The following is a 72089-nucleotide window of genomic DNA, read 5'->3' on the forward strand; positions in this document are numbered from 1 at the left end:
TTGAGTCTACAATGTGAACCTCCCTTGTGCGAGGGACGTGAGATTCCTGCATTATGGGACTCGTTCTTAGAGTGCATGCATGAGTAATGCAATAGATATCAATCAGTTTACATATGTACTTAGGGCTAGAGCTGGCTTGGTAGTGTTTATTGTGTTTAAACAAGGTGTACGGACGTGATAGGATATGAGAAGCACGAACCACACTCAGGGCTTCACAGCACACAACTAAAAGTAATAAATATTTGCTCACAGCTGCTTGCCGAGATTCTTCGCCCTCTGGTGAGTGGTTGCAGGACAAGAATTTCCTGCTGGTGATTGATTTCTTTGGTTCTGTGGAAACCATTTTTTCTTTAAGACCTTCCTGCTAATTTGCATTGCAGGTTCTATATCTAGAGAAATCTCTACTTTAACATCACTCACTGAGTCTGGGAGATCCCACCTGAGGTGACAGAAGAGAGAAGCATTCACAGGTGAGTCCTGACACCATCACTCACTGAGTCTGGGAGATCCAACCTGAGCTGACTGATGGCAGCAGCAGGTGGTGGTGAGACCTCACAGCATCACTCACTGAGTCTGGGAGATCCCACCGGAGCTGTCAGGAGGAGGCAGGAGAGAGGCCTGGCACCATTGCTCATTGAGTGTGGGAGATTCTACTCGAGCTGACTGATGGCAGCAGCAGGCAGTGTGAGACCTGACACCATCACTCACTGAGTGTGGGAGATTCTACTGGAGGTTAGGGAAGAGGGATGAGAGGGCCCTGGCACCATCACTCACTGAGGGTGGGAGATTCTACTGGAGGTTAGGGAAGAGGGATGAGAGGGCCCTGGCACCATCACTCACTGAGGGTGGGAGATTCCACCTGAGCTGACTGATGGCAGCAGCAGGTGGCGGTGAGACCTGACACCATCACTCACCCAGTGTGGGAGATCTCACTGGAGCTGAGGCAGAGGGCAGCAGGTAGAGGTGAGACCTGACACCATCACTCACCCAGTGTGGGAGATCTCACTGGAGCTGAGGACAGAGGGCAGCAGCAGGCAGCGGTGAGACCCAGAGTCACTAAACTCAAGGTAAGCCGAAGGGATGGCCATGGTCAGAAGGTTCTTGATCTCTGTAACTTCATGAACGTTCATTATGTAAAAAGCAGTTTGAATGTCTCAATAACAGTGAACATTCTCTTTTGCAGAAAAATTGTGTTATGAGAGACGTGTATTACAGAACATACTTCTGAGTGGAAAACTCATGCACGAAAGTGGAGTGAAGAGGTTTAGGCTGCTCTTCCCAGGCAGACGCCTTCCCATGCGCCCACCGCGCTGCCTGTGAGATGCTCAGACTGAGCCTCCTCCCTTGCCAAATGTCCTGGTCCCAGGATCCCACGCACATCTGCGCGGGAGTGCTTTGAGTGCGGGAGGTGCGGGAGTCACTGTGTCAGGGTGGCTGCTGTCGTCTTCTGTGTAGCACTTTTAAGGTCTATGTGCCCCCCACCCCCAACATCCCCCGACACTGCACCGATATCACTAGTACATCTGCTGTGAGAAGGGCCCGGCGCCATCCTGAAGCCAAACCCAGATTCCCCTTTAGGCGCTGGCGCGCTTCACTGCACTTCCAGTGAGGTGTGACACTGCCGCTAGTGACGTCACGCGACTAACCTGATGAGAAATGATGGAGCGTGGAAGTGACGTCTGCACCTCTCCCTGTGCTGTTGCTCAGACAACCCTCTAGTGAACTAGTGCTTCTTTTAAAAAAAAACGGCACTGCCCATCTCAAGGTGCCAGGTCTGTCTCTGCTGCAGTGCATGGTCCACAAGTTACTTCTCGGCAGGAAATACGCTTTTGCGAAGAACAAAACTGGGACTGCCGTGATTAGCAATGATTGTGAATTGTGCATGTTAATTGACAGAGCTTTGTTTACCGTTTATTTCCATGTGTTTTTGAAGCAATGATGAGGTTAGCCCTCATTTCACTGCTGCCCAGTCCACATCACTCTGCGATCACGAAAGATAATCCGGATGCAGGTCACGTCATCTTATGTTAAAGTAGATTTCTAAAGCGCTCCAGACGTTTCTTGTCGCTATGGTTTAGTAAGTGACGATCAAAAATGTTATTTAGCAAACATCATTTGCGCAAATGGTGTGAAACAAGATATTTTTTTATTGCCCAGATCCAAAGAATTCCATACTCGAGGGGCAAGTACCCCATCTTCTACAATAACTTGAAACTTCTGGCTTTTATTGACTATCAGCCAAACATGTCAATACATGGTTGTTTACAAAGTATGGGTTTTCTTGACAAAATCGCACTGCTGGCGATAAAACGCACTGCTGTGGTGTAGGAAAGTACCATCTTGCCTGGCATGTTACCCCCATTTTTACATGTATGTAAGTGTGTTTTTGCATGTCTCACTGGGATCATGCTAGCCAGGACCACAGTGCTCATAGTTTGTGGCCTGAATGTGTATACCTGCGTAGTGACTAACTGTGTCACTGAGGCTCTGCTAACCAGAACCTCAGTGCTTATGCTCTCTCTGCCTTTAAATTTGTCACTATAGGCTCAATTTAAATTGGCACACTGGAACACCCTTATAATTCCCTAGTATATGGTACTGAGGTACCCAGGGTATTGGGGTTCCAGGAGATCCCTATGGGCTGCAGCATTTCTTTTGCCACCCATAGGGAGCTCAGACAATTGTTACACAGGCCTGCCACTGCAGCCTGAGTGAAATAACGTCCACGTTATTTCACAGCCATTTTCACTGCACTTAAGTAACTTATGAGTCACCTATATGTCTAACCTTCACTGAAGTTTAGGTGCAAAGTTACTGAGTGTGAGGGCACCCTGGCACTAGCCAAGGTACCCCCACATAGTTCAGGGCAATTTCCCCGGACTTTGTGAGTGTGGGGACACCATTACACGTGTGCACTACATATAGGTCACTACCTATATGTAGGTTCACAATGGTAACTCCGAATATGGCCATGTAACATGTCTAAGATCATGGAATTGTCCCCCCATGCCAACATTTAGTATTGGAATGTCAATTCCATACTTCTCCGGGCCTCCCCTATGGACCCTGGGTGCTGCCAAAACAGCTCTCTGGGATTTTCTCTGCAGCTACCGCTGCTGCCACCCCACAGACAGGGTCTGTCCTCCTGCGGTCTGGGCAGCCCAGTCCCAGGAAGACAGAACAAAGAATTTCCTCTCCCTTTGGAAATAGGTGTTAAAGGCTGGGAGGAGTAGCCTCACCCAGCCTCTGGAAATGCTTTGAAGGGCACAGATGGTGCCCTCCTTGCATAAGCTATTCTACACTGGTTCAGGGAACCCCCAGTCCCTGCTCTGGCGCGAAACTGGACAAAGAAAAGGGGAGTGACCACTCCCCTGTCCATCACCACCCCAGGGGTGGTGCCCAGAGCTCCTCCAGTGTGTTCCAGACCTCTGCCGTCTTGTATCCAGAGGTCTGAGGGCACGTTGGAGACCACTGAGTAGCCAGTGCCAGTAGGTGACATCAGAGACCCCTCCTGATAGGTGCTTACCTCACTAGGTGCCAATCCTCCTCTGAGGGCTATTTAGGGTCTCTCCTGTAGGCTTTTCCTCAGATAACGACTTGCAAGAATTCACCAGAGTTCCTCTGCACCTCTCTCTTTGACTTCTGCCAAGGATTGACCGCTGACGGCTCCAGGACGCCTGCAAAACTGCAACAAAGTAGCAAGAAGACTACCAGAGACATTGTAGCACTTAATCCTGCCGGCTTTCTCCGGTGTTTCCTGGTGGTGCATGCTTTGGGGGCTGCCAGCCTTCATCCTGCACTGGAAGCCATGAAGAAATCTTCCGTGGGTTGACGGAATCTTCCCCCTGCTCCAGCAGGCACCAAACTTCAGCGTCACCTGTACTCTGGGACCCCTCTCATCCTGACGAGCGTGGCCCCTGGAACACAGGTGGTAGACCCAAGTAACTCAGACTATCCAGTGGTCCGACTGTCCAAATTTGGAGGAAGTAAGTCCTTCCCTCCCCTTTCCAGACAGTAATCCTGTGCACCATGTGAACTGCAGATACAAGGTCTTCTGTGCACATTTCCACAAAATTCTTCATGCACAGCTAAGCCTAGGTCCCCTGCACTTTGTCCTGAGATGCTCAGCTCCCTGAGTTGATCTCCAGCTTCGTGGGACCCTCTGTTGCAGTGTTGAGATGACCGCCATGTTCAGACTTCTTGAACCCATGTTCAAGTACTTCTGTGGGTGCTATCTTCTTGCGCAGGGGCTCTCTATGTTGCGGAGGGCCCCCTCTGTCTCCTCTCCCAAGTGGCGACATTCTGGTCCTTCCTGGGCCCAGGCAGCACCCTTTTTCTTTAACTGCAACTCTTGCAGCTAGCAAGGCTTGATTATGGTATCTTGCCAAGAAAACAACTCTGCATCCTCCAGCACTCCATGGGACATCTTCTGCACAACGGAAATGTTCCTAGCAACTTTCGTTTTTGCAGAATCTTCAGGTTCTTCCACCCAGAGGCAGCCCTTTTGCACCTTCATCCGGGGTTTAGTGTGCTCCTGCCCCCCTGACACTTTCATGACACTTGGACTTGGTCCCCTTCCTTTGCAGGTCCTCAGGTCCAGGAATCCATCTTCAGTGCTTTGCAGTCTGTTGTGGTCTTTGCAAAATCCTCTATCACAACTCTAGTGTGTTTTTGGGGAAATAGTAGTGCTTTACTCGTACTTTTCAGGGTCTTGGGGTGGGGTATCTTGGACACCCTTAGTGTTTTCTTACACTCCCGGCAACCCTCTACACACTACACTAGCCTAGGGGTCCATTTGTGGTTTGCATTCCACTTTCTTAGTATATGGTTTGTGTTGCCCCTAGGCCTATTGCATCCTATTGTATTCTACAGTGTTTGCACTACTTTCTGACGGTTTTACTTACCTGATTTTGGTTTGTGTGTATATTTTGTGTATTTTACTTACCTCCCAAAGGAGTATATCCACTGAGATATGTTTGGCACATTGTCACTAAAATAAAGTACCTTTACGTTTAGTAACTCTGAGTATTGTCTTTCTTGTGATACAGTACCCACATGATATAAGTGGTATAGCAGGAGCTTTGCATGTCTCCTAGTTCAGCCTTGGCTGCTCTGCTACAGCTACCTCTATCAGCTTAAGCTGCTAGAACACTACTAATCTACTAATAAGGGATAACTGGACCTGGCACAAGGTGTAAGTACCATCAGGTACACACTGTACGCCAGGCCAGCCTCCTACATGTGGCTTACAGGATCTCTTTTTCTGATCGGCTTTAACGCAGATTAAGAGAAACAAAGTTTATTTTTACTCTATGGGTTTCGACAATGCCAAAAATGCACAGGAAAGCATATTCTGCATTTGAACAATTTGTTTATCACAACTGGTGAAAACAGCAATATCAGATTTGGAGGAGAGAGAGCTATGGTTTTAAATACACAAGGTTGCACAAGTTGTACAGGGTTGTGCTGCCACCAGTCGTTACTGGCGGCGGTGCATAGTGGTCGGGTGGAGGGGTGGTGAACAAAAGTAAAAAAAATAAAAAAAAATAAACTTACCTATATCCCCGCCGTATCGCTGCACTGCATCTCTTCAGGTCTCTACTGCAGGCAGGCACAGGCTCCCAGTCTGCCCTGCCACCAATCCTAACACTGCTCTCATGCTGCTCGCAGCATGAGATCAGCATAAGGATTGGCCTGAGTGTCTTGGCTTTGCACTCCCAGTCAGACTGGGAGCCTGTGCTTTCTGTCTTCAACCCGGCACAGCAGCTGGGGTGAGGCAGCTCCGTGCGCATGTTTGTTTGGCTATCCTGAGATGGCTGGCTAAACACACATGCACACTAGGGAGATTGCACACCACCCCCCTCCGTGCTTGGCATTCTCCATACCCCCTCCCTATAAAAATAAAACGATAATTAACATTGTTTATTATCATTTTATTTTTAAAGTTTTGCAGCTGCTGCTGCTGGCGGGGGCTGAGGGGTGACACTCCTCTGCCCTGGCGGAGTAGTCACCACTGGCTGCAACTCCATGGCCCAATGGCTATATTCGAAAGATCGTGTTAGAAAAAGTTAGCCTAAAGCACATCTGGAATTAAAATGTGGGTCTCTCTCCCCAACTGCCCCTCATCTTGCTGTACTTCTCCACCATTCCCTTTCTTCACAAAAGTAGCGAAAACACGAGCTAAAGCAACTCTGTTTTGCACCAGCCTCACCTCCTCATTAACCTTCACACCCCCTGGATGTTCTGCTCTTTGTCTGTCGCACTCAGAGAAGGATACAGACTTTTCTGTTAATCTGTTATGTCACTTACTCGCTACCAGACTGCCAGTGCTTAATTTGAGCTGATGGTTGCCGGTGCAGCCCACCAGCACAGTTTCACCCGGAGCAAGAAAAAGACGTATAAGGGGGAAAGGACAGTGACAAAGGGAGAAAGCATGGATGAAAAAGAATATACAAGAGTGAGATAACGGAGTAAAAGGTGTCTGGTAGCAGATAAAAGAGGCATGAGGTGGATACAAGGCAGCACAGTCTTGGAATTTGCCTCCCCTGGTATTTGTAGAATCGACGCGCTGGATTCTGGCCAAATCAATCGACTTATTTGTTTACAATGTTGACCTAGGCTTATGACCATGTCTAACATCATATTTATGAATGCAGGGGCAGATTTACTGACATTTTGCATCAGGCTTGTGTCACCGAAGTGATGCATAACAGTGCAAATGTTTACATATAATTTACTTTCACTTTTTGCCTGTTAGAAATGGCATCTTTGGAAGGCAGTCAGGTTATTCCTGTCCAAGCAAGGACCCTCATTCATGTGTCGATTTCCAGATGGGGCATCTCGAATCCACGCAGCGTTAGGATAACTTTGACGCCCAGGGATGATGCATGGAAAATCTGGTCGCACAGTGTTACAAAACCGCGCTGCATGTGGTTTGCGTCATTATCAGCAGTCGCAAGCAGGTATTGCGCGTCATTTCTGCAGCCACGATGCAGCGATCTCCCAGCCGTGATGCAGGTGGAGCATCGATATTAGACGCGAAGCCAGCAGCACATCATTTATCAGCCACATTGCAGATGTTGCATTGAAAATGTCCCGCACGGTGTTCTGTGTGTGGATTTTCAGCTCTTGTTCGGCCAGCTCTACCTTTCAAGGGCCCAGTGACTGGATAAGGCACCACTTGGCAGGGCAGGAGTCTCAGCAGAGAGTCCAGGTGCTGGCAGAGGAAGCCTTTGATGGCCCTGATACTTCAAAACAGGAGGCAAGTTCGGTTCAAGCCCTTGGAGATTCTTCACAAGCAGGAATATACCACAAAGCCCAGCCTTTGTGTCCTTTCACAGGCAGACACATCAACTGCAGCATCGCCCAACAAAGCACAGACACAGGCAGGGGCAGCACTTCTCCTCAGCTCTTCAGTTCTTCTTCTTGAAAGAGTTTCCTCTTGGTTCAGGAAGCAATCTTGAAGACATCTAAAGTCTTGGGTTTTGGGTCCACTACATATACCCATTTCTGCCTTTGAATTTGGTAAACTTCAAAGGGAAGCCTATTTTGCTTACAGGATCCTGCCTTGCCCAAGCGAGGCCCCAGACACACACCAGGGCGATGGAGACTGCATTGTGAGAGGGCAGGAACAGCACATTCAGGTGCAAGTGACCACTCCTCCCTCCACTCTAGCACAGATGGCTCATGAGGATATGTAGGCTACACCACAGTTCCCTTTGTCTCACTATCTAGAGGGGATTCACAAACAGTCCAACTGTCAAAGTGACCCAGGCAGGGAATCCACAAACAGATAGAGCCACAGAATGGTTTAAGCAAGAAAGTGCCTACTTTATAAAGGTGGCATTTTCAAACTAACGATCAAAAAAACAACGTCACTAACATATGTATTTTTAAATTGTGAGTTCAGAGACCCCACACTCTATTTTTCTATCTGCTCTCAAAGGGAATCTGCACTTTAATGATATTTAAAGGCAGCCCCCATTCTAACCTATGAGAGAAATAAGACTTGCAACAGTGAAGACTGAATTTAGCAGTATTTCATTGTTAGGGCATGTAACACACATCAGTACATGTCCCACCTTTAACAGACACTGCACCCTACCCATGGGGCCACCTAGGGCCTACCTTATTGGTGCCTTAAATGTAAAAAAAAAGGGAAGGTTTAGGCTTGGCAAGTGGGTACACTTGCCAAGTCGAATAGGCAGCTTAAAACTGCAAACACAGACACTGCAGTGGCAGGCCTGAGCCATGTTTACAGGGCTACTAATGTGGGTGGCACGACCAGTGCTTCAGGCCCACTAGTAGCATTTGATTTACAGGCCCTGGGCACCCCTAGTGCACTTTATTAGGGACTTACTAGTAAATCAAATATGCCAATCATGGGAAAGCCAATCACCAATACAATTTACACAGAGAGCATATGCACTTTAGCACTGGTTAACAGTGATAAAGTGCCCAGAGTCCTAAAGCCAACATAAACTGGCCAAAAGAAAGAGGAGGCAAAAGGTTTAGGGATGACCCTGCAGAAAAGGCCATTTCCAACAAGGCCCAACACTTGTTTTGTGCGGGAAAGTTGACAAGAGAGTAATGCAAAGCTGGGCATTACTTTGTGTCAAGAGAAGTCCCATACATGGCCCTATATCCAATCTGCTCTGAGTTACAAAACCCAGCTGCTCACAACCTCTGGCCGAGCATAGTGTGGGTTGGGTGCAGGGTCTTGTCTGCAGCTTGGCTCTGTGCCCTTCTCTATGCTTTTAGCTTGCCCCCAAAGTACACAGCCTTCAGGCATGCCCAGGAAGATTTGAGCACACAGGCTTAGTATTTGTTTGTGGTTTGCTTTTTTTATCAGCATGAAACTGTCAAGTCAGAAGTGATTACAGTGTCATGAAACTCTTGAGTCATAAGTGGTTTAAAACTAGACAACCACAACATGATGGTTGACTCAGGTACCTAAAATGGCCTCTCATATGGCTCTCAAATCTTTTGTGAATTAAGAGTTGTACACGATTTTTGTATTTTGTTTCCTGCTGTGGCACTTTAGTTTTCCATGCTTCTGGATACCCCATCGCTCTCCACTTGGTTTGGGCACTTCTGAGGATGGTGCCCCATACCTGTTCAATTTCTTTTCCACAGAGCAAAACACTAGAACACAATCAACGCAAAAAGTTCAAGATGGTAAAAACACTTTTAAGAGCCCTTATTCCGCTAATCACATTTCTTAAAGCTATTAAAAATACATTTTTTTAAAAATGGTAATAAAAAAACTTCTGAACTTTTTCACACTGAACAGCTTTTGGAGTAAAGTTCTATTTTCTTACCGTGTTTGGTGCAAAACAGTAGTGCAGGCTATATTCATATCAAATTACCCTTAGACGCTTGAATGAGAAATCACTTCTTTTTTTACCTCTAAACTGTTTTTCACATGTGAGTTTCTACATTTCTGCCGGAAAATTGCTGGACGTAAGCTGACTAAGCTAGTTATTTACCCAATTTTGTGTAAATCCATCCACAGAGCAAATTAAAATACACTTTTTTATTTATTTATTTTTTCACTGAAAAATCTAAAAGGTTAAAGTAACAGTATTGTTAAGTCAATATGTCAGTGGCAACGTAGCGTTTTGAACAACAAAAAACATAGAAATGTAATAGCTATAGTTCTCAGAGGTAACTGCAACTTGCGCCCCGCCATGCACTGCTTATGACCTCACATATTACGTCACGTATTACATGTTCAATAACATCATATATGATATCACTGATGACATTTCAAATGACATAATTGACAGCTTCCAGCCAGGCTCTGTGTCCAACACCCTGCAGGCAGCCAACCCCAAGGTGTGAAAAGCCTTTGGCAATGGGCAGCGGGGGGGTTGTGCCCAAGACAGCCAACCACATGCTGCACATGGCCTTTGGCCATGTGCAGCAGGGAGTTGGCTATAGAGCCTGGCCTGTGGCCAGGACCTGTTCCCATGCCCCCACCTGGGGCGACATGCAGTTGGCCTTCGGGCCATGGAAATCCCATTCCGATGGGCTTTTTTTTTTAAAGGAAGGGGGCACAGCACCCGCCCCTAAGCCTTATTAGGCCTCAGGGACACCATACCCCAGGGCCAAGTTCAATAATTAAGGGTTGGTTGGAGTGCACTCCCTAAGCCTTCTTGACTGGGGCCAATTTCCAAAAAAAGAGAGGGGGCTGCATGGTCCTCCTTATTATGCCCCAGGAACCCCATGCATTCGGACCAAATTAGATAAAAAAGGACAAGGTGGGCCACACTGCTGAGCCTTTTTATGCACTGGGAACTCCATCTCCCAGGGCAGAATTTCATAAAATAGGGGAGAGGTCCATGCAGCCTCCCTCCCCAAGCCTTATTAGGTCCCAGGGACCCTATCACCCAGGGCCAAAGGTGATTAAAAAGGGGAGCAGGGCCCCTCAGCCTTGCTGCCCAAGCCTTATTTGGCTCCATGGACCCCATCGTCCTGAGCCAAAGTACATAATTAAGTGGAGGTGGGAGTAACTCCCCTCTCTGACCCTTCTTGGGCCCTATGACTCCATCGTCCAGGGCCAAATTCATTAAAAGGGGAGGGAGGCTGTGTGCCCCCCCCACAAGCCTTATGAGGCCCCGGGAACTCTATCACCCGGTGTCAAAACCAATTGAAAAGGGAAAGGGGTTTGTGCAGCCCCAAACACCGTAAGCCTTATTACGCATTAGGAACCCCATTTCCTAGGACCAAAGTACATAATTAAGGGGAAGGGGTGTGAGTCCCCCTCCCTGACTCTTCCATGGGCCTGGGTACCCCATCCTCCAGGTTTAAATACAATAAAAAAGGGGAGGGGGAACCACAGGGCCACCCTTCCCAAGTTTTAGTAGGTCCAGAGGATCCCATCCCCTGGGTCCAAAACCAATTAAAAAGGGGAGAGGGGTTGTGCAGCCCCCATCTCCCCAAGTCTTATTGGACACCAGGGACCCCATCTCTCAGGGCCAAAGTGCATAATTAAGGGGAAAGTACCCTCTTTCTTGGTATGGTTACCCCCTTTTTCTGCCTGATGTCAGTGTGTTTGATTGTGTTCACTGGGATCCTGCTAACCAGGACCCAGTGATTATGCTCTCTCCCAAAACTCTGTATTTCGTCCCACAATTGGCACACTGGTGCCCCTGGTATATGGTACCTAGGTACCTAGGGCATTGGGGTTCCAGGGGATCCCTATGGGCTAAAGCATATATTTTGCCACCCATAGGGTGCCCAAGCAAAGGGTTTAGCAGGACTGCCATTGCAGCCTGCGTGAAAAGGTGCAAGCACCCTTTCACTGCCACGTTTCACTGCACCAAGTCAGTTATAAGAACCCCCTATGGTAGGCCTTCTAGCCCAGAGTGCAGGGTGCAAAGTACCTGTGTGTGAGGGCACCCCTGCACTAGCAGAGGTGCCCCCACGAATTCCAGGCCCATTTTCGCAGACTTCGTGAGAGAGGGGACGCCATTTTACGCGTGTAGTGGACATAGGGCAATACCTATGTCCAGCTACATAATGGTAACTCAGGACATAGGCATGTTTGGTATCAAATGTGTTGGAATCATACCCCAATGCTTTTGCTAGCATTGGCTGTATGATTCCATGCACTCGGGGGGGCTCCTTAAAGAACCCCAACATTACCATTACAGCCTTCTGAGGTTCTCAAGGCAGCCCAAGCTGCTGCCACCACACAGACAGGTTTCTGCCCTCCTGTTGCTTGAGCAGCTCAAGTCCAGGAAGGAAGAACAAAAGATTGTGTTTGGGAGAGGGGTGTTATACCCCCTCCCTTTGGAAAAGGTGTCACAAGCTAAGGAAGGGTAGCCTCCCCAAGCCACTGGTAATAGTTTGAAGGGCACATTTGGTGCTCTCCTTGCATAAACCAGTCTGCAACAGTTCAGGGACCACCCGTCCCTGTTCTGGCGCAAAACTGGACAAAAGAAAGGGGAGTGACTACTCCCTTGTCCATTACCACTGCAGGGGTGGTGCTCTGAGCTCCTCCAGAGGGTCCCTGGGTTTTGCCATCTTGGATTCAAGGTTGGCAGGGAACTCTGTGAGCATCTGAGTGGCCAGTGCCAGCAGGTGACGCTAGAGCCCCCTCCTGATAGACGGTCAGACAGCTAGGTGACCAATCCCCCTTTCAGGGCTATTTAGGGTCTCTCTCTTGGGTGGTTCCTCAGATTCTGCAAGACTCCATCAGAATTCTTCTGCAACCTCCACTTTGACGTCCTGACCAAGGAAACTGCATCTGGATGCCCCAGGACCTGACAAGCTGCAACATACAAGAAAGACACACTCTGCAACATTGTATCCATGGCTCCTTCCAGCAACTGCAATATTTCCCTGGTTGTGCATCCTCTGAGGACAGTACATCTTCAGCCTCCACCAGAAAGAAGAAGGAATCTCCCTTGGGGTGAAGGACTCACTCTCCTGCATCTGCAGGCACCAACTTCAATGACGACCAATGTGTGGATCCCCTCTCCTGCTGAACTGCATGGATCGTGCATCACGGGTGGTAAACTGAAGTGGTCCCGATGGTCCTCTCTTCTAGCTTTCTAACTTGGGTAGAGGTGAGCCCTTGCCTGGCCACGCAGGACAGTACCCCCATGCACCACATCACTTGCAGTTGCCGAGGCTTGTTGGCTTCTTTTCCAAAGAATCTTCAGGCACCTTGAAGCTCCAGCCCCCAGCACTCCACCCTGCGATGCACAGCTCCTGAGTAGTTTCCAGTTGTCATGGGATCCCTTTTTGTAGTGCTGCATGCGCTCCTTTTTTTACTTTGGTGTCCCTATCCTGTGGGAATCCTGTGGGTGCTGCCTTTGCTTCTGGGCTCTCTGTATTGCTGAGGGCTCTGTCTTATTCCCCCTCCTGGGTAGAGTCCACCTGGTCCTCCTGGTCGCGGACAGCTCCACTTTCTGTTAACCACAAGTTTTGCATGTGCCAAGACTTGGTGGATTTGAAAGATGCAAACCCAACTTAAATTCTCCTTAGCGCGTGGGACATCACCTGCATCCTCCAGGAACTCAACTTTGTCTTTTTGGGTGGAATGCTCACTCTCCTTCATCACCATCAACTCATTTCTTGCACCTTCAGTCTGGTGCTGTAGGAGGCTGGCCTGGCTTATAGTGGGTACCTAATGGTACTTACACCTTGTGCCAGGTCCAGTTATCCCTTATTAGTAGATTAGTAGTGTTCTAGCAGCTTGGGCTGATAGAGGTAGCCATAGCAGAGCAACTTAGGCTGAACTAGGAGACATGCAAAGCTCCTACTATACCACTTATATCATATAGCACTAATCACAATACTCAGAGTTTCTAAAAATAAAGGTACTTTATTTTAGTGAAAATGTGCCAAAAAAAATATCTGAGGATATACTCCCTTAGGAGGTAAGTAAAATACACAAAATATACACACAAACCAAAATCAGGTAAGTAAACAGTTAGAAAAGTAGTGCAAACACTGTATAATACAATAGGATGCAATAGGCCTAGGGGCAACACAAACCATAAACTAAGAAAGTGGAATGCGATCCACTTAGGGACCCCAGGCCTAGTGGAGTGTGTAGAGGGTCGCTGGGAGTGAAAGAAAACACTAAGGGTGTCCAAGATACCCCACCCCAAGAAACTGAAAAGTAGAAGTAAAGTTACCCTACTTCCCCAGAAACACATTAAAGTCGTGATGGGAGATTCTGCAAAGACCACAACTGACTGCAAAGCACTGAAGATGGATTCCTGGACCTGAGGACCTGCAAAGGAAGGGGACCAAGTCCAAGAGTCACGAAAGTGTCCAGGGTGAGCAGGAGCCCACTAAACCCCGGATGAAGGTGCAAAATGGCTGCCTCTGGGTGGAAGAAGCTGAAGATTCTGACACCACAGAAGATGCCAGGAACTTCTTCTTCACACAGAAGTTGTCCCACAGCGTGCTGGAGGATGCAGAGTTGTTTCCATGCAGAAAGACCACAAACAAGTCTTCCTAGCTGCAAAGGTTGAGGTTTAATGAAAGTCGGTGCTGCCCGGGCCCAGGAAGGACCAGGAAGTCTCCCCTTGGAGGAGGAGACAGAGGGGGCACTCAGCAGTACAGAGAGCCCATGCAGAAGCAGGCAGCACCCGCAGAAGCACTTGAACAGACATTCAAGAAATCTGAGCACAGCGGTTGTCTCAACACTACAAAGGAGGGTGCCACAAAGCCGGTGGTCAACTCAGCGAGTTGAGCAATGCAGGACGGAGTGCTGGGGACCTGGGCTATGCTGCACATGAAGGATTCCTTGCAAAAGTGCACAGAAGCCCTAGCAGCTGCAGTTCACGCAGTACACAGGATTACTGTCTGGCGTGGGGAGGCAAGGACTTACCTCCACCAAATTTGGGCAGGTGGACCACTGGACTGTCAGTGTCACTTGGATCCAGCTCCTGTGTTCCAGGGACCATGCTCGTCACGATGAGAGGGGACCCAGAGGACCGGTGAAGCAGAAGTTTGGTGCCTGCGTTAGCAGGGGGAAGATTCCGTCGACCCACAGGAGATTTCTTCTTGGCTTCCAGTGCAGGGTTTAAGGCAGACAGCCCCCAGAGCATGCACCACCAGCAAAAAGTCAAGTAAGACGTCAGGATTAGGCACTACAATGTTGCTGGTAGTTGTCTTGCAACTTTGTTGCAGTTTTGCAGGCGTCCTGGAGCAGTCAGCAGTCAATCCTTGGCAGAAGTCGAAGAGGGAGATGCAGAGGAACTCTGGTGAGCTCTTGCATTCGTTATCTGACGAGAAACCCGCAGGAGAGACCCTAAATAGCCCTCAGAGGAGGATTGGCCACCTAACCAGGTAAGCACCTATCAAGAGGGGTCTCTGACATCACCTGCTGGCACTGCCCACTCAGAGGCCTCCATTGTGCCCTCACACCTCTGCATTCAAGATGGCAGCGGTCTGGGACACACTGGAGGAGCTCTGGGCACCACCCCTGTGGTGGTGATGGACAAGGGATTGATCACTCCCCTTTCCTTTGTCCAGTTTCGTGCCAGAGCAGGGGCTGGGGGATCCCTGAACCAGTGTAGACTGGCTTATGCAAGGAGGGCACCATCTGTCCCCTTCAAAGCATTTCGAGAGGCTGGGGAAGGCTACTCTTCCCCAGCCCTTATCACCTATTTCCAAAGAGAGAGGATGTAACACCCTCTCTCAGAGGAAATACTTTGTTCTGCCTTCCTGGGAATGGCTACCCAGACTCCAGGAGGGCAGAAACCTGTCTGAGGGTTGGCAACAGCGGCAGCTGCAGTGAAAACCCCAGAGAGCTAGTTTGGCAGTACCCGGGGTCCATGCTGGAGCCACGGGGATGCATGGGATTGGCACCCCAATACCAGATTTGGCATGGGGGGACAATTCAATGATCTTATACATGTTACATGGCCATATTCAGAGTTACCATTGTGAAGCTACATATTGGTATTGACCTATATGTAGTGCACGCGTGTAATGGTGTCCCCACACTCACAAAGTCCGGGGAAATTGCCCTGAACAATGTGGGGGCACCTTGGCTAGTGGCAGGGTGCCCTCACACTTAGTAACTTTGCACCTCACCTTCACCAAGTGAGGGTTAGACATATAGGTGTCTTATAAGTTTCTTAAGTGCACTGTAAAATGGCTGTGAAATAACGTGGACGTTATTTCACTCAGGCTACCATGGCAGTCCTGTGCAAGAATTGCCTGAGCTCCCTATGGGTGGCAAAAGAAATACTGCAGCCCATAGGGATCTCCTGGAACCCCAATACCCTGGGTACCTAGGTACCTTATACTAGGGAATTATAAGGGTGTTCCAGTGTGCCAATCAGAGTTGGTAAAAATGGTCACTAACCTGCTGTGACAATTTTAAAAGCAGAGAGAGCATAAGCACTGAGGTTCTGATTCGCAGAGCCTCAGTGACACAGTCAGGTGCCACACAGGGAACACATTTAGGCCACAAACTATGAGCACTGGGGTTCTGGCTAGCAGGATCCCAGTGATACAGGCAAAAACAAATTGACACAAAAGTAAAAATAGGGGTAACATGGTAGGCAAGATGGTACTATCCTACAGGTGGGTAGGGGCTCCTGCCCTTCCTGGACTCTGCTGTGTTTGTTGGACTTGGTCCCCTTCTTCCACAGGTCATCTTGTCCAGGAATCCACTGTTGGTGTCTTGCAATCTCTTCTCGGATTTGCAATATTCTTCTTTTCTTCCAAGTGGGTATTCTGGGGAATTTAAAGTGATTTACTCCTGCTTTTCTGATCGCTGGGGGTTGTTGTGGTACTTACCTTTAGGCTTTCCTAGTGCTCCCTGCTTCCCTCTACACACTCCACGTACCGAGGTGGGGGACCAACTCTTGCATTCCACCTTTTAGTCTATGGTTTGTGCTCCTCCAAGGGCTATTTCTCTCTATTGTGATTTTCACTAAATGCACTGTATTAAAACTCTTTTATGGCTATTTCTGCATACTAGTGTAAATAATTTTTGTATTACTTACCTCCTAAGGGAGTATAGCCTATATGGTATTTTTGGTATTTGTGTCACCAAAAGAAAGTACCTTTATTTTTGTAACACTGAGTGTTTTCTTTCATGTATGTAAGTACTGTGTGTGACTACAGTAGTATTGCATGAGCTTTGCATGTCTCCTAGATAAGCCTTAGCTGCTCATCCACAGATACCTCTAGAGAACCCGGCTTCTAGACTTCTAGACTTCTAGACACTGACTACACTACATTAATAAAGGATACCTGGACCTGGTATCAGGTGTAAGTACCATAGGTACCCACCACACACCAGGCCAGCCTCCTACAGAAAGGGACTGCAACCCCTCCCTGACTCTTCTTTGTCCCCAGGACCCCATCTCCCAGCACCAAATACAATACAAAAGGGGTAGGGGACCACACAGCCCCCCTCCCCAAGCTCTATTAGGTCCCAGAGACCCATTCCCGAGGACTACCTGTTATTATAAGTGGGAGTGGGCCTGCATGGCCCCCTTCCAAGCCTATTTTGGAATCCAGGGACCCCACCGCCAGGGGCCTGCATTAATTATAGGTGGGTGCCCCAAGGCCTACCTCATGCCACCCACCGAGTACCATACTGGCCCTAGCCAACTCCCAACTCCCTGCTTAGTGTGGGAACTAGCATTGCTCCTGCCTGGAGGGAGCAGCTATATATTTTTTTATTACTTCAGGATAGGGGACTAAGGGCCAGATGTAGGAAAGAAGCAAATTGCGACTTGCAATTTGCGAGTCCGTGCGACTCGCAAATTGCAAGTCGCAATTTGCTATGCAGAAAGGTGTCTCAGACACCTTCTGCGAGTCGCTATGGGGTCGCAAAGACCCACCTCATTAATATTAATGAGGTGGGTCGCAATTTGCGCCCCCATAGCGACTCAGGGCACTCACGGGGATGGAGGCCTGCTGGGAACAGCAGACCTCCATGTCCGTGACTGCTTTTCAATAAAGCAGTTTTTTTTTTTCCAAGTGTAGCCCTTTTTCCTTAAAGGAAAACGAGCTGCACTTAGAAAAAAAAAACCGAAACCTTTTGTTTCGGATTTTTTCAGGGCAGGTAGTGGTCCCTTGGACCACTGCCTGCTCTGAAAAAATAATTTTGGGTCCAGTCACAAAGGGGAAGGGGTCCCACAGGGACCCCTTCCCGTTTGCGAGTGGGTTACCATCCACTTCAAGTGGATGGTAACTGCGACTCCATTTGCGACCGCGAACGCGGTCGCAAATGGAATTGCATACCACTGCGACTCGCAAATAGGAAGGGAACACCCCTTCCTATTTGCGACTCGGAAATGCATTTTGCGAGTTGGTTCCGACTCGCAAAATGCATTTCTACATAGCAAACACGCATTTGCGACTCACAAACGCCGATTTTCACTGTTTGCGAGTCGCAAAGTGTTTGCTACATCTGGCCCCTAAGTCCCTGAGTCCTGTAATGGCTGCCAGCAACAGTTTTCTCATGATACTGGAAACCAATCAGCCTGACTCCTACAGGAGCAAATTGGTCCAAGGGAAAATAGCTCTATAGGCCCACCAGAACACATTATTTTTTTGCAAATGGGATTGAGGGACCTTCGCTAGAGTTCCTTGAACCCCACCATCCAAATATACAATTGTTTTTCAGCCTTAATTTTTCAAACCTACTAAACATATTTACACCAAATCACAAAAAGTACAATCTGATCCATGTTCCTGCCAAATTTGATGTCATTCAGTTCAGCAGTTTTTATGGTAGAGCTGCTTTAAGAAATATAAGGAAAATGCATGGGGAAATTTGTTTTTGGGACCCCTTTTTTTTCTCGGCACGGTACCTGACGGATCATCCCAAAACTTTCCAGAAAGCAGCTAAAGTAAATATGCTTTTTTTTTTTGAAAACTTCATGAAGATTAGTCAAATGGTGCCAAAGTTGTTAGCAAATGAAAAAACATCTTGTCTATGGAAAAGCAATCCTAACTATAACTATCTAGATATAGATATATACAGCTACATAGAGCTATATTTTTCTCAATAAATACATTTGCATTTCTGAGAATTTGTTTTAAAAACAAGCACACATAAACGTCTTAAGGGATGATAAACACAAATAACATGATTAAAAGCTGTAATTCCATTATTACATAGAGTACAAATACATTCATGTATTCTAGTCTTGCCAATGCCTCAGTTACATATACTTTACCTTGTACAGTAAGGTTGCACCTTTCAACCACAGCAGAACCCATGATTATTTTGTATTTATTTAAACACACTGTTTGAGGATGCAACAATCAGAGTCACCCTTACAATGTGAATGTATTAGGCAGGCCTGAATGAGGTTTTCATTTTCCCAGCGAAAACCTTTGAATTTGTGAATTTTGTGTCACATGAAATTGGCAAAATAGGTCCTTTTGCAATTTGGCATTAGTTTCACTCATGGGAGACTTATCCATGAAGAAATTCTCTTTTCCAGGGTTCTCGTGAGTCTTTTAATGCAAAGTGTAAGCTCATAAGAAGAAAAGTCATGTGTGATACCATCAAACCAATAAGTCTGTTAAATTTTACCGGAAAGTTGGCAAATTATGTGCAGACCACTGGAATATGTATCTGCATTTTAAAAAAGATATTTATTTATTTGAGATTTTTAGAAAGATAGATAGATAGATAGATAGATACATATTTGACGCTTGCAATCTGTTTAGATGTGACAATCCAACAGTGATCCCTAATGAGGGATGTATAATGTGAACATCTAGAAGTCATGCCACATGCTTCTTTAATTAATTCACCTACACAATCCGTATAATGATGTTTTTTCCCCTACAACAGTAAGAAGGTACAGATAGCTGATCAGTCCAAGCAGGCACTATGGAATTACCTGCACCCTTCATGCTGTGGTGACAGATAACCCATCTTCTAAAGCAAAACAATCACATGCACATAGGTTAGTAGGTGGTACACACAGTACTCTAAGTGATAGATAGATAGATAGACATACAGATAGACAGACAGATAGACATACAGACAGATAGATAGTTAGATAGATAGATAGATAGATAGATAGATAGATAGATAGATAGATAGATAGATAGATAGATAGATAGATAGATAGATAGATAGATAGATAATCCTTCATCTTTGTTTAGAATTAATCAGCACTGATGAGGGTGCACCAGGAGTACCACCACCATGTGAGGAGTAAACAGCAGTAGAAGTCATCCCACATGGTTCTTTACTTCATTCTCCTACACACATCTGTATCTTCTGTAAAATGATGTGTCTCTTTCCCTCACCACAGGAAGAAGGTAAAGATAGCTGATCAGTCCCAGCAAGCACCATGGAATTCAACATACTCTTTTACATACTGGTTGTCTTGTTCTCCATCCTGGAATGTTCTAATTCTGGACCCGTTTCCATTTACAGTAAGTGATTTGATTCAGTGGGCTGAATTGCAATGCCTACTAGTGACTCAAGGCAGCAACAGCCAATAATTATTTTACAGTGATATTCAGATCAAAACACCAAAGAGATGAAAAGCATGCCAGCCTTAAAGAGAGCAAAGGGAACAGACAACAACAAACCTAACTTTCTATTGTTCTTGTGAACCTACTGCCACATACAAGCAGCTCTCAATTTTAGGGGTGTCTCCTGGTAAATTAAGTAGCCCTTTGATCCTATGGGAAGTAAGTTTTGTAAGAATTAATTGTGACTCTCTATTTACAATCATAGACGCTAAGGCAGGAATGCTCCATATTATATGGAGTAATCATGTCCTCTCCTTGAAATGGTGCAATATATGCTGCCTAGCGCCTATCATGGTAGGATTGTTTTGTGCAGGACGCGACACCTTCCTGCACAAAAACAACCCTCTGTAGCTTTTTCCTCTTTCTTTGTGTGCTGCATTCTTTCACACATTTATCCAACCATCTATCCATCCATTCTTACATCCCCCCTTTCATTCATTCATTCATCCATGTACTCATTCATCCATCCTTTCACTCACCCATCCATCCACCCTTTTACTCACACATCCATCCATTCTTTCACTCATTCATTCACCTTTGTCTGCCAAGTCATAGACAAAAGAAGCCCATCAAGAACTACACCCTTGCTTCAGCTACTAAAATTGGGGGTTCGGTATGCCACAACTCCATCCTTTCACTCATCCATCCATCCATCCACCCATCCACACATCCATTCTTACACTCATCAATCCAGCCATCCTTTTGCTCATCCATCTACACTTTCATCCACCCATACATCCAGCCACCCTTTTGGCCATTCATCCTTTCTCATTATCCACCCACCTTTTCACTAATCAATCGATTCACCCGTTCATCCATCCATTCACCCTCCCTTTCATTCATCCATTAGTTCTTACATTTATCCACCCACTCTTTAATTAATCTATCCACCCTCCCTATCACTAATCCATCTATTCTTCTACTCATTCATCCTTACGTCCATCATTTCATTCACTCATTCATCCCTCCATCTGTCCATCTACCCATCCACCCTTTCACTCATCCATCCAGCCTTTCACTACAACACATTTCTATCCGCACTTTCACTCACTGACTCACCCACCCACCCTTTCATGTTATTTGAGTCTTTGTCTGCTGTGTAGCAGATAGAAGAGGCCCATCAAGAGCTTCACGCAGCTATAGCTACTAAAGCAGAGGGGAGTGGATTACACCCCATACTAAACCTTGGGTGAACCTGAAATTCAAATGTCATCTACATCTTTAAAAAATCACCCTCAAATTTAACCCACTACATCAGCCACATAAACTGATACTTACGTGTGACCCTGCATGGCTTGGTACATCTGAAGTAAGACAAGGCAGCACAAGTTGTTGACGTGCTTTACTCTGCCACATTCACCCCTGGACTTTAGCGCATTCCCAGATTTACCAAGACTGGTAAGCCTCAGAATAATTAAAAATGCAACACCGTCCCAGGGGAGGTATAACGAAGAGAACTATTCTTTCCTCTTTCTTTGTGTGCTGCATGAGAGGGTGTAAGGGAGGGTGTATGTGTGGATGACAGGATAGATAGATGAGTGAATAGATGGATGGATGGAGTGAAAGGATGGATGAATGGAGTGAAAGGGTGGATGGATGAATGAGCAAAAGGATGGATGGATGACTGAAAGGGAGGGTGAATGAATGGATGAATGAAAGCATGGGTCTGTGAGTGGATTGATGGATGAATGAGTGGGTGGATGGGCAGATGAGTGAAAGGGTAAATTGATGGATGGATGAATGTATATAGGGAAGGATGAGTGAAAGAATGAATGGATGGATGCATTGACAGGGTGTATGGATAGATGGATGCAGTAAAAGGATGGATGGATAGATGAATGACTGAAAGGATGGATGGATGAGTGAAAGGGTAGATTTAGAAACGGATGAGTGAAAGGGTGGATAGTGTGTGAGAGGGCCTCTTTTTGACATGGTTTTTCCCCCACGTTTTGCATGATGTTGATGTGTTCTAGAAATTCTAGTGCCCAGGGCCCCTGCTAACCAGGTTCCTTGGGCCAGAGATCTTTCCCTAAATCTGTTTTTATGCATTGGCACAAATGGATAAACCTTTAGCTATCACTATCAGTCCCTAGTAAAGAGCACCTAGGTGCCCAAGAGGATGGGGTACTATGGGTAGGCCCCTGTTGGCAGCAGCACTGATTGTGCCACCCTCTAGGGCCATGCATCCAGATACACCCAGCACTGCCATCACAGTTGAGTGTCTTGGTGCAAACCTAAAATACAAACTTGGCATGGCACAGTGCCTGTGTGCCCTGTCCACCATACACTGCATTTAGTATGGGTAAGTCACCCCTCTGACAGGTTTTACAGCCCTAAGGCAGGGTGCTCCATATTATATGTGAGGGCATAACTGCATGAGCAATATGCCCCCACTGTGTCCCTGCCAAACCTGGGACATCGTGAGTGAATAGAGCAGCCATTTTAATCTATGTGCTGGACACTGGTCAACACGAGTTTCCCAGCTACATGATGGCCACTCTGATCCGTGGGTTGTTTGGTATCAAACAATTTATTCCTAAATGTACCCAGGGGCCACCTTAGAGATGCCCCCCACAAAAGCTAACTACCTTGGCATGGCTGCTGACCGGTCTTATCCAGCTGCCACCTCCAGACAGCCAATATACAAACCTTGGGGGAGAGGATTGCCTCCCCGGTTTGTAAGACAATGCCCTTCCTGGGTGGAGGAGCTAACACCCCCTCCCTCAGGAATGTGCACTGTCCTGGCGGTGAGCTTCAAAAGGCTTACCTCCCTTGAAACTCAACTTCCAAGCCTGCTGCTAGCAGCAGCTGGCTCCCCTCTTTGCAAAACCCTACTTCTGGTGGAAGCAAAGGCAGGAATCCTAACAAAGGATAGAAGGAGTGGCCTCTCCTGGCATGCACCACCCCTAAGGTGTGGCCTGCGAGGTGGACCCTCAAATTCAGTTTCCTTCATCTTGGAAAGGAGGAAAATAGCCAATTAGGTTCAGGGCATTGACCATTCCCACAGGAAGTGGTCACTACAGTGGGATCCTGCTAGCCAGAACCCCAGTGCTCATAGTGAAAACCCTACATGTCACTGTGTTTTGCCTGTCTCACTGGGATCCTGCTAACCAGGACCCCTATGCTCATAGTTTGTGGCCTAATGTGTGTGTTGTCAGTAGTGCTTAACTGTGTCACTGAGGCTCTGCTAACCAGAACCTCAGTGCTTATGCTCTCTCTGCTTTTTAATTTGTCACTATAGCCTAGTGACTTCATTCACCAATTTCAATTGGCACACTGGACCCCCCTCATACGTCCCTAGTATATGGCACCTAGGTACCCAAGGCATTGGGGTTCCAGGAGATCCTTATGGACTGCAGCATTTCTTTTTCCACCCATAGGGAGTTCAGACAAACCCTTTCACAGGACTGCCACTGCAGCCTGCGTTAAAGAATGCACACATTATTTCACAGGCATTTTCACTGCATGTAAATAACTTATAAGTCACATATATGTCTAACCTTCATTTAATGAAGGCTAGGTGCAAAGTTACTAAGTTTGAGGGCACAGGTGCACTATTAAAGGTCTTCCTACATAGTTCAGGGTCAATTCCTGGTACTTTGTGAGTGCAGGGATGCCATTACACGTGTGCACTACATAAAGGTCAATACCTATATGTAGCTTCACAATGGTAACTCCGAATTTGGCCATGTAAGGTTTCTAAATTCATGGAATTGTCCCCCCATTCCATATCTGTTATTGGGGGCCCAATTCCATGCATCCTGGGGGCTGCACTATGGACCCCCAGTACTGCCAAACAAGCTCTCTTAGGCTTGCACTGCAGCTACAGCTGCTGCCACCTCACAGACAAGGTCTGCCCCCTTGGTGTCTGAGCAGCTCAGTCCCAGGAAGGCAGAATAAAGCATTTCCTTTGGGAGCAGGGTGTTACACCCTCTCCCTTTGGAAATAGGTGTTACAGGATGGGGAGGGGTAGACTCCCCCAGCCTCTAGAAATGCTTTGAAGGGCACAGATGGTGTCCTACTTGTATAAGCCAGTCAACACCGGTTCAGGGACCCCTTGTCCCCTGCTCTGGTGTGAAACTGTAGAACGGAACAGGGAGTGACCACTCCCCTGTCCATCACCACCCTAGGGGTGGTGCCCAGAGCTCCTCCAGTGTGTCCCAGACTCCAGCCATCTCGCTTTGCAAGGTGTGGGGGCACTCTGGAAGGCTCTGAGTGGCCAGTGCCAGCAGGTGACGTCAGAGACCCCTCCTGTTAGGTTCTTACCTGATAAGGTAGCCAATCCCCCTCTCAGGGCTATTTAGGGTGTCTCCTGTGAGTTCTCTTCAGATTCTACTTGCAAGTTTCCAGCAGGAAACCTCTGCAACTACTACTTCATCCTCCGACCTCGGATCAACCGCAGCCTGCTCCAGGAACTGCTGTAACAGCAACAAAGTATCCAGAAATGATACTTTCCCTATGCAACTTCAGCTCCAGCCAGCATCTGCAACAGTTTCCACGTTGTGCACACTCCTAGGACTCCCTGTCTTCACCATGCACCAGAAGGACCGAAGAAATCTCCCGTGGGGTGATGGAGTCACTCCTATGCTCACGCAGGTACCTTCCAAGTCGACGGCTGGTTCTCTTGGACTCCTCTACTGGCGACGAGCATGCTCCTTTGAACACACAGTGTGGACCCCATCAATAAAGACTGTTCTGAGGTCCTGCTGCTGCAATTTGGAGGAGGTAAGACCTTGCCTTCCCCCAGAACGACAGTACCCCTGTGCACCATGTCTTCTTCAACTCCTGAGGCCTCTGTGCACTATTTGCAAAATTCCTTAATGCACATCGTGGCCCAGGGCCCCAGCACTCTATCCTGCCATTCTCAACCCGCTGAGTTGATCTCCAGCGGTGTGGTACCTTGCTGTGTAGTGCTGCACCAACTGCATTTTGCACCTCCTTTGTCCCCGTGTTGTTGGACTCCCGTGGGTTCTATCTGGTGCTCTAAGGGCTCTTTGAAGTGCTGAGAGCCCCTATTTCCTCCTCACACAGAGGTGAGGCCCTCAGGTCCCTCTTGGGTCCAGATAGTGCCTAGTTGATGCAAAACATGACTTTCCCTGAACCAAGGCTTGTTGGAGGAATCCAGTGCCAAAACTCACCTGCATCCAACTTCACGACATAGGACATAATTTGCATCATCCTAGGGTTCAATTCTGCAGTCTTTGTCCAACCGGGGACTCTTCTTTTGCACCTTCTTCTGGGTTGGCAGGAGCAGGGGCTCCTGTCATTCCTAGAACTTCTTTCAACTCCTGGACTTGGTCTCCTTCTTTTGCAGGTCTTCAGGTCTAGGAATCCACTGTTTGTTGTTTGCAGACTTGTTTGTTTCTTGTAATAATTTCAATCACGTGGTGTAGTTTGTCCTAAGGAAAATTGCAGTGTGTTACTCCTGCTTTTCTGGGCTCTGGGGTGGGGTCATTTACTTACCTTTACTGTATTCTTACTCTCCCAGCGATTCTGCACACACTACACTTGTCTGGGGAGAATTTGTGATTCGCACTCCGCTTTCTTAGTATATTATTTGTGTTGCCCAAGACCTATTTTCTCCCATTGCATTCTATAGCATTTCCTATTGTTTGCACTATCCTATGTCTAATTACTTGCCTTATTTTGGTGTCTAGTGTATATATTGTGTATAATACTTATCTCCAGAAGGAGTATTGTCTCTAGGATATTTTTGGTACTGTGTCACCCAAATAAATACCTTTATTTTTGGTAACACTGAGTATTGTCTTTACTTGTGTATAAGTACTGTGTAACTATAAGTGGTACTGCAGGAGCTTTGAATGTCTCCTAGTTCAGCCTAAGCTGCTCTGCCATAGCTACCTCAATCAGCCTAAGCTGCTAGAACACTACTACATTTCACTAATAAGGGATAACTGGACCCTGTAAGTACCCAAGCTTCCCACTGCAAACCAAGCAGGCCTCCTACAGCTGATATCTCCTGAACCAAAAGTCACAATTAGACCCGACGAGAAACCAATAACCACCAGGACAAATGCCACTAGTGTGTCAAGTATGGTGGCACTGCGCTCTCCAGTGGCCAAGTCATGCCAATACCCCAGGAACCAGTCAGTGGACGTCGGAAATCAAGTAAAACAGCTCCCCCTGAGTTGCAACTGCTCCAGAAGAAATCCCAGTCAAGGGACTTCAGGAATACTCTGGACCTCCCACCAGAGTGCCCCTGTTGTCCTGCAGGCGACCCTGACCGCGACCGGCATCTGGACCAGAGAGGCATCTTTGCTCACAGCCCTTGGATAAAAAACTCACCCTGCACCCGGCAACCCTGCGCCCTGCAACGAGGAACCAGCTGTGTCCCAAGGGTCCCTCACCCCTTGCAACCACAACACCACAAGGGGACCCCAAGGCACCACCTTTAAACCTGCCCCTGTAGCCCTTTTCCAAGTGGTTGCTCTCAGTGGCTCTACACCAGCTCCAAGAGTCTTTCCAACACTGCTCCTGCCAGAACCGGGAGCCACACGAACTTCTCCTGCTGGCACAGCGTGCCCACTGATGACTGCGAGCAACCTGACTAAACTGAACTTAGTAAAGCAACTGTATGTTTTTATATGCATTTTTATACATGTCCTTCCATTGATTCCTATGGTGCGTAATTACTCACAGAAAGAATGCATTTATTAAAACTGGAAAAATTAATAACTTAAAAAGTACTTAACCAATTATTGACTATCTTAATCTAAATAATTGTATAAAAATCTGAAGTATTTTTATAAATTGATCCCAAGATATTCCTTTGTGTGTGTGAGTAGAATGATTGATAGTGTGAGTACAACAAATGCTTTGCACTTCTCAAAGATTAGCCTAACAGCTTGACCAAGCTACCTCAAAAATGAGAGCATTAGTTGATCTACTTTTTGCCTCTGGAAACAAACATGTGGTTGCCTGGACCCCTAAACAGTGTGCCCAGTTTTGTGCACTACATAGAGGGCCAGCCGCCTACAGATGGATGGAAGGATGGATGACTGACGGAGAGATAGATGGATGGATGGGTAGGTTTGATGGAAAGGTTTGGAGATGGATGGATAGGTTTGATATGGGTGGGCAGATGAACAGAATGGTGAAAGACCAACGGATAGATGAAAGAATGAATGTTTGACAGAATGTAAAGGTGGATGGAAGGATGAAAGGATGAATGGATAGATGGTTGTATGGAATAGACAAGAGAGCTATTCTGGGGAGGGTAGTGATGACTTGCTCCATTTGCTTGGTGACATAAGATCTTTGGTTCAAAGTGGGGGGTATTTACATTTTCTGGCTACTCCCTTGTAGTATTGTACACCTCCAGTAGTAGCAGCTCTAAATAATTAGATTTTGTATACATTTTCACATTGTGGTAAGTATACTTCTCAAAGCAGAATGGTTCTATTTTTTCCTTCTAACGTTGCGTTTGTTGATGGAGCTATTTCGATAGCTCATAGTCTGTAGATTATAATTATTTGTCACATTATTAAAACAGCATTAGCTATCACAAACAGTAGATGACATGGTACAAGTTTTATCAAGTACTATGAAATATATTATAGCTTAGTTTTCAATCAAATACTGATCTGTGTTTCCCATATCTCTGTTGTGGCTGTGCTGCAAAAAAGATCATTGAGAGAAAATGTCCCTTTTTGCTTAGTCACACCCATTTTTTGCTGAATTGTATTGCTGGTTTTTAGACTCTTCTAACTGGGGTAAAGTTGTCCAGTGTCCGGTTTATGTACTCTGACAACTAAAACATGTAACAAATTGGCTAATCTCCGATTGGCCTAGGCAACCCTTCTATAATGCCACAGTTTTTAATGTGGAAACTACACCAATGGCATGGAAAGGTAAATGTCACCTAAACAGCAGCACAATTTGTGCCATTCACTTACATGACAAGGAAAACATGGCTTCAGGCCTGTCGTAGTAGCCTGACTACAGCAGTTGAAACCTGCAGTCCGACCTTCCAAAATAACCCTTTAGATAGGGGTAAAACATTCCTTTTAAATATTAATAAATCACCCCTATTTGTCACACAAGGTAGGGTGCATGGTATTTAAAAGTGAGATGTAGACATTTAATGTCACAAAATCCCTCCAGTGACTAGCACCCAAAAGCTATTTCTACTGGAGAAGGCTCTAGCTGCCCTAGAGAAACACTGGAAAGCAATCCTAAAATTGAATTCTGTTAGTTTGGGTTTGGATATTATTTGTAATATTTATTAAAGCCAAATCCAATGGTGAAGTAGTATTTTAATAACTAATTTGCATTAGCTCTCCAGCAGTGGTGCCCAGGCAGTGCTTGGCCTTAATGGGGTGTGAAAACTGCTCCCAGAGCAGGGGGAAGCAATGCTCTGGGACCGAGGAAGTGTTTTTCTTCCCTTTGCAGAAAGACCAGCTAGAGTAGACCCAGGAACCTTATAAACCTGTAAAGGGAATGCCCTTTCACAAGCAAATTTAAGGTACGACCTGGAGAAGGCAAATCATTGTTTCCCCAGCCAGGTTTGCTTCAGTTTGGATAACCACTAGGGAGGAGGCTACTCATTTCCTTGGGCACACCTCTGTGCAGGCGCACAGGCTCTGTACAAGGGTGAAGGGGATTACGCTGCTTGGACTTTAGAAGCAACCTGCTCTGTGGGATTGTTTTGTCATAGGACTTCCTTTGTAGTAATGAAACTGGTGTGTTTTGGGGGGCTGTACCACTGAATGTAGGGGACTCAGTCCAATCCCACACTGTGTGACAGCTGCTGGCCTGACCCCTCTGGCCAGCTAGCAGCACCTCACAGATACCGAAGGTAAAAGTGATTTGTGACAGCCTATTGCATGATACTCTTCGACTCCTCAGGGAAGTCGTGGTAAAAACAGATCATAGCTCTTTTTCTCAGTTACACAAGTTTCCTACAATCAAAGACAAACAGAGTCATATCTTGGTTCAACATGATTTATTGAAGCAAATGCATTCTGTATAAAAAGGCATGAAGTGCAATTATGAGGATGATAAAACACAACACTATTACAATGGTGACCAGTAACGTGAAACACAGAAACAACCCTGCCATATTTGTCACAATAGAGTATCTAATATTCCTACCCACACTACTGGGTTTCTACCTGAGAGCAGATAGCAGTGTTAGTCCTAGTTAGCCCATCTAGTCCGGGGACGGTAGCCCAAGCCGCAAACCTCTGTTGGAGGTAAACGAGAGGTTGGTTAGTCTGCTGGAAATCCCCCCCACCATAGAAGAAGAGGAAGCGCAGACTTTCAGCTGAAACTGCATAGGCAACGTGCATCATAGGACGGTGGTCTGACTAGAAATTACCCTCTAAGGATGGTGAGGCAGCGTATTGTTTTATAATAAACATTGTGTTGTTCGGAGAACTGCCCAAACGTGACAACACATCTTTTTTGGTGTAAGGTAGACATTGAACTCTCTGGACTGGCAATACCCAGGTAACTATTGTATGTAGCCTTGGCATGAGCACAAAGTGAAATATCATGCAAAGCAATGAATAGCAAAATTCTACAGAGGACAATAGATAAGAATAATAAGACATTGTCACTAGAATAAAGCCTTGCTAAAACAATAAAGGGAATAAAATGACAAGTGACCCGGTAAAGGGTCTCATGCCTCAGATCTAGAGCTATGTCCCTACATACCTAACAAAATAACCTCACAACAGTTTATAGTAAAGCAAATAGGAACTGCTGAAAAAGTAGGGGTAGGGATGCCTCTGTGAACTTTTACTCCACTTGTTAGGGAAGTGCTGGAGATACCCCCATCCACTAGCTGGTGCCGACCTTAAATTTGGCACCCTTCTCAGGACAGCTTCTGGACCTGCAGAAGAACAGAAGAAGAACTGCACCCGCTGCTCAACATCTGTGAGGAGACCTGAAGGGCTGGACCTGTTTCCATTTAAACAAGACAAAGAAGTGGACTTCAGTGGTCATTTGGCAGACCTACTGTGTGGCTACAGAGATGCGAAAAACTGCAAGGGAAAGGCTTTTTTTCCCTGAAAAGTCCACCTGATCAGTTACAACTGAACCTGGACTGGACCTTTTTGTAGGCTTCTGCTGGAGTGAGTCTTGACCCCGGAGTGCTGTCCCTGATGTTCTGGGACCCTTGGCTGTGTCTAACTGGACTTCTCTTACAATCGCGGAAAAACTGTGCAACTGAGAAAAATTCTGATTTCCAGCCGCGGGAGGACCGGTAGTAATCAACCAAGTCAATATGGCCTACGTGCAATTTCACTGGGCAGGAGAGACAAGTTTCTCTGTTTAGAGCAAATCCGTTTCAGCAGGCCCCCAGTTAGAAGGAGATTGTTTTATACAGCTTGCAGCCGTGTCAGGAATCTGAGCTCTGAAAAAGAGACTAAGGGCCTGATTTAGATATTGGCGGATGGAATACATGAAGGATATCATGTCCGCCGTATCACAATCTCCATAAGCTATAATGGGATCGTAATACCACAATGGGATATGCCTCATGTTTGTGACAGAGTATTCCCCTCCACCAAGATCTAAATCAGGTCCTAAGTCCAAAGGTAGACATCTTGACCAGGAACAGAGGTATTCCCTGGGTGCAAAATTTAACATTCCTGCTCTGACCAATTGCCACTAAAACCAACAGCTTCAGTGGTATCTTGCTTAATGTCTGTCTAACTTTGGAGGGACTTCCCCAGGTGGAGGATTTTTACTTCAGTTTCAGAGGTTAACTCAGAAGATAAAATGGTTAACAGGCAAAAACCTGCTTGGTGTATCCAACCTGCGTTTCCTCACGGTCAGCCTGAAAATGTACCTAGGTACTGGTCACATGCTAACAGTACCTTCTATTAGCACTTTACTTTTTCTAGGTGATTTCTGTTAAAAATTTAAAAATGTATGTCTGTAGTTCGACAGATTGTATTTTTATATTTGTGTGTATTTTAATTTAGTACACTGTACTATATTTTTATAAACTGGAGTGGGAATTTTATTGAGCTGTGTTTTTTACTTTTTAACTGTTTTAGTATTTCTAAGCCCGTCTGTTCAGCAACATAGTGACCAGGGGCTGAGGGCAGGTTTAAATTATTGAAACCTAGAGCCAGATTTATGAAGGGATTGCGCCATGCTTGCCCCATGCAATGTGGTACTTGCATGGGGCAAAGCACTGAGGCCCATATTTATGGTTTTGCCGCTAATGCAGTTTTGAGCCAAAAATATTAATGCCGGCAAATGCCATTCCTTAGGGCCATCTTAACGCCATATTTATACAATGGCGCAAGATGGCACTAAGGAATTACTAGCGTCTGGAAAAAAGACGCAAGCTGGGCAGAAATGGAATTAGGGAGTATGCGCTAGTAGGTCAGTAATGACGTTAGGCTGGTTAGCAGCAAAATATATGCCGCTAACCAGCCTAGTGTAATTTTCTGACGCACAAGCAGCCACAAACATGACTAGAAAGGAGTCATGCCCACCCAATGGCCAACACAGGTGACCAGTGTCCCCTGGGCAAGGCCATTAGACCCAGTGCCAGGCAGAGGGCCCCATGCCAGGGGCCCCCAATGGCACCCCTAACAATTATAAAAAATACTTAGCACTACTTGCCTGGGATGGGGTCCCTCATCCTGTGGTGTCCTTCTGGTGTGGGTGGGGGTGTTCCTGGAACTTGGGGTGGGCATCTGTGGGCCCATTCCATGGTGTTTGACCATGGAAATGGGTCCACAGCCACTCTAATACCTGGTTTGACCCAGGCGTTAGATAATGATGCTAAGCAGGCTTAACACCATTATCTGGGCCCGCCTACTCCTTGCTCGTGGTCTCTGCGCCGGAGTATAGATATGACGGGAAGGGGGGTAGAGTCATTTCGAGGATGGGAACGCCTACCTTGCATCTCATTGACGCAAGGTGGTTTGACGCATCCTAGAAATAGCGCTAAGACCAATATTTTGACGCTAGATGTGTCTAGCGTCAAAGTATAAATATCGTGTTAGGTTTGCGTCATTTTAGCATCAAAATAAATTACTCTAAAATGGCGCAAGTAGAGTATAAATATGACCCCAAGTCGTATTTATGAAGCCACACAAAGCCACTATGCGTGGTTTTGAATGGCTTCACAAATATGGAGTAAGGCAAGGCAGCACAAATTGCTGCATTGCTTTACTCTGCTCAAGGGAGGCGTTCCATTGTAGTTGCCAGGGTGTTCCCATGCATCTCCCATGGTTTTTGATGCCTTCCCAGATTTACCAACCCTGGTCAACCTGGGAATGCAACAAAATCTCATGCCTACCCTGGTTAGGTGTTACAAGAAGAAATATCTTTATTTCTCCTTGTTTGTTTTTCCTTTATATGTGTGCTGCATTCTCCAACACAGATAGAAGGAGGACAGACCCTCTCGGGGGTATTGTGCAGGAAGTTGAACCTTGATGCACAAAAACAATCCTGCATGCAATGCAGTCAACCTTGCACCATGGTGCAAGGGTTCCTGCATTGGCGCTAGGCAGCCAAAAGGCGCCAGTGCAGGGTGAAAGGACGGGAATGCGCTTATTGGTTAAATACGGCACATTCCTGCCCTTTCCCTGTGATGCAGGGCAGTGCAGCAAGGTGACTTTCTGTGCTGCCCTGCACCAGATTTTTATAAATATGGGCCCTGGTGTTTTACTGAACAAGCTGGTGACTTTATTACTTATGGTGGACTACCATCCACACCAGCAGCCGCGGCCCGTCCTTTGGGGCTGAGGGGCCAAGCCCCCTCATTTTTTGCAACTTATGAAGAGTGCCTGTGAGGCTGAGCAATGGTCAAACTGACAGACAAACTTCATTTTCAGATCAGGCAGTCAGGAACGAGACCTGCGCTTTTTGCACAGACTCCTGGCTGCCTGAGCTGAACTTTGCTGGGCTGAAGAGGTCACAGATCCTATGGGCGTGACCTCCTCAGATCAGCAGAGGTGCCTCAAGGCCCTCCCCCTCGTTGACGAGGGGAATCGTCACCCATTGACTCTGACCTGGGTGCTTCAGTTTAAAGCCCTGGAACGCACAGGGTGCGTGCCAATCAGTGACACCTTGTCACAGAGTGGGGTGGGGTCAGCAGTCTCACTGATCCCATCTCGCTCTGTGACGAAGTTGGGACTGCTGCCTTCCCTCCCTGGCTGACAAAAAGAGGGAAGGCGGCAGTTCCAACGCTACTGGTACCTTCGAGGCAGAGCTGAAGGTTAGCGTGTGTGTGTTTTTAAATGAATGGTTCATGCTGGAATGTTTGAAAATTTGATAATGAGTGTTGTGAATGGATGTGTGTGTGTGTGCGCATGTGTGAATGAATGAGTGTAAGTGTGAGTGTGCTTCCCCCCAACTTCTCCTCCCTCCTAAAATTACCAGCCGCCACTGCACACCAATTAATAATGAACTTTCTTATAGTGATGGTGAAAAACTGATGTTGATGCCATAATGTAGGCATAGATGCAGCAGTGAAAACAGCAGATGTGATGCCTAGGCTGCTCCAATAACCCTTTTTTTCCAAAATTTCTCCCCTGTGATATTCTTAGTGATTATATTCTTAAGATGCTTTGACACACTGTTGATAGATAGCATGCACATAGAATAATTAGCTATTTTAATTGTTTGTAGTACATTCCTTCTGTTATCTATCCATCTGTCTTGCAATAAAGTAAAATATCCCTTGGAGTTGAATACAAATCATTTGAGAATTAACTTTAGGGAAAACAAAGTAATGCATTTGGGCTGCTAGCAACCTGATGGAAGATCAGAGGTTCCTACTGTAGAAATCTCCAGCAGAGCTATCCTTCCTTGGCCAGCTCACTGTCAATTGTTGAGAATATTCACTAGCACTGAGTTGGAAGTACATACGTAAGAATTCCTTGGGTGCCTGCCGTACCTGACCTCATGAATATTCCCACCTTCAGGAATTTCAGAACACATGAATCATTTGTGATTACACTGTGCACAAATCCGTCTGCTTTCAACCACTGATGACTTTTTTCATCTCATTCCATTCCTTTGGGGTGAGGTGAGTCCATGGCCAGGGCACAAACTACTAGGCTTATAAGGCTTCATGTTAACCCAATGGATCTACCCAGATTTAACTTCTTCCACCTTTCACCTGTCTCTTTAATACCCTAATAAATATAAATACCCTTCAGATGGGGGGGCGGATTCCTTGTATGTGATGCTCAGGTTACTAATGGGAGTGTTGTTAAAGTTAAAGAGGACAGAGAGAAAGAGAGTGAAGTTAGGCAATTCCACCACACGTTCCATACTTCATGATAATGTGCCAAGCTCTACGAACCCCAAAACCCAAAAGAAAACAAACAACACTGAAACTCCTCTGCCATCTGTCTGCTTTACTGCTTACATAAGGGCTGATTGCAAAACCCCAGCAGTAAATCCTCTTGACTGTGACCGTGCCCTTCCTCCTTTGAACAAGCAATAATGAGCCATGTGCAGTCATATGGGCCTTACAGACCGTAATGGAGACTAACTATGAGGAACTGTGGGCCGGATTTAGATCTCGGCGGGTGGGTTACTCTGTCGCAACGATGAGGGATATCCCGTCCACAAAAATATAAATACTATATGGTATAATTTTGTTTAGGTTTCAAGCAGACGGGATATCTGTCACTGTTGTTGATCTAAGTCAGGCCTTGTGTTTTTCCGTGTTAGGTTCAGCGTGATTTTGTCATTTACAGTCCATTGACACTCCTATTTTTCACCTGCCTTGAGCAGGTGGTAAATGAGAGTGGAAGGGGCAGTGATGGCTTGCGGGAACGGGCTTGCCAGGGGATGCCCATTGTAAGGAGGTAGTCTAGTAGTTGGCCAAGGTTGCAGCCTTGAGGAAGGTGGGGAAGAGAGGCCAAGCTGGAGCATTTGTAGTTCAGAGGGACTATTGTTTTCCCTTGTCAAGCTCGCAAAGCTTAGTTGTGTCCCCTGACCTGTTTTGGCCAGGTGAAACACTCCCCGCGTGCACAGCACCACCGAGCCGTGCCCGTGTCTCCCCCTCCCCGCCCTCGCTGCTCCAAGGGATCGAGGCCTTCCTGGACCCGATCCGCCCTGGTGCCTGGTGAGCGCTAGAGTGCTTTTCTGTTTCTTTGTTTCTCTGTCCATCTTTGTTGATCTTTGGCTATTTTTGTCTATCTTTCTTGCATTCTTGCATTCCTTGTTCTGTTTTTTTCTGCTTTTTCACTTATCACTTTTCACTTTTTCCGCCCACTGCTCCCCGTATTGCGCCTTTTTTTCCCGCTCTCTCTCCGCTCCCCCGCCCCCGCACTCCCTTTTGCCCGTGCCTCCCGCCTCCCAGCTGCTCCTCCCGCCCCCCTCCCTTCTTAATGGCGGTCGCTGCACGCTAAGGTGAGTGTCCCCTGACCTGTTTTGGGCAGGTGAAACACTCCTCGCGCGCACAGCACCACTGAGCCGTGCCCGTGTCTCCCCCTCCTCGCCCTCGCTGCTCCAAGGGATCGAGGCCCTCCTGGACCCGATCCGCCCTGGTGCCCTGTGAGCGCTAGAGTGGTTTTCTGTTTCTTTGTTTCTCTGTCCATCTTTGTCGATCTTTGGCTATCTTTGTCTATCTTTCTTGCATTCCTGCATTCCTTCTGTTTTTTTCTGCTTTTTAACTTTTTGTCACTTTTCACTTTTTCTGCACACTGCTCCCCCGTTTTGTGCCTTTTTTCCCTCTCTCTCTCCGCTCCCCCGCCCCCCACACCTCCATTCGCCCGCGCCTCTCGCCTCCCAGCTGCTCCTCCCTCCCCCTCCCTTCTTAATGGCGGTTGCTGCACGCTAAGGTGAGTGTCCCCTGACCTGGTTTGGCTAGGTGAAACACTCCCCGCGCGCACTGCAACACCGAGCCGTGCCCATGTCTCCCCCTCCCCGCCCTCGCTGATCCAAGGGATCGAGGCCCTCCTGCACCCTATCCGCCCTGGCGCCTGGTGAGCGCTAGAGTGCTTTTCTGTTTTTTTGTTTCTCTGTCCATAATTGTCGATCTTTGGCTATCTTTGTCTATCTTTCTTGCATTCTTGCATTCCTTGTTCTGTTTTTTTCTGCTTTTTCACTTTTTGTCACTTTTCACTTTTTCTGCCCACTGCTCCCCCGTTTTGCGCCTTTTTTTCCTGCTCTCTCTCCGCTCCCCCCGCCCCCGCTCCCCCATTCGCCTGCGACTCCCACCTCCCAGCTGCTCCTCCCTCCCCCTACCCCCTCCCTTCTTAATGGCGGTCGCGCGCAGCGGGCGCACCGGAGGCGCGCCAGAGGCAAGCCCGTCTGCGCCTGTCCTGGCCTGGACAGCGCCCAGCGCCCAGCGCCAGAACCCCTGGACCCCGCAACAGCCACACCGCCAGCCTCCGTTACGACGCCAGCACCCTCCGCGAACTCAACACCGGTCGAGACACCACCTGCTTCCAGGCCACTCCGAAAAGCACACATGGACCCTTCTCCTGCCGCAACTGTAGCTTCACCTGCGACAGAGCCTATAAACCTCCCAGGACCAAGACCAACCACCTCCACTGCATACTCCTTAACACTCGCTCTGCACGTAAGCACGCCATCGAGCTCTGGGACCTGCTCGACACTGCCACTCCCGACATAGCCTTCCTGACCGAAAACTGGTGGAACGACTCCTCAGCGCCGGACATCGCCATAGCCATTCCGGACGGGTACAAGATCTCCCACAGAGACCGCATCAACGGAACTGGAGGAGGTATAGCCATCGTCCACAAGGCCACCCTCAAAGTCCACACCCACGTGGATGACTTCCTCAACTCTGCCAAACTCCTACACTTTCAAATCCACACCAACCCCAACACCACCCTCAGAGGAACGCTCTTCTACAGACCTCCTGGACCCAGGGCACTGTTCAGTAACGCCATTGCCTACCTTGCCAGCACCCACGCACTCGCCTCCACGGATTACATCCTCCTCGGGGACCTAAACTTCCACCTCGAAAACAATAACGACGTCAACTCCACCACCCTAATTGACAACCTCGCAAACCTTGGCCTCAGACAACTTGTCGACGCACCCACCCACGCCGCTGGTCACACTCCAGACTCCATCTTCTCCACAAGCGACCACCGCACCACCAAACTCTACTGGACCGACCACCACTGCATCCACTTCACCTTCAAGAAACAAACCAAACACCACCACACCGAGCGACCACCCCGTCGATGCTGGAGCAAAGTCACCGAAGATCAGCTGACCAACACCCTAGCCCAGAAACCGCCCACCGACCCCACCGACCCTGACATCGCCGCCCACAACCTCAGGCTATGGATCAACGACTGCGCCAACCACCTCACACCACTCAAAAAGCCCTCCAACAACCAAACCAATAAGAAAGCCACCGGTTTCACCAACGACCTCCAAGCCTCCAAACGCAACTGCTGTAACCTCAAAAAGAAATGGCTCCACGAACGCACACCGACAGCCACACAGCACTCAAGAACGCCACACGCAGACATCACCAACTCCTCAGGCTAGCAAAGAGATCCTCCTTCAAAACCGGCCTGAAAAACAACCCTCATGACTGCAAAGAACTCTTCAACATCGTGAAGGAGCTCTCCAACCCCAGCGCCACCGTCAACGACATCCCTTCCTCCCAAGAACTGTGCGATGCCCTAGCCACCGCTTTCCACCGAAAGATCGCTGACATCCACGACAGCTTCAACACCCCTACTACCTCAAACACGCCAGTCTCCCCCTCCATGAACTCCACCTGCACCAAACGCCTGACCTCCTGGACCAGCATCAACGAAGACGAGACTCGCAAGACCATGAATTCCATCCACTCTGGATCACTGTCAGACCCGTGCCCACTCCACATACAGAACAAAGCAGACACAGCCATCGCACTTCACCTACGGAAGGTCATCAACATCTCCTTCGAAACAGCAAGATTCCCGGAAAGCTGGAAACATGGCAAAATCAACGCTCTACTCAAAAAAACGAAGGCGGACCCCAAAGACCTTAAGAATTTCCAGCCCATCTCCGTGCTCCCATTCCCGGCGAAGGTCATTGAGAAAATCGTCAACACACAACTTACCCGATACCTCGAAGACAACAACATCCTCGACCCCTCCCAGTCCGGATTCAGATGGAACCACAGCACCGAGACCGCTCTCCTCACCGCCACAGACGACATCAGAAGCCAACTTGACAATAGAGGAACATCAGCCCTCATCCTCCTAGACCTGTCAGCCGCCTTCGACACAGTCTGCCACCACACTCTGAAAATCCGTCTCCATGAAGCAGGGATCCAAGAGAAAGCCCTCGACTGGACCACATCCTTCCTCTCTGGCAGGACCCAGAGAGTCCGCTTCCCCCTTTCCAATCCGAAGCCACCAACATCATCTGCGGTGTACCCCAGGGCTCAGCCCAACGCTGTTCAACATCTACATGGCCCCCCTCGTGCAAGCGGCCCACCAACACAACCTCAGCATCATCTCCTATGCCAACGACACCCAACTCATCCTCTCCCTCACCAAGGACCCACACACCTCCAAAACAAACCTCCACGAGGGCATGAAGGCCATTGCCGACTGGATGAGAGGCAGCCGGCTGAAACTGAACTCAGATAAAAATGGAGGTCCTCATCCTTGAGCCCACCCCCTCCACCTGGGATGACTCGTGGTAGCCAGCCATGCTGGGAACCCCACCAACAGACCACGCACGCAACCTTGGCTTTATTCTCGACTCATCCCTCTCTATGTCAAAACAGGTCAACGCCATCTCCTCCTCCTGCTACAACACCCTCCGCATGCTTCACAGGATCTACAAATGGATCCCAACCGAAATAAGAAAAACAGTAACACAGGCCCTTGTCAGCAGCAGGCTCGACTACGGCAATGTACTCCAAGCAGGCATCCCGTCCAAACACCTGTAACACCTCCAACGCATCCAAAACGCATCCACCCGACTCATCCTCAACATACCCCGCTGCAGCCACATCACCCCCCACCTGAGAGACCTGCACTGGCTCCCCGTCAACAAGAGGATCACCTTCAAGCTCCTCACCCACGCACACAAAGCACTCCACAACACCGGACCAGCCTACCTGAACAACAGACTCAGCTTCTACACTCCCACCCGACAACTCCGCTCTTCCAACCTCGCCCTCGTCTCCATCCCCCGCATCTGACGCAAATCCTCCGGCAGCAGATGTTTCTCCTACCTCGATGCCAAGACCTGAAATACCCTCCCGACCGACCCAAGAAAGATCCAGGACCTCCTCACCTTCAGAAGACACCTCAAGACTTGGCTCTTCGAGCAGTAGCAGCACCCTCCCCTTTTTTTTCCCCAGTGCCTTGAGACCCTCACGGGTATGTAGTGTGCTTTAAAAGTGTATTGATTGATTGATTGATTGATTGAGTTGGAGATGAAGCAGCATCTCTACTCAGAGATACTCCAATGACTGACTCGTATTCAGGTCCATTGTGGTATGGTACTATGAAGGTCTACAGTGACCTTGGGTCTGTGTTAGATTTTGCCGGTTGGGTTATTCCATCACAAAGGTGACAGATAGCCCGTCCAACAGAATATAAATCCAATTATAACCTATGCGATTTATATTTCAGCTGACGGACTATCCATCACCGTTGTGACATAGTAAACCTTCTGCTGAAACCTTGTCAATCTGATTTTTTAGATTATGTTACGTGACATTACATTATGCAATGTTATGTTACATAGATTTGCAAAACTCTCTCTTGTGGGTGGCAGGTCATTCTACACTTTAGGAGCGATGCAGAAGAAGGCTTAACTGCTGGATCTGGTTTTCCAAGAACATCAGATGTGTGCAAGTTGGAGTCTGGTTGAGCAAAGGTATCTGAAAGTACACGCGACTGCTGATGTATGCTGGGCCAGAGTTATGTAGTGTTTTGACCAAGTGGGAGAGGAGTTTGAATTGTGTTTGTTTGTGTCTAGGTAGCCAGTGTAGCTCCTTGAGGTGAGGGCAGTTATTTGCATGGTGTCTGAGATTGAGAGTGATTCTGTCCTCCGTGTGCTAATTGATCTGCAGCCTTCTGGTGAGATCTTTGTTGATCCCAGTTTACAGGGTTTTCCCATAGTCCAGGTTTAGGATGATGATGGTATGAATGACGGTTTTCTGGATGTTGGTTTGGAGTCATTTGAAAATCTTCCTTTGTGTTTTCACGGTGTGGAAGTATGGGAAAGTGATGGTCTTGACTTGGGTGGTCATCTCGTCTTTGCAGACTATGATGATCCAGATGATTTTTGCCTGGGTTGTGAGAGTGGAAGTTGGACTTAGGCCTGTCGAACCCCAGGTGTAGTTCCACAGTGAGTTGTTTGACCCGACGATTACAACTTTGGTCTTGTTGTGTATTGTTGGTATAGGAGAGGACGTTGATTTTGTGAGAGCCGATGATGCTGGTCAGAGGGATTATGTAAGCGTTCAAGAGGGCCAGACTGAGTGAGGCTCTTTGTGGGACTTCGCATATGTGATCACTGGCGTCTGAGGTGAAGGGTACTAGGCTGACTAACTCTATCCTGCCAGTCGGGAAGGAGCAGGTTCAGCATTTTTTAATGGCATTTTTGTCATGTTCTAAATTTCACATTGTACTTTAATATATTATATCACACTGGGTGATGAAGTGTGCATACAACAACCTAGTAAAACCCACCTAGTAAAACCCACAGTACGTAACATATATTGTATATGTATTGACAAAAATGGCTTTTTATTGAATTAATTTCAAAGTTCATGTAAATCCTTTTGATCAACACATTGTATAGCCCTCAAAAGTACTCGGAAGTTCTTACAGTTGACTGAACATGATGTTTTGATAATTTTTTGCTGCTTATGTTTGGCCTTTCATTCAGCCACATTTCTTGTATGATGTTTTGAAACAAGCCTCTCTTTGTATGGAACATAAGCCTTTTCTAAATAAAGCTAAATAAAGAAATGGAATATAAAATAAGGAAGTATGATATCAGAGAGAAGGCATTGGTTGGCAGCTCCCACTGGTCGGGATCAGAACTACTGCCATCTGCTAGAGGTGACCCTTCTCCTTCATTGTTCCTCAAAGAATTCACAGGTATTGTCTCCTCTCTGCCCTATCATTAAATTGGGTAGAAGCGGGCCATAGATTAAACTTTCAAAATGGGAGGATGAACTTTGTGTAGGATGCTCTACTGGCACGTCTGGTTGTGTCTACTAACAAAGCAGCATGTACAGAAAGTTAGGTGTACAGAGATATAAGGCAGCCTCAGTGAGTCTTACCTTTGCCACTTGTCAAACTTTTTTTGAAAATGTATATTTTACCTTCCTCAACATATTTATAAAACTGTATTATCTCTAGGACGCAGGAGAGAAGTGGACTGTACATCAACAGCTGCTAATCTCAATGATGCAGTCAGAAGTGTCAGCAAAGCCCAGGACGTGAGGCTGGATACTGAGCTGATGATGAAACCCTACGCCAACTGGGAAGAGTTCCTGATGCCTGCCCCCATCTCCATCGCTATCCTAGGAGAGCTGGCAGCCATTTCATCAGCTGGAGGGGACTTCTCTATCAACCTGAATCCACCAAAAGGTGGCTTCCAGTTAATGAAATACCCAGATTCCTTTGCTGCATCCTTATGCAGGTTTGTAATTCAGCCTGGTTTGCCTTCAACACAGCAAACAAAAACATGGACCAGATCAGGATCCTCTCAGGTTTCATCCCAAGAGCCAATGCAGAAATAGTCAAGATTCTGTTCATGCCGACTGTCACTGTTAATGCCCTCCTCCCAAAGAAGCTGAACAGTTTACTCCGCGTGTCCAAGGAGTGCACGTCCTTAGCTCAGTCTGTGGAGGGAAGCTTTAATGAGACAATATATCTAATCCAGGAGGTGCTTGAAGCTTGTGTGAACTCCAAGAAGGGCTACGAGAACAAGCTGACCGATGTGAAGATCGCCCTGGAGCAGCTCACCATGAGAGAAGCATCCACAGTGAAATCTTTACAGATGGCCGAAGCATTTAAGAGTGCTACTGAAACCCAACTAAATAATTCAATAAACTCCTACAAGGATGCAATGGACAAATTGCCCTCTGTGATGGAAACTGTTGGTGCTGATATTCTAGGAAGCATTCTTAACCCGCCATCTTTCACTGGAAACAAAGCTGTAAAACAAGAGTCAGAGGCAGATGGTCCTGCAGATGGTAATGGTGACAAGGATGATGTGAAGTCCTACACTTGCACCAGCAAAGTCTGTGCCACATCCAATCAGGTGACATCACTTGCAAACAGTCTTTACAATGTCGTAGACAGTAAAAAGGAAACCATTACCATGAAAATGGTTTATAATGAGAGAGACCATACAATCACAACAGACTATCAGAAAAAGCATTTATTGGGCTTACAAAAGGATATAAATGATGAAGGCACATGTAAAGCAAAAAAACAAATGGATCATTTTCTGCAAAGTGGCATTGCTATTTGTGAGGCCTTGCAGAGAGCAGCCACATCTGAGTCGTTGGATGAGAAGCACTTGAAGCTCATTGCTGAAAAGATAAGATCCCTAAGGGACATCTCATTAAGCATCGATTCATATTGTAAAAAAGTGACGGATGCCCCTCCTATGCAGATAAGGCCCCCAAATCTGTCTGCAGCTGCAAGCAGTGGCGGGATTGGATCTCAGGCTGCACAGATGGCCTGGGCCAGAGTGGAACAGGCCAGACTACAATTAAACAATACCCAGGTCATGTATATGAAGACATTTGAGAATCTCAAAAAAGAAAACAGAATTCTAACAGAAATCCTGGTAGAAATGAGGAGCCACAAGCTGGACAAGATTGATTTTGACACAGCCAAGAACATGCTCATTAAAGGTTTGGATGCTCTGTCAAAACTCAAGGAGCAGTGGGAGAAGATGATATACTTCTTCCAGATGATGTCCAGCCTCATTGAGTCCTGCCTTGTGAAGTCTGTCAATGACTTAGTGGAATCTGCCCAATCGGTGCAAAGCATTACCGGTTATTCTGCGGATGCCTTCGTGAAAGACATGTTATTCATGCGGGTATCCCATGCAAGCAACATAGGCTACCTGGTCAACATGATATCAAGTACTTACTATGAAGTGTCTCAACGCTACCTGATGGACCGTGTGAGTGCTTTAGGAATATTCCTCACCATGAATCCCTCAAACCCAGAGTTCAAGCTAGAGCGCCTGAAGTTACAAACTGGCTGTGAAGATGCTCAAACAGCAATCCAGAACTTGGTAATTTCAAAGAAAAAAGAGTTTGACATGAGTGTAGAGGCACGAGTCGAAGTAATCAATTGCCAGCTGGGAGCAGCAATTCCACCCATGTCAGAAGCAGAAAGGAAGAGCATTAGTGAGGCTATACTGGCAGGGGCAAGTGCTGCTGGAAATTCCAGCAATAACAATCTAAACATGAATGACTTTTTTTAGTTTTTCTAGCACATTTTCTTCTATTCATGCTTATTTTATCATTCTTCGCTTAGACAGGTATGATTTGGAGTTAGAGGGTAAGGGATGTTTGTTGAGGATATTTGGTGTGTGCAGATTTTCTAACTAAATGTATGTTGTACATTATCTGAAATTGTGATGGAACCACAGGCAAACATCACACAATGCTGATCCACTTACATATGATATCCGACCTGGAACTCAAAGGTATCACCAATAGTCAAGTTAGTCAATTTTAAGTCAATAACACTTATTTGATGCCATAAAACAGGAGGTGTCCGGGCACCGGCTACATGTCCTGAAATGCTACCTACAAAAAAATAAACATTTAAGTTCAACCTAAATGAGGAAGGTACTTAATGTCTTCTCAACATTTCCTATACAAAGTAATTTCCTGATCTCAATTGGAAGATCATTGCACAGTTTTAGATCAGTGGCTTGCAACAGTGTCTCTTCCAGATTCTTTGACTATACTTGCAGGAGTTAAACCAGTCTATAGCTTGGAATTTGAAAAGTGACATGGCGTATATGCTTTCATCTTTTGTCTCCAATGGTCCAAATATGAACAGTAGACATTCTATAAATTATTGTGGAGCCCAGAATATAATTCTAATGGGAATGGGAATCTCATGGCTGGCCTACATGCTTAGGATATCTCCATCTAGCAACCACCTGTTCATTAGAATTTGTTAGGGCTGAATTAGAGTATGACAGAGAGCGTACTCTTGTCTCAAAGGTGATAGAGTACCCTCTCTGCCAACGCTATGTTCCATTGACCATCGTTTAGAGGCAGGTGCAACTTCAGTATGTAAATGGCAGAGACTACTCTATCACCACCACTTATGTGCTCCTCCAATGGCCAGATAGACTAACGGCTATGAGAGATTTCAGCCATGTATCCTCTCACCCTAGAGTGGGTAGACAAATGGCCAGTTTTCACTGTCCGTCACCTCCAGGTAAAACCTGATGATAATTGGCAGTGAAAACTGCAAATGACCCCCTCAACCATGGAAGAAATCTTCCATGTGAGGGGGTCCTTGTTATTTTTTGCTTTTTACTTTTAAAGAGTGTGGCATTGGGATTTTCTTTTTGAAAAAAAAATAAAGTTGAACGTTTGAAACACTGGTCCATCACGTTGGCGGATCTGTTGGTCAAAAGTTGAAAGCATTTACATGAACTAATGTGATTGTGGTTCCTGTAAATGCAAGATATGTCTACTGGGCTGGCTGATGTCTCTAAATGTAGGGTTGTGGGTATCTTTGCCATGGCAGGAGTAAAGTACCCTTGCCATGGTGAGAGTAAAGTACTCTGCCATGGCGACGTTATTAAATCCACACAGTTTGAGAATACAGGTGGCGCAAGCATCTTAAACACCCTTGCTTTGAGCTTAAAGGTATATTAAACAAGGTTGCCAGTTATTGCGAACCCTGAAATTAAAGGTGTATCTCGGAACACCATGCCTCTCCCTCTCACTAAGAGTATTTTTAAAATGCCACTGCCTCAAACAATAATGGAGGTGGAAATATGGAAGCAAAGAGCTATGCATACTTGTGTCAAGTAGGGGTTAGGCTATTAAACATCATATTCTGACTGTTAGATAAACAGCAAATAGGCATCTTTCACAACCGACAATATTTAATTTGTTGCATGCTATGATTACATTTACCCCACATGATTTATTTCTTGCTTTTGGCATATTTGGGGCAATGAAGTGACTTGTTTATCATTTAATTTTGAGCTCACGCTCATTGGTTTGGCATACATTTCTTCATGAAGTTCTTTGTTTGATCCTTACATTCTTTGCAATTAACCACTATCATTGGTTAAAAAGAAGATGATTATTTCGTGTATTTAATTCATGTTGATACATTTTACATAAAACACATTGGAGAAGTCTGCACTGAAAAACAGGTTACAATGTTTCAAATCAGCCAGGACACCACCCTGCAGTATCGAAGAAACTTCAGGTGTGTGGAGAATCCTTTGCAAACTAGCTTCTCACTTATGGAAAAGCAAACTACTTTGTGTTTCAGCTGAGAAAATTTGCAAGCCATTAACAAGACAAGTAACAACATTTTTGGTTTCTGGATATGTAAAGTTGTACAGTTATTATGCAAACACAGTGGTGCAATTTTTCTGGGTATGCCACATGGGGCATGACAATCCAGAATGAGAGAGCCATTGCCTTTTTGTTTTTTTACTAATTGAATTTACTTTGGGAGTTTGCTTGCAAAAAACAACAAGCATTTGCAATGCAATGGGTCTCGTGTTTGCTCGAGTTAAAGCTATTAGCGCTGTAAACTCCTAACTGGACTTTTCCTGCCACATAAACTGAAACAGTTTCACATAAGTGAGCTGATGGCCACCATGAGTGAAAAGCAAACACACAAAAGGAAACAGAAGTTCGCTCGCAGTTAAACGTATCAGCAAAAGTGCAATTATCCATGTAATCAGCAAAAGTGGAATTATCCATCTAACCGGCAAAAGTGCAAATATCCATGTAACAGGGTCTATGTCATGCAAAGCGATCTACTACTGCCTTAGTTCGCGCTGCCTACGAAATAAAGAGAAAAAGTAGTGCAGAAACCATACGGAAAACATAGAGCCTCAGTATTTTTTTAGTAGTTGGCTGGTGTGCTCGAGGTGGGCAAAACACCAGAAAAGGCATGATGTATGCATGCCTTTCACTAATTAAAGCAAGCTAATTTTAAAAGGCAAGCCCACGAGACAACCAAACTGGTGGGCTTGACACTGGCGTGGTTAAAAGCCCACACAGAGATTACACTAGGGAGTGCTTTGCGCTCGACCATAAAGAAAAAATAAAATTGAAAACAAAAACTATGCCTGACGTTTAGCATTCTTTTCTGAAGTAAGCCTTGTTGCCATATCAGTGGGAACGCTGTTGCACTGCAGTGGTGACCTGAATGTAAGGGTAGATGTCTGCTGCTGGCTGGGTGAAGATGAAGCCTCCATCCACTCACCAGCTAGTGGATCACCCACCATGTTCGCATGTTAAATCAGAGGTACTAAAGAACTTAGCTGCACCTAACTTGTCAATCAGCTCATCTGCTCTGAGTTTGGGATGTGTATTAGTTTTCGTGACGGCATTTAAACCCCTGTTAGACACAAAAATCCTTATCTTTGATTTGCCACTCTTTGAGGGAGGTTTGGGGACCAGTACCACTGGACTGACCCAGGGACTGTCAGAAGGCTCAATCACCCCAAGCTCTAGTATCTTGCTTACTTCAGCTTTGATGCATGGTTAGACTTAATCAGAGAATCTATGAACCTTGTTTTTGATAGGGAGGCTGTCACCGGGATCCACATCATGGGCACAGCAGGTTGTCTGACCAGGGATCAAAGAAAAGAGCTCACCAAGACTGCTGATGTACAATGAGGTTATCTAGCAAAACAACACGCTCCACTGAATCATCCTGTGGGTTGGTTGATAGTAAGTTATGGAATGGTTCACTCTCCTCCTACCTTCCATCAGTGACATTAGCATGGTCAGGTCATCCCTCTCTTTGTGTGGTTGAAGGCGATTTACATGGAGAACTCTGTGAGGACCCCTAGGGGTGCCTAAGTCAACCAGGTAGGTAACATCTACCTTCTTTTCCAAGATGGGCTAGAGCCTTGTCTACTTATCCTAGAGGGCTCTAGGAGCCACAGGCTCCAACACTGACACCAAAAGAACCGATTGTTACACAACCGGAGCTGACCTCTGGTCATACCAGAGCTTCACAAGCTCCTGGCTCTTGTTTGCTTTCTTCATGTACTCAGCTATACGTGGCTGTAGGCCCAGGACATAGTCCACTATGTCCAGCTTAGGTTCTTTGAGAGGCTTCTCCCAAACTTCCATTACCAAACTTAGGAAACTCCTTACAAGATGGCCAAACAGATGTTCAAAGGGGCTAAAACCAACCCCTTTCCGATGTGCCTGTCTGTAAGCAAACAAAGGGCATGGTTACATGATATCACATCTCCTTCTGCGTTTTTCAGGGAGGCCCATTATCAGACCTTTCATGGTTTTCTTTCAACTAAACCATTTGTGTGGGGGTGATATGAGGTGGTTATTATGTAGCTCACACCACTTTCATTCCACATAGCTTTTAGGTAGGCCAGTATTAAGGCCCTCATTACTACCCTGACAGACTTAAGACCACCAGGGTCATGGTGGCGATCCGAGCACCACATTATAACCGCGGCAGAAGCACTACGGTCGCCACCAGCACCACCATTTTTCCTCCATTGAGGGTCTGGCAGTGCTGGTGGTTGTAATCCACCATGGGCAGGGCTGCAAGCAGCTCTGCCCTGGGGATTACGGCCCCCCCTCTGCCAGCACCTACATGGTGGTAACCCTGCCATGTAAAGGCTGGTGGAGACGGGGTGCAGGGTGCCCCCGGGGGTCCCCTCTACTGCCCACGCACCCTGTGCACTACAGCATTGCTGCCGGCTCTACTACGAGCCAGCAACAATGCTGTGGGCTGTTTCTTGCTGGGCCAGCGGGCGGAAACTCTGTTTCCACCTGATGACCCAGCAGGAAACTTGTAATGGGGCCAGCATGGAGGCAAAGCACTGGTGGCAAACTACCCGTCGGGAATTCAGCAGACGGGCTTTTCTGTCCGCCAAAGTCATAATGACCCCCTAAATTTGCCCCTCTATCAGAGACCGCCTCTTTAGGAAACCCCACACTGGTGAAGATACCAAGGAGGACTTTTGTCACTGCAGGTGCAGCAGCAGTCCTCAGGGGAATTGCCTTTGGGTTCCTAGTGGCATGGTCCACTACCACTAGAATAAACCAGTTCCGAGATGCGGTTTGAGAGTTAATGGGTCCAACAATGTCAATCCCTATCTTCTCAAAGAGAGTCCCAACCATTAGAAATGTAATTAAGGGAGCCTTTGGCTTTCCTCCTGTCTTCCCACTGGCGTTACAGGTAACACAGGAATCACAAAACTCCTTAGTGTTTTCAGACATCTGCGGCCAAAAAAAAATTGGCAACCAACCTGTCCCAGGTTTGAATTTATCTCAGATGTCCAGCTAGATTGGTGTCATTGGCTACGGTCACAATGAACTCTCTGTATTTTTGAAGGAGCACCATTCTCCTGGTTGTTCCTAGTTCAGGGTCAGTGGCCTCAGTGTACAGAGGCCCGTCTTCCCATTAGAACCTTTGGTTGCCACTGACATCTCCTTTTTTTGCCTTGAAGCTTGCTGCCTAAGTTCTTCAAGAGTAGGGCATGACTTTTGCCCTTAGCATAGGTTCTCTCTGAAGGGTTCCCCTGCACCTGGGAGCTATGCCAGGTCAGGTCAGGCTCCTTCAGCTGTCGTTCCCTCCCAAGACACCAGGGCATCTCCCTCAGGAGGACTCTCCCCCTAGTCCTGTGACCGATTTGAAGCTGACTTGTCAGACTTCTTGCCCTTTCTCTTGTGCTGGGAATCGTGGGCTCTTATTTCTGGCTCCAATGTCCCTTGACTTCCCTGTTGTGCTGACTGTGCTCTCACTTGTCACACACACCTACTTATAGAGACCCTGCATTTTCACAGGAGCCTTCCTTTCCCCTTCTGCCAAAGCAGAGGTTTCCAAGCCATTTCCCAACAGACACTCAACTAGGATGGCAGGGGACACAACCACCTTCTGTAGGCCAGCTTACCAAGGCCTTTGGATGGAGCTTAGTCTCATTATCAGGATTTTTCACCAAGTATTATTTGTTCTATGAAAACCAGTCTAGCTACCACCATGGCACCAATATCCATCAGACCATCTTGTTCAGTCCTATTGATTTTAGGCCTTTGTTTGTACGTCTCCTTGCTTGGAGGTAAGACTGCCACGCTTCAATATCCACCCTACCAGGGAAACTAAAGTAGCCTCTGAGTAACCTCTGGCCTCTCCAAAGATCACTTCCACCCCATTCTTATCTTCCCCAGTCCTATATTAGCTAATCCATGTCACTGTCCACCATTGGGGGACTTTTTGGAGCATGCTAAATCCCTTCTCTTTTGTCCGGACTGCTGACAGTCATAGCATAACCCAGCTGCAATTGTAGGACCCAAGTTCTTACTCTGGTACCCCTTACCTTTGAGACAGGAAGACTCTCAGTTCCTATCCTCTGAGAAAGAAACTTGGGGGCCTTTACAGAACCCCTTTTTATTCTTTTTGTTGCTCACCTCCCTCTCCTGCTGGGAAGCCTGATCACCCTTCTTGTGGTCATTCCCACTATGGGTCCTCTTGGACACCTTGGTTCCATCCCACTTGAAAGCTATCTTTCCCAGTTCTCTTGGAGAAGACAACGGATGCAATTTATCTGTGGTATAATTGGTCAAAATGTGCTCTTTAATAATTAAATTATAGAATGTTTCATACGCATCTCCCTCATTGCTTTTTATCCAGCTTTCCAGTGCCTTGACTGAGGAGTCTATAAAATCCACCCAGGTCTGGTTTGGTCATTTCCAGGTGTCCCTAAACTGGACTATGTTCTCCACTGTGGTACATACAAATCCTTCTATCAATGTCTCCTTCATATGCTGATAGGACTAGACCACATCCTCAATAAGGGTCAGAAGCCTTTCTCTACCCTTCACTGAGAATGACTCCCACAAAATAGAGCCCCAGTGCTGATGACCTATCCTCCAAATTTGTCAGGCCCTCTCAAAGACCGCAACAATTTATCAATATCATCACCATCACTAAACTTTGGGACAATCTCTTTGGGGATCCTAGATTCAAAGGTTTCTTCTTCTTCCCTATGAACATTGCTGCTACAATTATCTTATGCTTCAAGCCCATCTTGACCCTTCTTTCTTCAGGGGCTAGTCTCCTTTCTTCAAGTTCAAATCTTTTCTCCCCTAGTCAGAAGAGGTCAAGCTCATCCTCAAGGCTACCTATAACCTTACTAGTAGGGGGGCCTGCTAGAGTGACTTCTGTCACTGCTCACCTGTGAAAGGGATCTAGGAGAGGATAGGGAGTTTTGTTTGTTTGTTTCTTCTCCATAATTTTGTTTGGGCTAGGGAATCTTCCTCACCTTTTTCAAGGTCTTCCTCTGAGGACAGATCCTCCCTCTCTAGCCTTTCTTTCCCACAAGAGCTGAGGGTCCTTTGAAGGTCCTGCCTTCAAGGACTGGAAGGTGCTCTATAGCTAATGCCCCCAGCTTGGCCGATCACTCTTAGATCACTAATTGTCAGAGCTCGGGTGACAGTCAAGTCAAGATGTTTGCCAGCTTCCATCATGCACTAACTTTTACTGCATGCTGGGACCTTTTTAAAACTTTTAAAACTTGTGTCTTGTGTATTACTTTTCGGAATGGGGTCTACACAGTGCCCTATCAGTTCCAATTAAAAACTTGTTTTAAAAAATTGGGAAAAAATTTGGGTCCAATATCAATTGAAGATTTCTTGTGCAAAATAAAAAAACACTTGTGACCAAAGTGTAGTGCGAAATAAAAGTTCAGGCTCCTACAACTGTAACACCAATGTAGGAAAGTGGAGTATAATACAGTGAGGAGGCTTAGGTCTCATTATGCAATACTCACAAATGCCCCAAACTGGGTCCTTTCCCAATAATAAATCCATAGGTCAGTCCTGGTAGTATGGCACAGAGCAGTCAGTCTTTTTTTTGTTGTTCTTTTTATTAGATTTTTGCATATACAACAACTGCAAACAAACTTCTTGAGGTACAATGGAGAAACTGATATGTGTTCGTCGACCTCTGGCACCATTACATGCATTTGCTTGTCAATAAAACATGTTACTCAGATACCAGTGGAGATATCTTGATTCTTGTTGCATTATTACTGCAGCTAGTGGATGGAACCTGGATATTGTGCGCCTATCATTTGTGCCCCTCTTGAGGTGTGGTAGTATGCAAGATAGGGATCTTATAACATACCTTTAGGTATCGTATGTGAGGTGTGCGGTTATCATGTATGTATTTTTGCCTATCCCTCCATCTACTAAGTGGCAGTGAGTGTTTTAACCTTAATGTATTCAGATAAATAATACCTAATTTTCTAAACCTGCGTGGTGTATTTTTGTGGTGTTTTCACTGTGTTACTGTATGATTTATTGCACAAATACTTTACACATTGCCTTCTAAGTTAAGCCTGACTGCTCAGTGCCAAGCCACTAGAGGGTGGCCACAGGATAATTTGGATTGTGTGTGACTTACCCTGAGTAGGATTTTGATCCCTATTCGGACAAAGGTGTATACCTCTGCGAACTAGAGACCCTATTTCTAACAGGCCCCTTAGCACAGAAACTGCTACTTGTGAAAACTTCCAATGCGAATTTCTGGTGGACCTAATTCTTTGAGCTACAGTGAACGCCCAAAATTCCCCTGAGGAGTCCTTCTTGTCATGCGCCTGGTTGCCACAATCAACCCTGCTCTTGGGCAGAGGTGAGGCACTGCTAGGTAGCCACAAAACCCAGATAAGGCCGACAGGCGTCACATGGTGTGGAATTGTACCCAGTACCCCACACTTCAGGTGATTCTGCCACCCAAATCCAGTAGGCTCATTAGATTAATGAGAACCTACGTGACAAGGCCAAGAATGGCTTTGTTGAAGGAGCCAGGCATGGAGCAGGAAAAAAGGGTCTCACTCTGGCGCTATGTTCAACAATGATTTTCAAACCAGCAGTAACAAAGCCAGTACATCTCATCTTTGGAGGCTATTGGCTTTGTTAATGAGTTTAGCTATATGTATATATTATGCATATTTTACGGAAGTAAAGACTTTCAGTTAAACATTTGTAAAGTATCTTTGCAACTATCTGTTCAGTTTTTTATTGTAATTGTGGAAGCAGCAGATAAACACGTTGAAAGCATTTTATTGGCGTGGAAAGCAACACAGAGGACTCTGGGTTAGGGAGGGAAGCAAATTAACTTGGCGGTAGAGATTTGTGGCATGGAGGAGGAAAAGTAAACATAGTGAAAGAGCAATGGAGGGTTCAGGGGAGAAGCACATGGGCAAAAGAGCACGCAACACAGCGTGCGGAGGGGTAAGAGAAGCACATGTGAAAGACAGCTGGAAAACACATGCACTCTTGTGAAGTGCTTAAACAGAAAGAAAAAAAGTATCACGCCAACTGACACACATATATATATGTGTACAACATACACAATATACATAGAAAGATTCATACATGCATATAGCACAAATAAAGAACATACTTGTTGAGATACATAGATAAATATGTAAAATATGTACATGGAAATATACAATATATACATGAAAATATTCGTAAGCTCAAAACATAGGTACAGCCATACATAGGTGCATTCTTACACACAAGAAATAAAGAATATATTCCCATAGACAATGCCAGGTAATACTTTTCTTCCAGTTCATTTAAATATTTTTAACTAATTGTACGATTGCATAACAATCATGGCACATAGTTTGAGGTTGCTTTTCAAATGTTCACAAATTTATGCTAATGACTCTAGTGACAGAATCTTAATCCTCTTCTGACCCACATGCCAAACATCTCCTTCAGTAAGGTCTTATTCACAGCAAAATGGAATGAAGCAATCACCCACCCTGAAATAGGCCAGAAAACAAGCCTACCTGAAAAGGAAACTAAGGGGGTTATTCGGACTTTGGCGGGCGGCGGAGGCCGCCCGCCAAAGTCCCGCCATCAGAATACCGCTGCGCGGTCATAAGACCGCCGCGGTTATTCTGAGTTTCCCGCTGGGCTGGCGGGCGACCGCCAGAAGGCCGCCCGCCAGCCCAGCGGGAAACCCCCTTCCACAAGGATGCCGGCTCCGAATGGAGCCGGCGGTGTGGAAAGGGTGCAACGGGTGCAGTTGCACCCGTCGCGATTTTCAGTGTCTGCATGGCAGACACTGAAAATCTTGGTGGGGCCCTGTTACGGGGGCCCCTGCAGTGCCCATGCCATTGGCATGGGCACTGCAGGGGCCCCCAGGGGCCCCACGACACCCGTTACCGCCATCCTGTTCCTGGCGGCGAAAGCCGACAGGAACAGGATGGCGGTAAGGGGGTCGGAATCCCCATGGCGGCGCTGCTAGCAGTGCCGCCGTGGAGGATTCCCCAGGGCAGCGGGAAACCGGCGGTACGCCGCCGGTTTCCCGTTTCTGACCGCGCCTGTACCGCCGCGGTCAGAATGCCCATGGGAGCACCGCCAGCCTGTTGGCGGTGCTCCCGCGGTAGAATGACACCCTAAATGTATTGAGCAAACTTGACTGTTGATCGTAAAAACATAGGGGGTCATTATGACCTCATGGACGGCGATAACATGGCGGTAGTACCGCCAACAGGCTGGTGGTACGTACCGCCATATGATGACATTGGCTGTTTGTCTCAAGCCAAACCTCCAATGTACCACACTGTCTGCCACGGCGGTAACGGCTCTCGGGCTGGAGACGTCAGTCTCCAGCCAGGTGGCCATCACCAGGCCGCCAGCAGGATTATGATCCCGCCTACTGCCATGGTTTTCGTGGCCTCCGTACTGCCACAAAAACCATGGCGGTAGGCACTATCAGTGACAAGGAATTCCTTCCCTGCCACTGATAGAGGTCTTCCCCACCCCCTCCCCCTCCCCTGGTTTCCCCCCAACCTCCCCCCACCCTCTCCAGACCCCCCACTACATACACACACCTTCCTTCACACACACACGCAAGCATACACACTCTAATTCCCTTATTCATCCACGCAGTCATACATCCATTCACACACACATCCACACACACTGACATACATATATACACACATGCATTCACACAACACAACATACACGCACTCACATATCCATACATGCACACAAAGCCAACACGCATCACACACTTGCATACATGCACACACATACATACACACACCCCCCACACACAAACACACACAACACCCCCACCCCCTCCCCTGTCGGAGCACCCAACTTACCCGCAGAACATCACCAGGCCGTATCATGGGTCATGATACGGCTGGCGGCGGTCTTCTGGCGTGGCACTGCTGCTGGCAGCAGCGCCACTTGACCGCCGTCCACTGCCATGACCGCAGCCGTATTTCCGACAACCTACTGGGGGAAATCTGGCTGTGGTCATAATACGGCGGACGGCCGTAGCCGCAGCGACGGTCTTTTGGTGGCCGTCGCCACAGCGGTAGGCGGTCCATACCGCCAAAGACATAATGAGGGCCATACTATTTGCTTACCCAAATGAGAGCGTAAATGTTGCAGTGAAGTACACATTTGCTACAGAAGGCCAGGGTCTGAACCACTTAATAGTCATGCGAGGGTAGTAATTTGTAGATTATAACTCATGAAGATTTAAGTTTGGTTCCAAGGTCAGTGGTGTGTCTCCAGGAGGGATGGGCACAGAGGTTGTGCTTGGCTTGTCATCTTTCTAATTTCTTATTTTGTTGATTGTGACAACATTAAGCTAATTCGTGGCCCTTTAGTTTTTAAAAATTAGGTATGAGATGGTGCGGGAAGCTGTTTTTTTGGTTGTAGTACCACCCCCAACACAATTTTTGTCTGCAACATGATGTGGTTTTGAACTGTAAGTGCCCTGGGCCCCTGCTAAACAGGTTCCTAGGGCTAGATCTCTTTCCCCAAAACTGTACTATGATTGGCACTTTAGACACCCTTGTAAGTCCCTAGTAAATGGTACCCCTGGTGATTAGGGCCTGGGTACTGAAGAGGGCACCCCATAGCTGCAGCATCAATTGTGCCACTCTGAGAGGCCCCCACCTGCCTCATGTAGACTGCAAGTGCATGACAAGGTGTCCCTAAAATTGCAAACTCGACGTGGAACTCACCATAACTGCCATGACCCTCTAACACTGCATGCACTAGAGAAACGTCACCCCTCCAGCAGCCTAAGGCAACCATAAGGTAACCTCTGTATACCAAGGTGGGTTGCTTGGACTCTCTTTACAGTGCACATCCTTTTCGCACACTAAATAGAGAGCCAGCCTCCTACAGATTGGGGGCATGGAGGAGAGTTATATTGGTCAAACTGCTTAAACTAGCTGTTTTTGTTGGAATTTGCAATGGTTTTTAGATGCTGTTAAGTTTTGGTGAGGACGATTTAGCTTAAGTGTTGGAAACAGGCAATGGCTAGAATTTCGAAATAACTTTATTTCTCTATGAAAAGCTGCTTTGAAGATTCAAAAACTAAACAATTTGGACTGATCTCTAAGGTACAATGGCTCGTCTACTCCTGAATTGGGAACATTCAACTGTGATTTGGATTGTCTCTACTGACACAATTCAATGCTGGACATTGAAAAAAATGGAGAAGAGCAACTCTCATATAGAGATTTAAAGATGTCAGATTGCCAGGGGACACCACCCCATGCATGCATTTTAGGACTGGAAATGAAAATTAGGACTCATTCAGATTATTTGACAGGACATAGCTTGTTATGACCTTAATGTTGTCCTATTAATATATTATTGACAATCCTTTTGGATCATCAGTTAAAACCTCTAGAAGGCAGTAAAAGAATGTGACATCAGGAACTGACATACATCAATGATTCACATATTCCTATAATCTAGTCGAAAGTACTCACAAATCTACCTGCTTGCATATTTGGTAGCATTTGCAGATGTTGCTGAGATCTTGGTTTTGGCGCTATTTTTGTCTCCCAAAACTCTTGACACTATACATACTCCCCCTCAGTGCATATGTATGTTTGGCCGGCCATCTCGGTCTGGCCAAACACACATGCGCACTAGGCTCTCTCCAACCCGTCACTGTGTTGCCACGTTGGAAACAGCAGACAGAGACTCCCGCTCTGCCCTGGAGTACCCTGGCTTGGCTCTCCGACCATTCTGAATGCTGGCGTCATGCTGCATGACTGCAGAGTTTAGATTTGTCGCAGGCCAGGCTGGGAGCCTGGAGCTGCAGTGAAGATGCGGTGGTGGCGGAGGCAGCAATGATTCTCCCCTACTACGTGCCTCTCCACCCCTAAACACGCCGTGAGCCGCTCCTGAAAATTAGTCTGTAAGTGGAACACCCAGCAGGTTTTGCTGATTACATATAGATGGAGCTAGCAGTGATAGACGCTGTCTGATGAGTGGACACAGCATTTATCACAGCATAGAATACAATCATTGTAAAAACATTTGTCATATATAGATATTTACAAGACATTACATAACACACAGCACGTTTATCATGACAGAGATTTCTCTATTGCCTTCATGAATATTAACTCGCCACTTGTGTGTAAGAGGAATTATGCATCCGGTTTGCATAAAAGGATATGCTATGTATGTACATGTAAAAACTGTCCATTGCCCTAGCTTGCTCTTATTCTGATCAATTACTGATCCTATATTACTCATATCAGGCCCCATTCTAGAGGTCACTGGCCAATTAGAAGGCTACTGAGACTCAGTTGTGGCCACAGTCACACTTCTTTGATCGCAGCAGCGCTGTAAAACAAAACTGTAAACTTTGCACTTTTATAGCGCACTACTCACCCGTTAGGGTCTCAAGGCGCTGTACGCATACTGCTGTGGAACCCCTCCTGGCTTTTCCCTGTGAGGCGCCCACTCCTGGACAGCCCCAGGGTGAAACCAGGCATCCAAGCACTATCAGGGCCGTTGTGAAGATTAAACAAGCTACTGCCCAGAGTTACACCTACTAATTAGATTAGGCACCGAGGCAAGAATTATCTGGTCCAAGGGATTTGAGCCCAAGACCCGCTGAAGCGGGAATTGAACCCTGGTTCCAGGCCAGATTTCGGTATTAGGGTCTGCTGCTCTAACCATTGTGCCACACTTCTCCACAGCCCTGGCAGCCATAGATCCACAGCTCCTGCCCAGAACTGCCGGTCAGAATCTCATGCCCACCTACACATAGGACACTCCGTTCACTCTCCATTCTCCTTCCTCGGGTTACACCCCACCAGGATTGGGGTCTCACTGCTTATAGGTCTTCCTGGATAGACACTCTTCCTGCAGGGTTATCATTGCTTTCCTAGAAGGTACCTTATCGTCTTGGTACCTCAGGAAAGCTGGGCAGCTTCTTCAGCAAGGCAAGATGTCAGGTGACACTCTCTCACTGCTGGAAAGGTAGCTGTCAGGCAGATTCCTCACCTAAGTGGTGCATTTCACTTTGAAAAACAGTGCCAGCAATCCCACCCTTCACCCCACCAGTTTCCAAAATGCACCCTATAGAAAGGCTCATCAGCAGTCCCCATCAGTAAAAAGGCATAATCTTTTCCCTTAAGCTTCAGAATGTCAGCAAAATATTACCATTGTCTGGGAAAACAGTTTCACCTCCATCTTGTGCATGAGGCCAGGCCACAGGCATCCAAAATCGATTTTACAGGCCTTCATTATTCTGACTCATTCATACAAAAAAACGCATTGACAATACAGACCACATAAACAAACATGCACAACATACACTTAGGATGTTAGCGCTGGGATCTGGCTTAGTGCATAAGAGAAGAACTTTATGAGAGTGGACCACTGGGCCTCCTCTCTGTGTCACAGGTAAAACAGCTGGTCACACCAATAGATTCATAATATATGGTAACCTGCCACCACTGCTGTACATGCTAAACCAATGTCTGAGACAGCAGTCTACTGTTACTGTAAGGAATACATGCTTGGTGTGCCCCTTCAGGCCAGCAGATGAGGTACACAGGGCTGGGGAACATGACTGTATCCCATGGAGGGGACATTCCCATCCCAACAGCTCAAGAATTTCTGTATTCTTTGCAACAGTGACGTGATTCAGATCACTAGATTTCTCTCACACGCCCAGCACCTTTTTTCACACTTCTCTTTGCACATACACAAACAGATATTAGGAGTGGCAGATAAAGAAGCAGGTAAATTCCATTTGGCTTGATCCTGCATTTATTAGTTTGATGTCTGTCTCTCTGGTCTGGTGTACTCATTAATGTAATTACACATATTTTTGCATTGACATTCACTGTATTGTCTAGCTTGTTTCATATCACTTTATGTATTCAAGGGATTTCACATAATAATTGTTATTTTTCCTTAGTACATAGTTTGACCATAGAGAAGAAGGAATGTTGGCAAGATCCGTTAATATCTGACCACATGCTGCTCACCTTGGAACATGCGAAGCACCTCCATTATTCACAGATATACAATGTCTTAAGAAGGCAGAGTGGTGCATTTATGAAGTAAATGTATATATGCAAAGATCCCCCTGCAAACTGTGAAAGAGGGACATGAAAATCATCTTTGGCCTACAAACCGAGTGCCAGTGACATCATTATCCAGTGCAAAGAAGATACCAGAAGTTCCACAATGGACCCATCTATTTTCTTTGAAACAGATAACTCCAAAGACATGGTGGACTGTATGTATGTGCTCTGTACTGGATCAATTCCCTGGCTGCAACAGAAGAGACAGCTCTATAATGCATCAGTCCTCCAACTTTGGGAGAAGAACCAGCGGTGATGCTAAATCCTTGATAAGCCAGTCTTTAGACTACGAACATGATGCTGACAACTGTGCATTAGATACGTCTTCTATCAATGGGAAAGGATGTACAAATCACTAATTGGATGAATCCTCTTATTCTGAAATGTGTGGTGACCATCTCTTTGTGGGCCAATCTACTGACTGTGAAGAGGGCAGCAGTCATCCAATACTGGACAAATCCACTGACTATGAAAGAGATGCCAGCGACTTCATACAAGACCAGTCTTTTGACCATTGAGAAAGTACCAGCAGGGCTGTACGAGACCAGTCTTCTGATGTTTAAAAAAATGTTGTCAGCCCTACAGTAGATCAGATGTCTGACTGTGAGAGTGGACACTTCACATTAGATCTGTCCTCACAATGTGAACCAGGTCCTGCCAACTCCTTGAATTCTTTTGCACAGCAGGAAGATTCAATGGAGGAGGACCCATTCACATGCACTGAAAGCTGGGAAAGTTACAGTTCCTTCAAACAGCATTATAATAACATGCAAGAGGAACATTGCCCTTTCATGAAAGGCTGGAAATGTTGCAAAGGCCAGTGTGAGAATACACAGATTACGACAAATGTTTCACTTCAAATGTAGATCAAACTGAACCTAGAGTTGATGCTCTGGATCCTCTCCAGACCCCGTGAACAGTGGAAAAACCATTTAAATGTGGTGAATGTGCACTATGTTTCAGGTTCAACCCTGTTCAGGTGAAACACAATAGAATCCACACAGGTGAGAGGCCTTATGCATGTAACAAGTGTGGAAAAAGTTCTAGTTACAATTCGTCCCTCCTCAAACACGGCAGGATCCACGTGCATTTTGCCACTGTGGGAAGTACTTTAGAGTCAGCTCTACTCTTAAAATAGATCAGAGAATCCACACTGGAGAGAAGCCCTTTACGTGCAATGACTGTGGGAAAGGTTTTAGTGTGAGCTTCACTCTCATAAATCATAAAAGAATTCACACTGGAAAGAAAGCCTTTGTTTATAATGAATGTGGGGAAGGGTTCACTAATAAGTTTGCAATGCAAAAACATGAGCGGGCCCACACGGGAGAAAAACCATATACATGCCATCTCTGCGACAAATGCTTCGGTGAAAGTTCCTTGCTAGTAAAACACCTGAGGATCTACTCTGGGTTGAAAACCTATGTATGTGAAAAATGTGACAAAGGTTTCAGCAACAAGTCTTCTCTCGTAAAGAACCAGAGAACCCACTCGGACCACAAACCATAAGCTTGCACTGACTGCAGTAAATGTTTTAACATCACCTCTATCCTTCTGACCCGTCAGAGAATCCATACAGGAGAGAAACCCTATAAATGCGAAGAGTGTATAAAAAGCTTCAGCGTAAGCTCTATTGAGCACCAGAAGATATATTCTGGAGTGAAAAAACTTTTCATGCAAGTATTGTGGAAAAGTGTTCAACAACAACTCTTCCCTTTTGAAGCATGTGCGTATCCACACTGGAGAGAAGGCCTATGCATGTAGCAAATGTGGGAGGTGTTTTGCAGATAGCTCATCTCTGGTGAAACACAAGAGGATTCACACAGGAGCGAAAACTTACTTATGCAGCAACTGTGGAAAAGGGTTCACCAACAACTCATCCCTGGCAACACACCAGTGTGTCCACACTGGTAAGACACCATAGTCTTGCACGCAGTGTAATAAGTGCTTCAACCGGAGCTCGCAAATGGGGAACACACACTGATGAGAAGCCTTTCTCCTTGTCTGTGTGAGGCAAGGGATTCAGTGAAAACTCATTCATGATTAAGCATCACGGTATCCATACTGGCTAGAGGCCCTTCCCCTCCTATGAGTACAGGAATAACTTTAGGTACAACTACTCACTTATGAAGCACCAAAAGATACACATGAGAGACAAAAACTGTGTTTGTAATGACTGTAAGAGCACCTTTAAGATGACAAAAAGCCTAATTTTATACTGCAGGGTCTGCACTCTAGGCAGAGCTTCTATCTGTGCTGTTACTGTGAGGTAGGATCAGCAGTAAAAGTACAGCATTCTCTGAAGCCTCAGATAATCACATCCAATCCCACACACTCTTGAGGACCAACACTTAAAAACTGCATTGTTCATCATAGCTTTGAGAATTAACTGGGAAGAAGTTTCTTTCTTGCTTTGGACATTGTGATTCCAAAGAGAAAATACTGTACAACATCAAAAGTCTCTCTAATCCGGACTCATTATGTTAATAGCTCCTAAAATATATATTTTAGTCATAACTTTTTCAAGTTGATGCTTTTTCCCATTCTCCTCTGCTGTTTCAGTTTGGCTTTCACCATCCTATTCAATATAGCACTCCTCTTTCACTAGCCACAATAAAGTCAATTAAACCTGTAAACACCTCGAGACATTGTGAGACTATTTGAGAGAAGTACAAAACTAGCATGATCCACCTAATCAGCAATTAACTTATCATATTATGTTATGTTAAACTGCAAGTTCACCTACACATGAAAAACACTGGACATGGGTGAGGTGTGTTTAGAAATAGAAGCGTTACAATTAATTCTAGGTCTAGGCCCATTTCCATAGTGACAATATTTCCATATGCTGCTCAGAAAGGCACCTGGAAAACTATGTTGGTGACGTGCAGTGTATGGTTAAAACAATTAGATCAACTGCCCTGGAATCATGAGCATGGGGCATTATTGTCTTGTTAACGAGGACGAAAGGACCAGCTGTGACAGACAACTATAATTCTGTGTAACTATGACAAAGTTGCAACATCCACATGAACGATTACATCAGGAAAAGTTCATAAAGAGATATATAAGCAATTTCCTCATGTGACTCTAGGGATAGATCAATGGGGATGTGGTTTGCAAGAATTTCAGGAAATCCCTTAACCAACAGTTATAAACAAGTAAACAAGATAGTTCCAGTTTAGCACACTACCTTAACAACCTGCTTATTCAAAGCAGGGAAAGGGTAAGGGCAAATGCATTTCTGAGAGAGGCATGGTCAGTGCAATGCCACAAAAAACACATCTGAATGCTTCATTTGTAATGTTTTATATGGCAACTGTAGCAGGCTGGCTCTCTATATAGTGCATGAAAATGATGTGCTCTGTGCAGAGAGTCTACGCAACATAGAGGTAAAAAGCAGACCAACTATTGCTCTGTTTTTGTGGTAGTGTGGGTGAGCAGTTAGGCTAATCCAGGGGATGTGCTAAGCATTTGTTGTCTTCGCAGTATCAATAAATGTGGAAACACTCAGAAGAACAATTTAAGACCAATTTACAAAGATAATATAGATTTCAATAAACATTTTAAGACCAATATCATCAATACGTGGTAAGTACTTTTAAATTATGACTTTTCAAAGTTCAGTAAATGTTGCTTTTCTGATCACAATTATTCACCATAGGAAACAATAGGACAACTTTGAAAATGCATATAAATCAGGCAGTGTTCTAAAAAATGTCACTTTCTATTGTTAGGCTGGGTGTAGGAAAGTACCATTTTCCTTGGCATGTTACCCCAATTTTTCACATGTATGGTCAGTATGTTTTTGCCTGTCTCACTGGGATCCTGCTGGTCAGTGATCATAGTTTGTGGCCTAATGTATATGCCTGTGTAGTGTCTAACTGTGTCACTGAAGCTCTACTAACCAGAACATCAGTGCTTATGATCTCTCTGCTTTTAAATTTGTCACTGTAGGCCAGTGACTTAATTCACCAATTTCAATTGGCATACTTGACCCCCCTAATAAGTCCCTAGTATGTGGTACCTAGGTACCCAGGGCATTGGGGTTCCAGGAGATCCATAGGGGCTCCAGCATTTATTTTGCCCCCCAGAGGGAGCTCAGACAAACCCTTACACAGGACTTCCACCGCAGCCTGCGGGAAATAGTGCACACACTATTTCACAGCCATTTTTACTGCACTTAAGTAACTTATAAGTCACCTATATGTCTAACCTTCATGTGCTGAAGGTTAGGTGCAAAGTTACTAAGTGTGAGGGCATCCCTGCACTAGCAAAGGTGCCCCCACATAGTTCAGGGCCATTTCCCTGGATTTGTGAGTGCGGGGACGCCATTACACGCGCGCTCTACATATAGGTCAATACCTATATGTAGCTTCACAATGATAACTCCGAATATGGCAATGTAACATGTCTAAGATCATGGAATTGTCTCCCCATTCCGAACCTGGTATTGGGGAGCCAATTCTATGCATCCTGGGGGTCCACTATGGACCCCCAGTACTGCAAAACAAGCTCTCTGAGTCTTGCACTGCAGCTACAGCTGCTGCCACCTCACAGACAGGGTTCTGCCCTCCTGGGGTCTGGACAGCCCAGTCCCAGGAAGGCAGAACAAATCATTTCCTCTGAGAGCAGGGTGTTACACCCTCTCCCTTTGGAAATAGGTGTTACAGGCAAGCTGCTAGAACACTACTACATTCACTAACAAGAGATAACTGGACCCGGTATGAGGTGTAAGTACCCAAGGTCCCCACTACAAACCAGGCCAGCCTCCTAGATTGGTGGTGCATCGGTGGGATAAGTACTTGCAATTGCTTTACCACTTTGTTACCTGTGCTTTTCAGAAGAAAAGCTTGCTCCAATACTTAGAGCATGTATAATATATACCTAGAAACAATTTTCTAACTTTCTTAAAAGTTCTGTTTAACTTTAGACAAGTTTTTCAAAGTTCTGAAAAGTTTTCCTTTTTTCTCTAAAAGAAGTTCTACTAACTTTTTACTCACTTTCCCAAAACCTTTTTCTGTCAATATGTCTTCTGTAGATGCTACCCCTAGAGTTGTGAAAACAACATATGAGAATCAAGACTTTAAAAGTTTGAGGGGGTCTCTGTATTGAAAGACGTTTAGGGATTGGGAAGAACCCCAATAAGGAGTTCCTCTTAAATCTTCTCCTCCAAGATGACCAGGGACTCAGCACTGGTCCAGATCAGACAGGGAAAAGGTAGAGGATAACTCCAACCAGGAAGGCTGAGAGGAGCATGATGACAATCCTGGGGAGGGTCCTTCCACAGACCTATCTGTCAACAAGCACCCTGGTATAACTGGTAGCGGGAAGGGTTCACACACAAGTAGGGCTCCCTTCACGCCTAGAGACCAGGTCACTAGAGTGGCCCCTGTTACAGATAGGTCTCACTCTGCACACTCTCATGTTACCTCTGTTTCAGAGGCTTCACATAATTCTAACCCTGAGGACCAGTCCATAGATAGGGAACTCAGAAAGCTGAGGTTAGAGGAGGCCAGACTGAAGCTAATGCAGCAGCAGTTGGTCTTAGACAGGGAATCCCTGGCTGTGGAGAAAGAGGGGCAGGGTTTGGGGTTAGTTCCCCATGGTGGCAGCAGCAGTTTCAGAAATACAAATGTTAGGGAACCTTCATTTGATTCTAGGAATATGCACAAAGTTGTCCTGCCTTACAAGGATGGTGATGACATCAACAAGTGGTTTGCTGCACTTGAGAGGGCCTGTGAAGTTCAGAAGGTCCCTCATGTACAGTGGGCTGCTATCCTTTGGTTATCCTTCTCTGGCAAAGGTAGAGACAAACTTCTGATTGTCAGGAAGGATGATGCAGATAATTATCAGGTTCTGAAAAATGCACTCTTAGATAGTTTGGGCTTAACCATTGAACAGTACAGACTTAAGTTTAGAGAGACCAGAAAGGAGTCATCACAGGACTGGACAGACGTTGTGGACCGTTCTGTGAAGGCCCTAGAAGGTTGGTTACATGGCAGTAAGGTGACTGATTATGAAAGCCTCTATAACTTGATTCTGAGAGAGCATATATTGAATAATTGTGTGTCTGACTTGTTGCATCAATATCTTGTGGACTCAGACCTGACCTCTCCCCAATAATTGGGAAAGAAGGCAGACAAATGGGTCGAACAAGGGTGAGTAGAAAAGCTCATACGGGGTTGACAAGGATGGCAAGAAGAAGGATGGTAAGTCACGTGACAAGGGTGGGGAAAAAGATAAAAAATCATCAGAGTCTTCATCAGGCCCACAAAAATCCTCTGGGGGTGGTGGGTCCAAATCGTCTTCTCTCAAAGATAAGAAACCTTGGTGTTATATGTATAAAGCCAAAGGCCATTGGGCAACTGATCATCATTGTCTAAAGAAAAACACCAAAACTCCCACCACCACAACCCCAACTACAACCACTAGTACACCCACTAATAGCAGTGGTGGTGGTAAAAACAATACTAACAGCCAGTCAAAGGGTGTAGCTGGGCTCACCATTGGTAATGTAGTTGGGATTGGTCTAGTTAGGGAGATCACTGATGCTGTTTTAGTCTCTGATGGTGACATTGACCTAGCCACTTTAGTTGCTTGTCCCCTTAATATGGATAAGTACAAGCAGCTACCCCTGATTAATGGTGTTCAGGTTGAGCCCTATAGGGACACAGGTGCCAGTGTCACCATGGTGATGGACAAACTGGTTGCCCCTGAGCAACACCTACTTGGTCACCAATACCAAGTGACAGACGCCTATAGCAACACTATAAGCCACCCCATGGCTGATGTGAATCTCAACTGGTGGGGGGGGTTACCGGTCCAAAGAAAGTTGTGGTAGCCACTGATTTACCAGTAGAATGTCTGCTAGCAATGATTTGGAGACTTCAGCTTGGGCTGAAGTGGAGTTGGAGGCCCATGCAGCAATTCTGGGCATTTCAGGGCACATCTTTGTTCTTATCAGGGCTCAGGCCAAGAAGCAAAGAGGACAGGGAAACTTGGATCCTGGGACAAAGGACCAAGGCTCCCAAAAACTAGGGCTAGAAAGGGCAAACCCTTGTCCACTATCCCTCCCTCCCAGGTGATTCGCCTTTTGAGGAAGAGGAATTCTCTCCCTGTGCAGAACCTACACCAGAGGAGCTGGAAGCTGACACAGCTGAGCTTTTGGGTGCAGGGGGGCCTGCCACGGAAGAGCTGAGGGTTGCACAGCAGATCTGTCCCACATTGGAATGCCTCAGACAGCAAGCTGTCAAGCAGCAAAATGGGGATGTCACTGACACACAGAATTTACTGGGAGAATAATCTCCTTTATACTGAAGCAAGGGACCCTAAACCTGGTGCCACCAGGAGACTGGTTATCCCCCTTCAGTACAGAGAATTCCTCCTACCTCTGGCTCATGACATCCCATTAGCTGGGCATTTAGGCCAGAGTAAAACATGGGACAGACTTGTTCCACATTTTCACTGGCCCCATATGTCAGAAGACACAAAGGAGTTTTGTCGCTCCTTTGTCACCTGCCAAGACAGTGGCAAGACTGGTGGCATCCCAAAGGCCCTCTTAATACCGCTACCAGTGGTTGGGGTGCCCTTTGAAAGGGTGAGGGTTAATATTGTTGCCCCCCTTGACCCTCCAGCGACTTAGGTTTATCCTTGTGGTGGTGGACCATGCCACAAGGTACCCAGACGCTATCCCCTTAAGGACCACTACAGCTCCTGCAGTGGCAAAGGCCATCCTGGGAATCTTTTCCAGAGTGGGCTTCCCTAAGGAAGTGGTGTCAGACAGAGGAAGTAACTTCATGTCTGCATACCTAAAAGCAATGTGGAAGGAGTGTGGTGTTACATACAAGTTCACCACCCCTTATCATCCACAAACTAATGGACTGGTTGAGAGGTTTAATAAAACTCTCAAAGGTATGATTATGGGACTTACTGAAAAAGAAGGAGATGGGATGTCCTATTACCATGCCTCCTTTTCGCCTACAGGGAGGTATCAAAAAAGGAGTGGGCTACAGCCCCTTTGACCTCCTCTTTGGTAACCCTGTGAGGGGTCCACTTGCTCTTGTTGAGGAGGGTTGGGAACAACCTTTTAAAGCTCCAAAACAGGACATAGGGGGTCATTCTGACCTCGGCGGTAAAAGGCTCTTACCGCCGGTCAGAAGACCGCCACTATACCGCCGCGGCCGCGGTAAACCGCCACGGTCATTCTGACCCACAACTGCCAAACCGCCAAAAACCCAACATCCACGGAAGGCCGCCTCATCAGCGGTCAGCGAAAAACTGGAGATGACCAAACCTCCACCGCCACGCCAACACAAACACGCCCATGCCATTACGACCCACGAATCCACGCGGCGGTCTTTCAACCGCGGTATTCCATTGGCGGTACACACCGCCGCGCTCAAAATACACACACCCATACAAAACACAGCCACATTGGACAATTCCAAATACACACACCTGAGACACATACACACAACACTCCCACACACCCATCACCATATAAAACACACACCCACATCACCCACAAACCCCCACAAATCGAAATTCAGAGACAAGGCGCAATACACAGAGAGAGAGCACAGGGAACGCAAACCACAACACACACAGGAACCCAACATCATCACCCACACCACATCTACGCACACATCACCACACACCACCACTCACATCACCACAAACAGCACCCCACACCTCATCCACACCACCCCATGGCGCCCCAAAGACACCCCAGGTTCTCGGACCAAAAACTCAGGGTCATGGTGGAGGAAATAATTAGGGTAGAGCCCCAGCTCTTCGGCACACAGGTGCAGCACATCACAATAGCCAGGAAGGCGGAGCTATGGCAAAGGATCGTCGACAGGGTCAACGCTGTGGGACAGCATCCCAGAAATCGGGAAGACATCCGAAAGCGCCGGAACGACCTACGGTGGAAGGTGAGGTCGATGGTGTCAAGACACAACATCGCTGTGCAGAAGACTGGCGGTGGACCCCCACCCACTCCACCCAAATTCACAGCATGGGAGCAAGAGGTCTTGAACATCCTGCATCCTGACGGCCTCGCTGGAGTAGCCGGAGGAATGGACTCTGGTAAGTCTAATCTCAACTACTTCACCCCCCCCCAACCACCAGCATGCCAACCCACACCCCCACCCTCACCCCCAACCCCCCAGCACACATCTTCCCTGCCAATGTCTCACCAGCACAACCCACCCAACCCAACACCAATCCCTGAATCCCAACACAAACCATGGACACCCATCACCTAAGCATGACCACTGCACATACCCATCCCCCCCCAAACCACCCTCACAACTCCTCCCACAAGGGAATGCCAGCACTGGGGGACAAGGGCACCCACAAATCGCACGCCATGGCACACACAGAAGCAATAACCATACTATTTTGCCCCTGCAGGGCCCGAACGCCAACACACCGGCCAGGAGGGTCCAGATTTGTCCATCCCACCCCCAGAACAGGCCCCCAGTGATGACAGCAGCTCTGTCGACCTAGAACCTGATGACCAGCCCGGACCATCGGGGACCTCTGGACAGTCGGTTACCCTCAGACAGCCACAGGCCACAGCAGACCTACCCCCCTCTGGAAACACCAGCACAGCACCCACCCAGCGGGCCCATGCCTCTGTCTCCAGGACAGGTCAAGCAGCGGTGTGTCTACCAGTACAGGGCACCCAGTGTAACCCACAACCCCAACAACAACAGGGACCTGGGGGCAGTGGTAGTGGGTACACCGTCCAGGGGACAGAGGCCCGGGGAAACAGGGGAACTGGGAGGGCTGCTGTGCGACAGGGGGGGGACAGGCCCAGGGAACCCACTCTCCAAGAGGCCCTCACCACCATCATGGGAGCATACCACCACTCCCAGGAGATGATGGCGACGGTACTGCCCAGGTTCCAGGAGATCCAGGCACAGCAGGAGGAACGGTACATGGGGTTCAGAGACCAACTCAGGAACATTGGTTCCACAATGGGGACCATCGTCCTGGCCCTCAACCAGATAGTCACCACATTGCGGGACCATGTGGCACCACAAAGGGCCCCTGTCACTAGCCAGGACCACGAACAGCCTACCACCTCCGCCGGCGCTAGTGGACAGGAGGCCCCCACACAACGACAGGCCACCAGAACCCCACCTCCTGCTGAAGAACAACCACCCCGCAAGCGGAACCTGAGATCACACAAGAAGACAGAGTAGGATGCCAAGACACCCGCCAGCATAAGATACCCCCTGATGTCATCCCACTGTCCCACATTGTCACTCTGTCCAACCTTAAACAGCCCCTGCTCCATCCTTCCACAGGCATATGGACAATGCACCTGTGAGACTGAGAACTGGACTCTGCCATGGACATTACTCCACCCCCACCCATCACCGTTTTACTATCATGGACCTATATGTAGCACTTAAAATAAATCACTAATTGCACTTCAAAAATCAGGAGTCTGCTTGTATTCTTAACAAATGTATGACACATAACGGTGCAATAATGTTCAGTTACATTGTGATGACAACATACCAATGTCAATAAGCTTTAGTCCATGGGCAAACAAAGCAGAAGTCACACAGTGGGTCATACAGCTCTGAAAATGGAAGGGAAAGTCAAAAATCAGTTAAAAGGAACTGGGGGGAAACACAGAAAGTAGAGATGCAGGAGGCCAGAAGTAAACGTAAAATGGCGTGGGTGATTCTTACCTGTGTGCTACTGAAAATACTGTTGTATAACTGTGTCCCTGTTGTCCGTGTCGTCCCTGTCGTCTTCCTCCTCTTCACTCTCCACAGGATCCACAGCTGCTACAACACCACCATCTGGACCATCCTCCTGCAGGAAAGGCACCTGGTGTCGCAATGCAAGATTGTGAAGCATACATCAGGCCACGATGATATGGCACACCTTCTTTGGTGAGTACATTAGGGATCCACCTGTCATATGCAGGCACCTAAACCTGGCCTGCAGGACTCCGAAGGTCCTTTCTATAATCCTCCTAGTTCGCCCATGGGCCTCATTGTACCGTTCCTCTGCCCTGGTCCGGGGATTCCTCACTGGGGTCAATAGCCAAGGCAGGTTGGGGCACCCAGATTCACCTATTAGCCACACACGGTGTCTCTGTAGCTGTTCCATCACATAAGGGATGCTGCTATTTCGCATGATGTACGCGTCATGCACTGACCCAGGGAACTTGGCATTTACATGGGAGATGTACTGGTCAGCCAAACAAACCACCTGGACATTCATCGAATGGTAATTTTTTCTATTTCTGTACACCTGCTCATTGTCTTTTGGGGGTACTAAAGCCACATGGGTCCCATCAATGGCACCAATGATGTTGGGGATATGTCCAAGGGCATAGAAATCACCCTTCACAGTGGCCAAATCACCCTCCTCAGGGAAAACAATGTAGCTCTGCATGTATTTCATCAGGGCCGACAACACTCTGGACAAAACCTTAGAAAACATAGGCTGAGACATCCCTGATGACATGGCCACTGTTGTCTGAAAAGACCCACTTGCCAAAAAATGGAGGACTGACAGAACCTGCACCAGAGGGGGAATTCCTGTGGGTTGGCGGATGGGGGACATCAGGTGTGGCTCCAGCTGGGCACACAGTTCATGTATAGTGGCTCGGTCAAGTCGGTATCGAAGTATAATATGTCGTTCTTCCATTGTCGACAGGTCCACCAGCGGTCGGTACACGGGAGGATTCATCCTTCTCCTCGCAAGTCCCAGCGGACGGTGCCTAGGAAGGACAACATGGAGTACAGAGTCAAGCAACCCACAGGTACGTTCACACAGCTTGCACAGTACACGAATCGCTATGCATTGAAAGGCTTGTATGAGTGGCAATGCAAGGCCTAGGCCTGTGTGACGCAGTAGAAATTAAGCCATGTGGGCCCTTGAAATGGCGGCTGCCTGACCTGAGTAGTGTGACAGTGGGATGTGAGGTCAACGCGATGGCGTTGCACACCGTGGCGGTAGGCGGTCAAAGACCGCAGTGCGAAGGTTCATTGGTTAACATTGAACCCTATGGGTTTCAGTAGCCAATGACGATGTGCGCCGGCGGTCGCGGTACGCACCACCGCGGCACGCACCGCCGCGGCCGTGACCGCCATTTTCTATCTGCTTAATCACTCGAGACCTGATCATCCACAGGAGAGGACCTATACTGCAAGTGCTGCTGTGACCTCGGTCTGGAAGAGACAATGGCTGCTGCGACTGGGGAAAGGGCCCCTGCCTTCACTTCTGAAGAGTTGGAGAAACTTGTGGATGGGGTCCTGCCCCAGTGTGCGCTACTCTACGGTCCTCCAGACCAACAGGTAAGTACACTGGGTGCACGTTGAATGGGCTATGCCTGGGTTGTGTATGGTGGATGTAAGATGGTGGGGAGGGGAGCGAATGAGAAGTGCAAGGCACGACAGATGAGAGCATGTGCCACATGGCAAGGTTGGGGAGGGGGGGCCAATCACATCTAACATGCAGAAAAATGATGATATTTCCTTTCCCACCCTGTACATGTCAAATAGGTCAGCGCCCATCAGAAAGTCGACATTTGGCGTGCCATCGCCAAGGAAGTCCGGGCCCTGGGGGTCCACAACAGACGGGGCACCCACTGCCGAAAGAGGTGGGAAGACATCCGCCGCGGGACCAGGAAGACCGCAGAGTCACTGCTGGGGATTGCCTCCCAACGTAGGAGGGGTGCCAGTCGTACCTTGACCCCCCTGATGTCCCGGATCCTGGCGGTGGCCTACCCCGATTTGGATGGGCGCGTGAGGACATCACAGCAGACACAAGGGGGTGAGTATCAGCACATTCTGCTACCTTTACGCGCAGTGGAGGTGTCTGGGTGGGGGAGGAGGGCTGTGGGTGACATTAGGCCAGGGCGCTTTCTGTAGTGTAGTCCCCTCCTTTAGGCTTGGCCCTGTGCCCCCACCCCCCACCTCTGTAGGGTGCCAAGTACAGCAATCCATGGTCCAGCATCACCCATGTGTGCATTTGTTGTCCATAGACCTGTAGGCCTAGTCACAAGTACTGAGTAGTGTACCCCGATTGCGCGGCGTAGTGCAGGAGGCTCCTGTGTCTGTCCTGTCCGACAACGGTGTTGACAATGCATGCACTCAACCTGTCTTTATTTCTCCCCCCACCCTTTTTCTTTATCTTCTTGTGCATGTGTGCATTAGCATCATCAGGCGGAGGAGAATTGGCATCGGAGCACGAGGGAGCTGCGACTCACATGGCCCAGGTGGGCCATGCTACAGACACCGAGGTCACCAGTGATACGGAGGGCGAGGGGAGCTCCACAACGGGGACCCGTGGTGACACCAGCAACACCGACACGTCCTCGGAAGGGAGCTCCCTAGCGGTGGCGGCAACATCCGTGCCCCCCGCCTCAACAGGTACAGCCGCCACCCAGCGCACCAGCTCCGCCCTCCCAGCAGCCCCTCAGCCTTCGCTCCGTGCCCGCTCGCCCAAGAAGGCGGGCATCTCCTTCGCCCCAGGCACCTCAGGCCCTGCCC

At 47.0% G+C, this 72089-nt stretch overlaps 1 protein-coding gene across 1 annotated transcript; it reads left to right on the forward strand.

Annotated features, from left to right (window-relative positions):
- The first annotated feature begins 426 nt into the window (after nt 1-426).
- On the forward strand, nt 427-44547 carry LOC138296270 (uncharacterized). Its single transcript, XM_069235237.1, has 3 exons — nt 427-470; nt 19770-19893; nt 41310-44547. Exon 3 carries the CDS (start codon nt 41587-41589, stop codon nt 43396-43398), a length of 1812 nt encoding a protein of 603 aa, XP_069091338.1. The 5' UTR covers nt 427-470; nt 19770-19893; nt 41310-41586; the 3' UTR covers nt 43399-44547.
- The last annotated feature ends 27542 nt before the right edge of the window (nt 44548-72089 follow it).

This window comes from Pleurodeles waltl, chromosome 1_2, assembly GCF_031143425.1.
Source record: "Pleurodeles waltl isolate 20211129_DDA chromosome 1_2, aPleWal1.hap1.20221129, whole genome shotgun sequence".
Taxonomy (NCBI): domain Eukaryota; kingdom Metazoa; phylum Chordata; class Amphibia; order Caudata; family Salamandridae; genus Pleurodeles; species Pleurodeles waltl.

Coding starts and splice junctions, on each gene's coding strand:
- LOC138296270 (XM_069235237.1), top strand. CDS start 41,587: ATGCAGGTTTGTAATTCAGCCTGGTTTGCCTTCAACACAGCAAACAAA.